We start from the raw sequence: 72,089 nt of genomic DNA on the forward strand, positions 1-72,089 counted from the left end.
GGGAGGGAACCAATTTCCCTCACTTTTTCCTTTCCTTTGGGAAAGTGTTTCCCTTCCTTGGCTGTCCCAAACGCAGGAAAGGAAAGTGTTTCATTTCCCAATGCCCACTTTCCGGGAAACAAACATGGCATTTGAGTTTTGTAAAGTACCTCTAACCCTCACCCTTATCAATACCTTAACCCTAATTTTAAGTGGTTGCATTGGGTCATTGGTGTTGGAAGGGGGAGGTGAGGAGTGCTAACCCTCAACCTTATCAATACCTTAACCCCTAATTTTAAGGGGTTTTGTTCGGACCCTCTTCCTCAATGAGTGTTTGGCTCTATTACTAACTTGGTTGTTTAGGCAAGCTCCAAAGTTGTTTATAATGCAACCGCTTATTTCTTATTTTCGTAATCCTTCTCTTGGGCCTTGGAATCTTCAAGTTCGGTGGAATAATTTTTTTTTCAAGATCTCTATGATGACATTTCGGTCTTCTCGCATCTTCCGTGAAGGGAATAAAGTTGCAGATACTTTAGCAAACTATGGTGCATCTTCTTTCGAAATGGTGTGGTAGGATTCACCTCCTTCATTTATCATTTCTCACTATGAGAATGATCGGTTGTGTATTCCTCAATACAGACTATCAGGGAATATTTATATTGAGGAATCTCATGGAGTGATAGAGAGGATCCCCTCTTCTATCTCTCTCATTACCATTAAAAAAAAAAAATCTGTATAGACACAAAGCTCAAAGATCGTTGTTGAAGTAGATCGGTTGCTTTACATGCTCCTGCCCAACACGGGATGTGTAAAGCGGTTGTGTTTACATGCTCCTGCACAACACTGGATGTGCCTATGCTCATAAGTTTGAAAAGAACTAGAATGGCTTTGCTTACTATGGGTAAGTGCACCAAACTGTTGGAACTCTCCATCAACTACTCTAGTGGAAAGTTATTGTATTTTTTTTTTTTTGGTATTGAGGATAAATTTCTTCTTGAAACTCCATCCTCTCGAGCAACTCCGAACTCGATGTACATCAAAGAAGAAAGAATACAAACTTCAGTCACACAAATTGGCTCCCCAATTCGTGCAATGGGTAAATCAAGACTCACAAAGTCGGTAGAGATTCGATCGATTAATGTATGAATTTACAACTCACTCCACAATCGTCATACTAATCAAACTTCACTAGCATCAAGATGGCTAGTCTTTTTAGAGTAAGTGAGTCGAACCCACAATTGGTTTTGCCAATCCATTAACCCCTTAGAGATAAAGGTGGATATTTTTTTTTTTACATGAAAACGAGAGGGTTAAAGGTGGAAAATTGTTTCAATCCACAATCGTCATACTAATCAAACTTCACTAGCATCAAGATGGCTAGTCTTTTTAGAGTAAGTGAGTCGAACCCACAATTGGTTTTGCCAATCCATTAACCCCTTAGAGATAAAGGTGGATTTTTTTTTTTTACACGAAAACGAGAGGGTTAAAGGTGGAAAATTGTTTCAAGAGTTTATTTTAGCATTACCTTTTAAGAAAGAGTTGGGTGACTATTTAATTAAGAATATATTTACTAATAATGTAAGATTCTCTGTATCTCGATTTTCTTTATCTCAAATTTATTAGAGATTTACTTTCTCGTATTAATTACCTGTATCAATATAAATATTCTCGCAGATGAAATAATAATACATTGAAAAATTCCTCAACCCCGTGTGGTTTCACCGTTTCAGGTCAGATTTTTCTGTTTTGTTTCAAACAATTTTCTCAGTTATTTTTTTGTTTCAAACAATTTTCTCAGTTAACGTTGTGTAAAGCTTATCAGAAAGGAAATTTGAAATAAGAGGCAGGCCATGCCCCAATAATTAGGCCACGAAACATGGTAAAGGTGGCCGGTGGTTAATTAACTACTTTGCCCTCTTTAATGCACTTTCAATTTTTTATAATAATTCACGACAGGCCCATTGCGACTCAAACTGTACCTTCACGCGTCAAAAGAAAATCCTTTCTTTCGTTAAAATAAGACCCCTCTCGCTTCTACGTGTACTGCGTACATTTGGCACTCACGTAAATATTCCCTCAATATAGGGTCAATCATTTCCCATTAATCCCCAGACCTCTCATGCCTTGGTCCCAAACTCCCAACCCAACACAGTGAAACTCGTCTCTTTCCTCAACATCATTCAATCTCTCTCTAAGTTTAGTGGGGTTGGTGTTTCATTCACTTCAGACTCCTTTGTGTTCTCTCTCTAATTCTTCTCCACTTCATTTGTCAATAACTTCCTTGTTCTGGCTCCTCCACACCCACCATGGCTGAGGCAACAAAGCACAACAACCTACCCATCAATGGTGGAACATTGATCTCAGACATGAAGAGCCTCTTCTCCATCATCAAAACCAGAAGAACTGTTGCCTTTGCCTATGGCTTCATGTTTGCCTTTGTTGCCTTCACTGTTTTCTTGGCCTTCAATCCAAACCCGAACTCTGGTGCTCCTTGGTTCACTAACATATTCACCACCAGCAGCACTGCTACTACTTCTGGTAGTGGATCTCAGTTCTCTTCCTTTTTCTCTTCTTTCTTCTACCCCAATGCTTCTTCTTCTTCCTCCTCCTCCCAACAGTTTCAAACTTTTGTTCCTTCTCCACAGACACAGCCATCTAGATCTAGTAACACCACTGTGAATAAACAACCGCCGAGCCAAACTCAGCCCATTGTGAATTCTGATAAACCACAAGTTTTGAGCCCAAATCAGACATCAGATTCCCCATCTAACGCTTCCTTAGCGACCCCGGACAGTTCAAGTTTGCCTAAACAAACCCTTGTGAAAAACCAAACTCAGACCACCCCAAATTCTGATAAGGCCACAGTTTTAGAGGCAAATCAGACCACAGTTGCTGCCCCGATAACTCCGGTGGTGGTGCCGGCCAATAAGACCACGAGCTCACCTCCGAAATCGGGTTCCATTGGGAAGAACGACCCTAAGAGTGTTGCTGAGAAGGGTGTGACATCGAATTATACGGATGTGTTGAAGAAACAGAGCAATGAAACAAAATCCAGTGTGTCGGTGAAGGAGGGGAAGGATGATTTGATCAAGTCTTTGTTGAGTTGTGATTTGTTTCACGGGGAATGGGTCGAGGATGATTCATACCCTCTTTACGAACCTGGGTCTTGTCCTTTGATTGATGAGCAGTTCAATTGTATTCGTAATGGTAGGCCTGATAAGGATTATCAGAAATTCAAATGGCAGCCTAAGGATTGCAGTCTCCCAAGGTATGTGGTGAAAACCATTGTTTTTTACATTTTTTTTTTTTGGAATTATTTTTTACATGTTCAACTCCAATTCGTTATTTTTATTTTTTTTGATATTGTTTATGAAATGGGTATTGGAACTGGCTTTTGAAATGGTTTTTTTTTTTTTTTGGTTGTTGATAGGCTTGGATTAGTTTACTTTCATACCGATCTGTCAAATTTAGATTTTGGACTTTTTGATTCTGTTCAGCATTGCTAAAGATTCTAAATTGGAATTTGATTAATTAGTTCTACCCCCTTTAGAACGTTTTGCACTTTTGGGTTTTTATATTGCAATTGATCCATTGATATAATTTATCTTTATGATTGACTAAGACTTACTCAATGTGAAATGTTTTGCTTATGACCAGGTTGGATGGAAGTCATATGTTAGAGTTATTGAGAGGAAAGCGCTTGGTTTTTGTTGGTGATTCTCTGAACAGGAATATGTGGGAATCTCTGGTTTGCATTTTAAGAAACTCAGCAAAGGATAAAAGCAAGGTTTATGAAGCCCATGGAAGAACCCATTTTCGTGGGGAAGCTTCATACTCCTTCATATTCAAAGTACGTTTATTCTATCATTTGACTTGTTCTTTTCTTATGTTGTGCAGCAACATTTCCTCAATTTAGTGGAACTTATTTCTTACGATGCTTTGCTTAATTAAATGGACTGGCAGGACTATAGTTGCACAGTGGAGTTCTTTGTTTCTCCCTTCTTAGTTCGAGAATGGGAAATGCCGGATAAAGATGGATCGAAGAAAGAAACACTTCGTCTTGATTTAGTCGGGCGATCATCCAATCTATACAAAGATGCAGATATTCTCATCTTCAACACGGGGCACTGGTGGACACATGACAAAACCGCGAAAGGGTACGTTTAGTATTATGGTCATAGTTGTCGCAAGTTATTATTTTTAAAAACCAGACCGGTGCTGCTTGTAGTTTAGACCCTTAACCTGTCCACGGGAACTAAAGTAGCGTAAACATTTGCAGGAAAGACTATTACCAAGAAGGTAGCCATGTTTATGGTGAATTGAATGTTCTGGAGGCATTTCGGAAAGCTTTGACTACTTGGTCCAGATGGGTTGATGCTAGTGTTGACACAGGGAAAAGTATGGTATTCTTTCGGGGTTATTCTGCCTCCCATTTCAGGTAAACTGGAATGAACATATTAACCTTTATTTGTGATGCATTGCACTATCTTGTCCTTCCATGATTTGTTTTCTTTTAAGGTTCCTCATCACCATTCAACTTCAAGTAAAAAATGGAAACCAACTCTTATGTAATTAGTGATTGTAACTATTCATAAATAATTGAAGCCTTTTCTCCAAAATGTGTTTAAAGTTACCAATTTCTTTCTTAAAAAATTTGCTGGCACTTGAAGAATTAATTATCTTTTCTTCAACAGTGGTGGACAATGGAATTCCGGTGGGCAATGTGACAGTGAGACTCTACCTATCTTTAATGAGACTTATTTAAGGCCATACCCGCCAAAGATGCTGGTACTTGAGAAGGTGTTGAAAAACATGAAACACCACATCACCTATCTCAATATCACAAGATTGACCGATTTTCGGAAGGATGGCCACCCATCAATCTACCGGAAGCAAAACCTTTCCCCAGCAGAAAGGAAATCCCCAAAAAGCTTCCAGGACTGCAGCCATTGGTGCCTTCCAGGTGTTCCAGACGCATGGAATGAAGTTCTTTATGCCGAGCTCCTAGTAAAACTGCACAAGAAGAATCTGCATCAGCAACTGCAACAGCAGAAGAAGAAAGCATAGGTAAAAGTTACACGAGCTTAAGAAAGCCATAATTCACACATACTCAAAACTGTCTAAATCACACTGTAGCACTATACTTCCTCTAGTTTTTGCTACCCTTTTTGGCATTATTGATAAAAACATGGAAGCAAAGTTATGTGAAGAGAAATGATGTTCTTGGAGACATGAACCTGAGCTTGTAGTAAACTGTTTATGTGAATGAAGAGAGCTGAGGGAAGAGTGAAGAGGGAAAGAGGGTAGAGAGGGATTTTAGCTGGTATTTTCTCTTGTAAAGTCATCCTTCTTTACCACATCTTGTTCTTTTAGCCTTAAAGGCTTGAGAATTGTAAATGTCTTAATTCTATTTATTTAGTTCTTTTATTAAAAATAAAATAGTGGGATATATTATAATCTCTTGTTCCTTTAATTATTTCTCTATGAAGTCACCAACTCTGTACTGCATTTGATGAATATGTAATCTGATATCGATGTGTTTTTGTTTAGTTTTATGCTGAGGAACCCTTTTCCAACTTCTCACATGGGATGTTTGACCGTAACTTAGCAACATTCCATACTATAATTGAGAGTCAGGACTCGGGAGATCCGTGTTTGAATATAATTTGTTATATCTGGTCATGTTTTCCTTCCCCTTCATTTTGTTGGGAGTTGGGACTGGATTCTTAGTCGTGAGAGCTACGTCTAGTATATATTTTGTTTCTTTGGTCTGAGAGAGTAAGTATGGTTTAGTAGTTTACCCTTTTTTATCTTCTTAGGTGATATGTCATCGGCGATGATCTTTGTTTACAGTAACTCATGGATTTTAATGGAAGGAGGAGCTTCAGTCCGACGACGATCTTTGTTTACAGAACTCAGATATTAATTAGCGCTTCAAACTCTGGCTTCAACATTCGAATCTCATCAAAGATGGCTTCTTCCATAGTGAAGTCCAAACCTGTTTTATTCAAAGCCCGGATAACATTAGCTGCATCACTCTAAATCCACCTTCTTGTAGCCTTCACTCGGACAGAGTTGTAAACCATGCAGTGCTGTCATTGCTTCAATAGCCAGGTCAGAAGGGTGGCCTGGAATTACTTTAAGGGCTGCAAATTTCATTTATCCCATCTCATCTCTTTAAGATCATACCCACCCCAGACACATCATGCTTACTGTCAGTAGCAGTGTCAACATTAAGCTTTATGCACATACCTGATGGTGGAGACCACTTTTCAGCAATACTAGGAGCCTGCAACTCAGTAGGGATGACAATTAGATGACCCGGCTTCTTTGCTTCCGAATAAGCATCCAACCATTCTTTGTTATTATTAATAACTTGCTGCCCTTCAACACCTCTATTCTCATGCTTAAAGCAATTTCTATTTCTCCAAATCAACCACACCACCACCCCAAACAATTGTAATTCTTCCTTTGTTTGTTGACGTCTGAACAACATGCATGCGGAAACAAATCAATGAAAGTAGACTCCTGCCATCTTTTATAAACTCCATTCAAGAAATAAAACTGACAGACCTTCTTTGCCTTTTCACAAGCCCATAAACAACGTATTTGTGGTTTCATTCTCTCTTCCAAAACGAAAACAAACGAAAGAACTACCAATCTGGCGTTTGGCTAGATTTGCGGCACAAGGTAAGAAGTCATGAGTCATGACATGCGCGTCAAAGGAACAATTTCACTTTATTTGCAACATTCAAGCTCCAGATAGACTCCCAAACCAGATTCTTCAAGGGAGCTCGCTATTACTACATTTAGCTAGCTACTCCATTCTTAATCTGACGCAGCTCTCAAGGTAACCAACATCCATGCCAGACTAGACAGAGTAATTTCCATCCTAGCTTGTTATAATGCCAAACAATCGGGTCAGTTTTCCTACCTCCAGGGTAAGGGGATTGACAGAGTAGTTTCAACCTCATGAGGCATAAACAGAGTCCTCAAGAGTTGTTCGTTCCAAATTCCAGGTTGTAGCATAATGTCCTTTACTCGAAGATATGGATGAGCTGCATGAGCATATTGAGGTGCTGATACTCCTTGAAAGTCCACGGAGTTGGTAACCACTTGTCTCCCCAAACACTAATTCCCTCTCTTGTACCCACTCTCCATCTAACCCCACTGATCAACAAATCTCGTCCCCAATTAAGCTATTCCAAATCATGGAATCCACAGTACGTGAACTTGCTCCTGCCCAATTTGTCAATGGAAAATGTTTAGCTTTGAGTATTAAATGCACAAGGGATGATTCCAGACAGTTTTTGCGGTTTTTCCAACAAAGCTTGATTGAAGTCTTCAAGATCCCTGGATCCAAATCCTCCTTGGTTCTTGCTCCTTCACAAATGACTCCATTTGCTCCAGTGTATATCTCGCTTACCATTCGTATATTACCCCTCCAGAACTTTGATTGAAAGGTTCTACAAATGCCTTTAGGAAGTCTAAAAACATTGTAAGTAGGAATGGCCTGCGCAACGGCTTTGCGTAAAACCATCTTGCCAACTTTGGAGAGAAACTTGCTTTTCCAACCACTGAGGTGAAGATCAAGTCGTTCATTAACTTTGTTAAACATCTCACGTGTTTAAGTATATTGGTATTGAGAGAGAATTGTAGAGAGAAGTGTATATTATTATTGAGAATAGGAGCCCTATATATAGGGATTACAAAGTACTAGTTCTAATGTTACAAGGAATACCAATCCGTGTAGGATTGGGAAATCTAGAACCTTCTCTTCTATTGCTACTCCTAGTTTGATAAGGCACACTAAATCGATATTCCTTCAACACTCCCCCTTGTGCCGCTTCAAACTTGGTGGTGACGCTTCATCCGTTGCCTCGTTAAAAACCTTGCCAGGTAACAAAAACCCTGTGGGATAAAAATAACCCTAGTCGAAGGACAAAAAGAGCACAACACGTCCTTCACTCTTCGAGATCGAACATGTAGACATCATAACTCCCCCTGATGTCGATATCTCCCCCTGATTGCTACAATCGTGGGAGTTCGGATAACTTTCTCAATCCGATGCTCTTCACATGTTTCTCGAAGGTGGATTTAGGTAACGACTTAGTGAATAAGTCCGCTACATTATCCTCTGATCGGATTTGATTCACTTCAATCTTTAGAAGTGATTGTTGTTGCTGATTATAAAAGAACTTAGGCTATATATGCTTGGTGTTGTCGCCTTTGATGAAACCTAACTTCATTTGTTCAATACAAGCTGCATTATCCTCATAAATGCATGTAGGTTCATCTGTGGTAGATTTCAAACCACAACTTCCTTGAATATGTCGAATCACAGACCTTAGCCATATACATTCACGAACGGCTTCATGTAGAGCAATAATCTCTGCATGATTCGAGGAAGTAGCAACAAGGGTCTGTTTCGTAGACCTCCAAGATATCGCAGTGCTTCCCATGGTAAAGACATAACCAGTTTGGGAGCGACCTTTGTGAGGGTCAGAGAGGTACCCTGCATCAACAAATCCCATCATTGTCGTTTTGATGGAGGGGAGTAGGGTGAGGCCGGCCACCCTTGGTGTTGGTGGCGGCGTTGGCGGCAATATGGCCAGCCACTTTGTCATGGTGGACGGTGGCTCCATGCCTAATGGGGTCCGATCCCATTCTTCCGTCATTCCTCTTCTCTCTGTAGGGATAAAATAGGCCCATATCAATCGTACCTCTTAGGTATCGAAAAATTGTCTTTACACCAATCCAATGGCGGCGTGTTGGCGCAGAGCTATGTCGAGCTAACAGGTTCACTGCGAATGAGATATCCGGTCTTGTGCATTGAGCTAAGTACAATAATGCGCCTATTGCACTCAAATAGGGCACTTCGGCCTCTAATGGTTCTTCGTCCTCATCCCTTGGACGAAACGGATCTTTTCCGGGCTCAAGACTACGGCCGATCATGGGAGTACTCGCAGGCTTCGCTTTATCTTCATTAAAGCGCCTTAGAATTTTCTGAGTATATGCAGACTGATGGATCAAAATCCCATCACTACGGTGCTCGAGTTCTAAACCGAGACAAAACCGTGTTTTCCCAAGATCTTTCATCTCAAATTCGGATTTCAAGTATTTAGCAGTTTCCTTCAACTCATCTAGAGTTCCAATTAGGTTCATGTCATCGACATAAACTGCTACGATTGCAAATCCGGAACTTGTTCTTTTAATGAACACGCATGGGCATATTTCATTGTTAATATATCCCTTCCCAATCAAGTAGTCACTTAGACGGCTATACTACATCCGTCCGGATTGTTTTAATCCATATAGTGAGCGTTTTAATCTTATTGAAAACGCGCTCCATGGTTTAGAGCCACTTGATTTGGGTAATTGAAGTCCATCTGGAACCTTCATATATATCTCTGAATCTAGATCCCCATAGAGATATGCTGTAACCACATCCATAAGCTGCATGTCAAGTTTTTCGGAAACTACCAAACTGACAAGGTAGCGGAACGTTATAACGTCCATTACGGGAGAATATGTCTCCTCGTAGTCGATTCCAGGGCGTTGTGAGAAACCTTGCGCCACAAGGCGGGCTTTATATCTTACCACCTCATTTTTCTCATTACGCTTTCTAACAAAGACCCATTTATGGCCAACAGGCTTTACACTTGGGGGTGTCTGCGTTACAGGCCCAAATACCTGTCTCTTTGTTAGTGAATCCAATTCAACCTGGATCGCATCTTTCCATTTAGGCCAATCTGCTCTTCGTTGACATTCTTTAACAGAGCGAGGTTCGATATCATCATATTCTATAATTCCTTTTGCAATATGATATGCAAACACATCATCAATCGCCATAGAATTTCTATCCATCATCTCATGTACACTAGTGTAATTTATGGAGATCTCTCTATTCTTTGGAGTTGGTTCTGACATTGGAGCGTCCCCCAATGATGTCTCTTGGACATAACCATAATCCGGAATATTCTCATGAGATGGATTATTCACATCGATGATTAATGGATTATTTTGTGCCAAACTCGCTTTCTTTCTTGGGCGAGAATCCATCGAACCTATGGGCCTCCCGCGCTTTCTGGCAGGAGCCGTGGGCCTAGCCATAACGTCACCATCATTGAGAGATGGGACGTTGGCGCCATGCTCATGCATTCTTGAGTTGGCGTCATGTCCTCTACTTTTAGGGACTTCAATCCATGCAGGCACGTTTGCAGCAGGTATATGTGATCTCGTCACTTTAGCGATATCAGAAAACGCATCAGGCATCGATTCTGCTACGTTCTGAAGATCAAGAATTCTCCGCACTTCAATTTCGGACTGTGCGGTTCGGGGATCAAGATGAGACAGAGTGGGGACAGAACACAACAATTCCTGTCGTTCCTGTTGAACATTGATGTTCTTATCTCCCCCTAACGACGGGAAGACTGTCTCATTGAAGTGACAATCCGCGAATCTAGCGGTAAAGAGATCGCCTGTCAAGGGTTCTATGTAGCGGATAATCGTTGGAGAATCATATCCAACATAAATGCCTAATCGTCGTTGAGGACCCATTTTGGTGCGCTGTGGAGGCGCAATAGACACATAAACTGCACACCCAAATATGCGTAAGTGTGAGACATCAGGCTCATACCCAGTAACCATCTGGGACGCAGAGAAGGGTTGAGTGGCAGTGGGCCTCAGACGAATAAGCACAGTTGCATGCAATATTGCATAGCCCCAAGCAGAAATAGGGAGATCGGTGCGCATCACCAATGCTCGAGCAACCATTTGTAGTCGTTTAATGGCGGCTTCTGCGAGACCATTTTGGGTGTGAACATGAGGAACTGGATGCTCAACATCAATCCCAATGGACATGCAATATTCATCAAAAGTTTTTGATGTAAACTCCCCAGCATTGTCTAATCTTATAGACTTAATAGGATGATCAGGGTGGTGAGCCCGTAACTTAATTATTTGTGCTAGGAGTTTAGCAAATGCAGCGTTCCTTGTGGACAATAGCATGACATGTGACCAGCGTGTCGATGCATCAACCAATACCATAAAATATCGAAATGGTCCGCATGATGGTTGAAGAGGTCCACAAATATCACCTTGGATTCTTTGCAAGAATGGTATATTTTCTTTGGTGTCCTTTGCATAGGATGGTCTCGATCCTAACTTTGCTAAAGAGCAGGCTTTGCAGAACGAATGATGGGCTTTAGAAGCAACCAATGAGGATTTTGGTTGAGCCACAAAATCACAAGTGACTTTAGAAGTAAAAGTTGGAGACAAAGGAGCCTTGGTGGCGTCAATGCCACCTTGAGGCCGCAGGGGGAAGGCAGCGCCGGCCAAGGATGGCCGGATTTGGGGGTGAACGGCGCCGTGAGGCGCAGGGGCTCCTTCGGTGTCCAAAAACCGAGTTTTACTTCTTTTCGTTCTGAAAAAGGGATATCCGTGTGAAGTCTTTAATATACGGATCATCATGTCACGACCTGGGTGTCCCAAACGGTCGTGCCAAAGCCTATATGTGTCGGAATCCCATAAATCATCTCTCATGACATGGTTGGATTCAATGACTCGAATAGTGGTTGCATACAACCCACTAGAGCGACACATAAGTTTCTCTAAGACTCGTTTATGTCCGTAGTCATTAGAGGTGATGCAAAGGAACTCTTGTCCATTCTCACAATGTGTTTCCACATGAAAACCATTGGCTCTTATATCTTTGAAGTAATAAAGTTCGAAAAAATATGTCCATGACATGAAAAATAAATCGATACTTTATTAATAATAGCCAATGATTACATCAAAGTTTCTTGACCAAAATCTAATCCAATATAAATATCAAACCGTAGACAAATCGTAGTCACTCAATCCGTTCGGTAATTTCAATTTAGTTGTGACCAGGTAAGGTAAGGCGAGATTTTGGTGGAGCGTTGCTCACTTTTAAAACCGTTCTCTCATATCAAACCTTGCCTAGACATCACAATTACTCTTGAGTACACCTAGAGGGAAAGAGTTAATACAATAAGTCATTTTATTGATTTAAGGCATAATTGCCATTACATGGTTCTTGGAAATAATAAAGACTATAAAAATCTGCGGCATTTTGTCTTCATCGCCAGAGTTAAAGTCTTTGTGAACTCGATGTCTTGATCACCCTGATGCGACTACCTTCGTAGGTACATTGCAAATTCAGGTCCATTGATCAGACGTTCCATATCAGAAATAGACACCATAAAGAGGATTCTCCCTTGATTGAGGCGCATTGGCGCAATATGCATAGTCCCTAGGACTGGTGGCGTTGGAAAGTGGTGCCCATGGCCAACGTTGGCTCCATGGTTTCCAACCCTATGTTCCTCAAAATCACGCCTCCTACGGTCGTGGGATTGTCGCCTTGAGCGATTACCTTCTTGAGCATTTCGATCGTATGGATCATGACGTCGATGGCGACTTTCTCTAGCCATAAGACGATGCTCCTGATAGCTATCTTGAAGCCTATCAAATCTTCTTTGCACAAGTTCATTGCCACGTCTTTCAGTAGTGGCCATAGCTTCAATAAGCTGTTGAAAACTTGTGATCCGTCTTGCATTTACATGAGTCCGGAGTAAGTCAGAGGACCTCATAGCATAGACGGGGAAGGTATTGAGGGTTTTCTCAATCAACTGGTCTTCTGTGATTGTTTTTCCACAAAGACGCATCATTGCTCTGATGCTGAGAGCTTCCGAATAAAATTGCATGACAGTGTCAAACTCATTTATGAACTCAAACTGTAGGTCACTATCCATGTGACGTTTCATGAAGACAAGTGCCTTGGAATTATCTTTCTCAGTTTGAGGGTCTGGAGCTGTTTCTATAGGACAAAGCTCTTGGATTGTATGCAATAAATCACGGGCAATAAGGTGGATCTCGACATCAGTGACCCAAATTAAGTACCTTTTACCTGCATAATCCAATGGAACAAAATCGAGTTTGTTCATGTTTGACATCCTGAAAGATGAAACAGGGACAAGTTAGTTTCGGAGTCAATGCTTCCACGAAAACTAATAAGATTTTCGAGCTATGCTACCAAGAAATCGATTTCCAAGAATGATTGGATTAGACCGAAACAATGATGTTTGTATGGTCGTAAATTAATGCTTACGGACGCTCTTGGTCCGAAGTCTTACGAACGCTCTTAGTTCGTTAATTGCGTGAATCCCCACGATTCCGCTTTTCAATGATTGAACCCACGTTATAAGAAAGGTGGGATGTAGAAGAAGGGAGGTTTTCAAGTCCCCGAGAAAAGAAGAAGAAATATAAATTCCGAATTATAGGAACTTCAAAACTTACTCTTTTGAATACTTACATGTATTTGGATCACGCGCGTGTCGATGCAGGCGTGATGGAGCGAAACAATCCGAGTAGAGTCGTGCAGCGAATGCGGGGTAGCAGGGGCTGCGGTGGTAGAGGTGGTGCAGGAGCAGCGGAAGCAAACTGCAGGGGCAACAGCAGAGGTGTAGGGCTGCAGGTGCACGGGTGCGTAGGAGGGGCAGCAGCGTGCGCAGGTGTGCGCGGGGAAGCAGTAGGCGCACGGGCGCGCAGACGAGCAGCAGAGTTGTAGGGACGCTGCAGGGGCAGCGTGGGGTGGACGCACGGGCGCGGGGCAGCGACGCAGGGGCGTGTGGCTGCAGGTGCAGCGCGCAGGGCAGCAGGGGCTGCTGTGATGTGGTAGGGCTAGCTCGGGCTAGGTGGCTTCGGCAGATTTTGGTGAAGAGGATTGATTGGGTTTTGTTTTTGGTTTTTGCTTTTTGGTTAGGGCTCGTGCTGATAACGTGTTTAAGTATATTGGTATTGAGAGAGAATTGTAGAGAGAAGTGTATATTATTATTGAGAATAGGAGCCTTATATATAGGGATTACAAAGTACTAGTTCTAATGTTACAAGGAATACCAATCCGTGTAGGATTGGGAAATCTAGAACTTTCTCTCCTATTGCTACTCCTAGTTTGATAAGGCACACTAAATCGATATTCCTTCAACATCACGCTTATTTTTCCCAGAATGGAAACCCCAAATTAGGGGTCATCATGGGCTGGCCCCTACCCTAAATTTTAGGAGTTAGGCTCGGGCCTAGTCAAAGTCAACAAAATTTAGGGCCGGGACTTAAATATGCTAACACTTATTCGTCCATTAGGGCCGACCTTCCGTATAGGGCTGAAATGGGCCTTATTTTGTATAACAAGAATAAATACATTATTTTTATTTTTATTTTTTCAAAATGTGGCTCAATAGTTATATAGGTAATCAAAGACTAGGGCTGTCAATGGGTCGTGTTAGGTTGGGTTCGTGTCGGGTCAAGGTATTTGTCGTGTAGCAAGATACAAACCAAAACCCAACCCATTTAATAATCGTGTCAAAAATTTAAATCCAAACCCAACTTATTTATTAAACGGGTTACCCGTTTCCAACCCGCTTAACCCATTTAATAAATAGGTTGTGTCGTGTTTGACAAAATGACCCATTTAAGGGTTAACAATGCGACTCATTTAACTAAAAAAATGCATAAATTGATTAAATTCACTAAAAACTCCACAAGACGAAGAATATAAATAATTATATATAATTCATAAATAATTAAATCCAATAATTATAAAGCAAAATATTTCAAATTGTCTAATCATATGATCAAATACTCCAAACGTCTACAATTTTAGGATGAAGTATAGCATAATCGGGTTATACGGGTTCACTTCGTGTTGGCGGTTGACCCGTGGCCGACCCATTTATTAAATGGGTCATGGCGGGTTGACCTATGGCTGACCCGCTTTTTAATCGTGCGGATTCAACTCGCTTTATTTCGTGCGGGTTTCGAGTCGTGTCGGAATTGACAGCCCTATCAAAGACTATTTTTATTTTGTTTATCATATTTAATATAGGGTTAAATATTGTTTACTCCCTGAACTTTCACGGAAAAAACAGTTCAGTCTCTGCCTTTTCAATTTCACACGTTTACTCCCTCATCTCTCAATTTTGAACCAATAGGTCCATTCTGTCAAAAAAACTCTATTAAAATGTCTATTATACCCTCAATTCATCTTTTTTCTTTTTCTTAATTTTTTATTATATTTTTTTAAATTAATTAATTAATTAATTTTTTTTGAAAAGATTTTTTTCTCTTTTGTTTTGTTTTGTTTTCCTTTTTCCATCTATTCGATTCCAATTTCACTTTCCATTTGATTCCGATTTCACTTTCCTCAATTGAATCGAATGGAAAGTGAAATCGGAATCGAATAGATGGAAAAAGGAAAAAAAAACAAAACAAAAGAGAAAAAAATCTTTTCAAAAAAAAAAATGTAATTAATTATAAAAAAGATAAAGAAATAAATTAAGAAAAAGAAAAAAGATGAACTGAGGGTATAATAGACATTTTAATAGAGTTTTTCGACGGAATGGACCTATTGGTTCAAAATTGAGAGATGAGGGAGTAAACGTGTGAAATTGAAAAGGCATGGACTGAACTGTTTTTTCCCTGAAAATTCAGGGAGTAAACAGTATTTAACCCTTTAATATATATATATATACATATATATATATATATATGTATATATATTGGAATTAATTTAATAACATTTATAAATATTAGTTAAGGTGGTTATATATAACTATCTCTCTAAAACTGCATCTACTCTTTCTCCTTCTGTTGTGAGTAATCAAAGAGTGTGGAAGAACATTTGGCATGCCAAAATCCCTAGCATGGCAAAGGTTAATACTTGGAGAATTTGTCATAATATTTTGCCTACTCTAGACAGATTGGCATCAAAGAATGTTATTTTAGAATCTCATAGTTGTGTTTTTTGCAATGAGGTGGAGACTATTATTCATCTCACCAGAGATTGTGCTTTCACTAGAGAAGTGTTGTCTACCAATTTGCAAATTGCTGGCAGTTGTTTGGGGGGGGGGGGGGGGGAGGATATGTATGCTCTTAATTGGTTGAATTTGTGTGTTGGGAAGTTATCAAAAACAGACTTTGATCAACTGTTGCATTTTATTTGGGGAATTTGGAAAGAAAGGAATGCTAGGGTATGGGAAAACAAAATCACTTTAGCTAGTGATATAGCTCTCATGTCTTCTGTTAGACTGAGTAACTTTATTTTTCACAATACAAAATTACATGGTTCTCAGGGAACTAGGAAAATTTGAAGTGGCAGTGCCCTCCTGTGGGTTGGTTGAAGGTGAATTTTGATGGAGCTTTTAGTCCGAGCTCTGGTAAAGCAGCGATTGGTTTCTTAGTCCGTGACTCTCAAGGGACTTTTTTGGGAGCAGTGGGGAAGGTAGTTACTCGAGTTCAGTCTGCTGAACATGTCGAGCTCTTGGCTTGTAAGGAAGCATTTGGTTATGTGATGGAACATGGTCTCTGTCCAGTAACTTTGGAGACTGATTGTTTGGTTTTGAAGCAACAAGTGTGTCAGGAGGAGCTGCAAAATTATTCTATTCTTGGAAGGTTATATGAGGACCTCAGACAAGATTTGAAAGAGGTGAACCAAGTCAGAATTACTCATGCTAGAAGAGAGGCAAACATGGCTGTGCACAAATTGGCAGCTCATGTTGCAGATCTTGATCAAGCTTTCTTTTGGTCTAATATTCCTTCCTTCATTCAAGATGTAATAGAATCTGAGAAATGTATTCCTTAATCTGTTCATTAGTTATCAATAAAGTCTAACACCATTCAACTAAAAAAAAAATCTCTCTAAATCTCCTAATATTAATTGCTATTTAGCAAAATTGAAGAAAATAAAGCTTACGAAATCAATTACAAAGAAAGAGATAAGTTGTATATTATAGAAAAAAGAAAAAAATATATATATTTTTTAAAAAATAAAAAAAATAAAAAGAAAATTATTAGGGTTTAATCAGGCCGGCTTAAAGGGTCGGACCGAGCTTCATTTGCATGGCCCATAACCTACCCTATTTCAGAAAGGGTCGGGCCGACCAGCCATCATGCAAGGGCCGGGTCGGGCGGGCTTAGGGCCGAAGGACTAAATGATAACCCCTACCTCAAATACCTTTCGTGAAATGACACTTTTGGAACCCCTAACAGCTCTTGAATTGCTACTTTGACTGATGCCTGAACATTGGGACCAAAAGAAATCACCGATTTTTTTAAATTTACCTTTTGACCCGCTGTAGCCTCATAAAGTAGAAGACAATGTTTCAGATTAAGTACCTCTTCAACATTGGCATTTGCGAAAATTAAACTATCATCCGAAACAATAATTGGTTGATTGGTGGTGCTGAGTTAGCTAATTGAATTCTGTTTACAAATCCCTCCCCACAAGCTTTATGAAACAAACCTGACAATCCTTCTGACACAAGCAGGAAAAGATATGGTGATAGAGGATCACCCTGACAAATGCCTTGTGTAGGTTTAAAAAAGCCAACAGCCTGTCCTTACCATAATAACGAGAAGCTCACTGATTTCACACATCTCATAATCAGATCAACCAAACTTAAAGCAAACCTCAGCTTAATCATCATCTCCTCCATAAATACCCATTCTACTCGATCATAAGCTTTACTTATATCGAGCTTCAAAACCAACTTAGGTGAATCAGCTCAAAAACAGTGATTATGTTATCATGTATGTGCCGACCTAGAAGAAAAGCATATTGGAAAGGGGAGATCACAAGTGGAAGGATTATCTTCGTCCTATTCACCAAAGTTTTGGAAATAAGCTCGTAGACAATTGTACATAAACTTATTGGCCTGAAATTGGTCACCTTGACTGGATAATAATCAATTTTTGGTATCAAAGCTAGCAAAGTATGATTAACTGGCGATACATCTGCACCTTCATTCAAAACCTTGAGACAAAAACCAATCACCACATCTCCGAAAAGCCAATACTTTTAGAAAAATAGCGCCGAAAAGCCATCCAATCCCAGTGATTTATCAGGGGTCATCTGTTTCAAAGTTGTCTCGATATCTGCTCTACCAAATGGTACCAACAAATCTTCATTCATCCGCGTTGTAACTATTGAAGGGATTGCTTCCAGTACAAGTTCAGAATGACTGCTATTTCCCAGTTTGAAAAAACTATTGGAAAAATTCGACAAAAGCTTCTTGAATACCTTCAATGCTCGCCTACCTAACACCATTAGCATCTGTAACCCTCTTTACCTTGTTCCTTCATCCTCTATATTTGGCAAAATTGTGAAAGAATGATGTAGGACGAGATTTTAGCCAATTTCAACCAAAAATCTTGAAAAGAAAGAAGCGTCTTCACATTAAGAAGAATAATTTGAATATTGGAAATTGGTATTCAAATAGCCTTCTTAATGATGGAATTAATCATAAATTACTTTTTTTGAGATATCGGGATTCTCGAGCAAAATCTTGACTGAGATTCCAAACGTAATATTCTTTAGTATCTAGGATTTTATTTCCGATTTTTATTTAATCAGGTTTAATTAGGTTTCCTAGTTTTAGTCTACAATAAATTCTTCTTTATATTTTCTAGTTGTATTAGGTTTATGCTATGTGTCATATATAAGACACCTCTTAGATTGTAATTTTCATTCAAGTTATCAATAAAAAAACCAAATATTAGAGAAGTTTCTCTATTTTTCTTACGGTTGTGCCCGTAATTGCTAGTGGATTCTAGCTCATCTCATATGGCTTTCGACGCTTGACGGAGCCTTTTACTATCGTGTTCACGCTTCCCGCATCATTTGGTATCAGAGCGAGTATCGCCCGCTTCTTAGCAGACGACGATCCAAGGGAGAAGTTCACTACCACCAACCTCAACGACGCTGGTCGTAGAGTATCTATCAAAGAAATTTTCGTTGAAGAGGAATATGCCAAGGGATTTGCCCTAGGACAACCTCATCAATCCAAAAAAAAAAAAAAAAAAAAAAAAGAAGAAACATGGAACGTTGGATATTCACAACGCCGGATTACGACGACTTCCGAACTACATGTATCACCAAAGACAAGGTATGCTCTGTAATAATTGACAGTGGTCTACGAGAGAACTTTGTAGCAAACAAAGTTGTGGATTATTTTCAATTACCGACAGTGAAGCTAAGTGATCCATACTGGATTCCATTTGGGGAGGATGAATATGCACAAGTAACAGAGGTTTGTAAAGTTCCTGTCTCCATGGGAAAATTTTATAAAGAAGAGATTACTTGTCATGTGATTGACATGGACGACACTAATGTGCTTTTTGGAAGACCATGGCATGAAAGTGTCAATGGTGGTTATTGCAAGCAACACATATTTATTTAGGTGGGATGTGCACAAAATTAAAATCAAGCCTAGAAGGAAGAACATCAAGAATGACCATCCTGAGATGTGTGAAAAGAAATATGAAGAAGCCACTTTGAAGATTGAAGAGAAACTTATTAAAGACAAGGAAGCTGATTCATTCATCACATCGATATCCATGTCATGCATGCTTAATAGTGTTCAAGACCAACCCAAAGGGAAGTCAATGGCCATTCCTTTTCAAGTGGAGGAGCTTAAGTTTCAAGATGCTTATTCTAAACTTGTCTACGGTATTAGATTCATGGTGATACCTTTTAACTTTGAGAATATTGAAGTTGATGGCTTATCATGTTTTATTCCTACTAATGATCGAGCTGCATTCAAGAGGAACTCGAGGTCGAGTTCTTTTCAAGTGGAGGAGACTAATGTAGGACGAGATTTTAGCCAATTTCAACAAAGAATCTCGAAAAGAAAGAAGCGTCTCTACATTAAGAAGAATGATTTGAATATTGGATATTGGTATTCAAATAGGCTTCTTAATGATGAAATTAATCATAAATTACTCTTTTGGATATATCGTGATTCTCGAACAAAATCTTGGTTGGGAGATTGCGTAATATTCTTTAGTATCTAGGATTCTATTTCTGATTTTTATTTAATGAGGTGTAATTAGGTTTTCTAGTTTTAGTCTATAATAAATTATTCTTTTTGTTTTCTAGTTGTATTAGGTTTATGTTATGTGCCCTATATATAAGGCACCTCTTAGATTGTAATTTTCATTCAAGTTATCAATAAAAAACCAAATATTAGAGAAGTTTCTCTATGTTTCTTACGGCTGTGCCCGTAATTGCTAGTGGATTCTAGCTCATCTCATATGGCTTTCGACGCTTGACGGAGCCTCTTACTATCGTGTTCACGCTACCCGCATCAAAGAACTTTGTATTTCAGTCCCCTTACCTTAGCCAGTTCACTCGTGAGTGTTGTCGCCAAAGTTCCTCATTAAAATTCTCAAATTTCTGTAGATCTCTTAAAACCCACCTTCTCGATCTGTTCTTGTATCTCTCCCTGAGGATTATCAAAAGGCAAAAGCTTCAGCTCAACAGGAAACTACTTGATTCTTTTCAGCGTATTGCCAATCTTCTCATTATTCCAATGGTTTAAATAGCTACACGATAATAACTTTAACGTTTTTGTTATTTGGATGCATTTATCCAAAAATAAAATATGCAGTAGTATTTTTTCGAAAATTGATATTTCTAATATAAATATATATAAATGTGTGTGTGTATAAATTTGTAGTGTAAACATTATCACTACTATTAGACTAATAGTGTACAGCCCATACAGCATAGCAAGATATTGTCTGCTTTAAGCTCCACCTTCATGCCTTTATTCTTGGGCTCCCACCCAAAACGCGTCTCACTATGGGGAGATGAGTCTGCACAAATAAGACACATCACTGCCATGTGCGTGAGATCCTACAAATAGTAATTATATTCTAATTAATTTTAAAATATAGATTATACATTATTGAGTAACATAGTAAAAGATCATTTGATAACCAATTTTGTTGAAAATATGTAAAGTTCTCGGTTATAAGCTGCTTGCTTGCTCTGCTTTCATGACTTTATAGAACAATTAATTAATGCATTAAACCCATCGAATAAGTCTTTCATGGCAAAACGTACACATAGCGACTCCAACTTAATTAGTAAAGACTGTCGGCAACTCTGCAAGTGAAGTTCATAAAGCAGAACAAAGAGGCCGGCCGGTACCTAGCTAATAATTCACTTAAGGGATTATTTATCATCATATATGCAGTTGGCCGGTTAATTGGGTTATTTTTCCAACATTTTTTTCTTTTTTCTGCTAATAGAGTTAGCTGCGGTTAAGTGAGATGCCATATGTCAACATAGGAGTGGATGGGACAGCTGATTTCCTCCCGGATTGTTGGACTTCATATTGAGTTCTAGCCCCTGCAGTTTTTGCTTTGAGGCTTCATTGGCGCTGGTGGCATTGGTTTTCTAGTGGTTGGGGAAATTAGCAAAAACGTTGCATATAGCTTCATAATGTTGTTGTTTTTACTTCATATTTTGCTAAATAGTGAGAAATAGACCTTATATGCAGATTTCTGAAGCGTTGGCTGATGTTACTCCCTCTGGCCTCTGCAACTTGGAGGTCAGCAGCCATGGCGGCTGGTCTCCTGGAGGCAGTGCTTTGTGATTTTAGATCTAGGGTTTTTTTGGTTGTTGTTGAGCTTTTGGGCCTCGGTGTGTTATTTTCTGTTGGATGTAGGTTAATTAAGCTTTTGTCTATTGGGCTTCTGGGTCTAGGACCTTTGCTTCCTTATGTACATCTACTTCTTTTACATTTATAGTTGTTTTGTTAATGAATGAACTATTTGACCAAAAAAAAAAAAATGCAGTTCATGATTGCTGTTGCTTGTTCCATTACACAAAATGATGGCATGGAATAAAAAGAATTTGAATTTAAGCTTATTATTATTGGAAAACTATGTCAAAGATTTAAATTGCTTTTCCTCTAGCTACAACAAACATGACCATCCTACTCAAATAGCAACCGGCGACAATTACAACATGAATTTACTCTAAGTACTAGTTAAATTTATAACCAAACCAAACAAAATTTAAAACATTTGTAGTCTTTAATCACAAACCCACTACAAATGTGCCTATGATATTCGGCAATGCAGTTATTAGTACTCATCTGAGTTTTACTTCTCATGTTGAGTTAGAATGAAGTGCCACCAAAGATGCATAAGCACCTTCAGTGATATTCATTAGAGAATCATGGCTACCCTTCTCAGCAATGACGTCGTTCTTCACCACAGCAATTATGTCTGCCCCTTTAATCGTGGTAAGGCGGTGAGCAACGACCACAGTTGTTCTATTCACCATAACACTGTCCAAAGCATCTTGTACTATGCGTTCTGATTCTGCATCTAGTGCACTTGTAGCTTCATCGAGCAAGAGGATTTTCGGGTCTTTTAGAATAGCCCTTGCAATGGCTATTCTTTGCTTTTGCCCTCCAGATAGTTGAACCCCTCGTTCCCCAACAAAGGTGTCATAGCCTTGAGGTAGTAAATATATGAAGGTGTGTGCATTTGATGCTTTTGTGGCAGCAATGATCTCTTCTTCAGTTACATCTCCACGCTTGCCATAAGCAATGTTAGTCCGAATGGATTCGTTAAAGAGAATTGGTTCTTGACCAACCAAACCTATTTGTTGCCTCAACCAGTTTAGCTTGAACTTGTTGATTTCCACTCCATCTAATAGTACACGACCTGAATCGGGGTCATAGAATCACTCTATGAGACCTATCGATCACTGTCGATTTCCCACTACCACTCTCTCCAACCAAAGCAACAGTCTGTGTAGAAAAAAAAGTAATAAGCTAAGCATCATGCTGCAGTATCTGTAATACACCAAGTCATGATTTGTAACTACCTTTCCAGAGGGTATTTTCAAACAAATGTCTTTAAATATCTGCACATCTGGCCTTGTGGGATATTTGAAGCTAACATGCTTGAGATCAATTTCTCCGGTTATGCTCGATAATGTTATGCCTGTATCGCTGCTCGAATCAATCATAGGCTTGCTGTCAAGAATCTTAAATATCGAAGTTGCTGAGTCCTTTGCTTTGTTGGAGTCAGGACCCATACCACTAGATTCTGAAACCCCTACTGCTGAGATTGTCAAAGCAAAGAATATCTAAAAAATAATGATTTAGAATCAGAGCAAAAAACCCTCATGAATGGATGTAAGAGGAATGGAACGAGGAAGAAGTTTGAAACCTTACCATGAATACTTGTTCAAACGTAGCTTTGCCCATTTTTCACAAGAATAGCTCCAATATAGAAAATTAGCGCATTTGTACAGAACATTACGAAGAACGAGAAGCCAAAACCTACTCCACTCACTACTCCTAACCGTACTCCTTGTTTCATAGGAGCATCGCACTTCTTCTCGTAGGCTTCCATCACCTTCTTTTCAGAACAAAATGATGCAACAGTTCGAATGCTACCAATTGCATCATTTGCCACTTGTCTTGCTTCTTCATACAAAACTTGTAGGTAAATTTAATATATTAGCAGCACATTAAGTCTAGAATATAAATAACTTGTACGTGGGGAAAGACTCGACTGACCTTAGCATCTGCACTAAACCCTTGAAGAAATTTTGTTTGCAGTACTCGCATAATCAGCAATGGCGACATGGCTAAAATTATAAGCGCTAGTTTCCAGTTAGCTGTAAAACCTATAATCAACCCTGCTATGACTGTTGCTATATTCTGTGCAATCAATGCTAAAGCATCACCAACAAGAGCCTTCACGGTTGAAGCATCAGAAGACAACCTTGCACCAATGGCACCGCTAAAAGTACACAATGTTTCAGTTAAAATGTATAAGATAACTTAAAGCTCATTTAAATACTGTTTGTTTATCTCACCTTGAATTTGCAGGATCATCAAACCAACTGATTTGTTGGTGCACAACCTTCTGGAATGTCAAGGAACAAATTTGCTTTATCAATTTTCCACCTGCAATTGCAAATAAGATATTCTGCACTGGAATGACAGCCAGTGCAAAGCATCCCATCCCTACATACACTCCTGCCCATGTTTTTGAGTCTTCTCGTAGCTCGTTATGTGGTTCATAGAACATTTTAATGGCTTTTGAGAGTAGTAAGCCGAAAACAGGAAAAATTACTCCATGACCAGCTGCAGCAATGGCGCCAAGAAGCAAAATTGGAAGCTCATTTTTGTTCAGCATTGCCAACCTTTTGATGGAAACTGTTTTACGCTCTTCAGGATCAACCTTAGGTTTTCCAAGGCTCTCCTGTCTTGTACTTCAATTACGTGGCAGTTAACTAGAGCAGGAGTACCAAAGCTGCAAATGGTGGAGGATAGCCGGCTACCTGATGAACCTCTGCTTAAAGATGTCCCTATTGATAATCTCTTGCTTCCAAAGCTACGCATAGTGTTATATTTATCTAAACTAGTATCAAGATCAATTGGTTCCGTATCTTTTTCTTTAGCTCCTTCCTGCATATGCGAATTAGTTGGTTGTAAGCTCCTTCTGGATATTTGGTCAATTCATCATGAGTACCTACAAATCAAATGAACAACAAATTTATTTGGACAACAAGTCTATTGTAGATTGAGATTGATAGAGTACATATGGTTTTCCCTTTATGCACCACTGCTATTGCATCAGCATTTCTAATCGTTGTCAAGCGATGAGCAACAACAATAATTGTCCTATTTGACATTAATCTCACAAGTGCATCTTGAACTATTCGTTCAGACACAGTATCTAGAGCACTTGTAGCTTCGTCGAGAAGCAGAATTCTTGGGTTTTTCAAAATGGCTCTAGCAATTGCAATTATTTGCTTTTGTCCACCCGATAATGATGTTCCATGCTCACCTACCATTGTGTCAAGCCCCTGTTCAAAAAAAAAGAAAAAAAAAAAGAAACACGTGATTCTCTACTACATAGAACAAATCCTTACATATTATCAAAATGGTTGACACAACGTACAAAACAATTAGGTTCACCTGGGGCAGCTTATCAATGAACTTTGCTGCATTTGCAAGCTCTGTGGCTCTTCTAATCTCCTATTCGGTTGCATTTTCTTTCCCATATGCTATGTCTGCTTTATTGTTGTTGTAAAAAGATTTGGTTCCTGACTTACAAGCCCAATCCTTTCCCTTATTGATCTAAGATGTAAATTCTTCAAATCGACACCATCTATAAGCACTTCACCAGCTTCTGGATCGTAGAATCTTTCTACCAGGCTTATCACTGTTGATTTCCCACTTCCACTCTGCCCAACCAAAGCAGTCGTCGTGCCATTTGGAACATGTAATGAGAATCCAGCAAAGATCTGCACATCTGGCCTAGCAGGATACCTGAAGTACACATCTTTAAGTTCGACCTCTCCTTTAATAACAACTCCAGTAGTATCATAGGGATCAATCGTTGGTATTCGCTTGATGGTCTCAAGCATTTTGTATGCAGCAGCCTTCCCTGCTGTAAATGCATTGAGAGACGGTGATGTCCGTCCTAGTGACCTAGTACAAAAAATTAAGTAAGCATTACCATGATTCAAAAGAAAAACACCTAATTTTGCCCCAAAATGTAGATTATAGAGTACTAATATACTTACATTCCACCAGCCATCATTGCAAATAGAACATTAATGACTTGGCCCCCGTTATAGCCTTTCTCAATGATCATTTTGGATCCGTACCATATGGCAAGTGCATAAGTGCTAAATACAATAAGCATGAATGTACCAAGTCCAATCCCTGTGGCTAGTCCTTGTTGAACCATGTTTTTGTAGGCAATTTTCAGCTTTTGGTTGTATTTTTCTATCGCTTGCCTCTCTCCAGTAAAAGATGCAACCTATAATGCACAAATTTAACTATAACATAGCTAGTTATGTACTTTGATAACTTAGATGTTGGCGTGAGTCATACTTACCTTATTTATGTAGATATTCTGTAATATTATGTGATCTGTAATATTCTGTAATATTTGTAGTATTATTAGATTTACTACTTGCCTTAGGAGTAGTACTTGTCTTATTAGACACAATTGTAATTTGTATATAATTCCTTCTTGTAAGGTGAATGAGATATCGAAGTTATTCAGCCAAAATTATCTCTTGTTTTTCGTTATATTTGACTTGGTATCAAAGCAGAGATCCGATCCTGGACTCTGACTCATTGTTCTTTGATCCTTGACTCTTGTTCTTTGTGCTTGGATTTGTTCCTTGTCCTTTGATCCTTTCATCACCGTTGCCTTCTTATATTTCCAAGTACTTTGTTGTTTTTCCTTCCGCTGCATATTCACCATGGTGAAAGCTCCTTCTTCTCTGCGTCCCTCTCCTCAAGGTTCTTCCCCTGTGTTCTCCTCAAGTCTGACTTGTAACTACTGCAAGAATCCAGGCCACATCAAAGCAAACTGTTACAGGTTGGTTGGTTTTCCAGCAGGCTACTTTGATAGGCCCCGACCTCAGGACAACAAACCCAAGGGAAAGGCTGCGGTGACAAAACCAGATCACACCAACTTTGCTGGTAAGGATACCGCATCCGTAAGTTACGGTGGTAATGGTAAGATTGGAGTTGCTTTAAAAATTTCTGGCTTTACTGGTGGCAATACTTGGATAATTGATTCTGGAGCATCTGACCATATGACCTATGATCGTAGTTTCTTTCTTTTTCTCAATCCACCCTCTATTTCCTCTGTTGTCAATGCTAATGGTGATTCTTTTCCTGTTTTAGAAATAGGGTCTGTTCGTCTCACCCCTTCTTTGACACTACATGATGTTCTTTATGTCCCTGATCTCTCTCATCATCTTATATCTGTGCCTCAGCTTAATACTCAATCTCGGTGTTCTGTAACATTTTTTCCTTTGTATGTGATTTTTCAGGACCTCCTCACCAGGGAAATAATCGGCAGGGGTTATCTGAGGGGTCGACTATTCCATCTGGATTGCATGTTTGCCGGAATGAAGCCGGAGAAGGCAGTCCAAGCAGCTTTGATTTCGACTGGGGTTACTAATCAAGTTGAAGAATTATGGCTATGGCATCGGAGATTGGGACATCCTTCCTTTATTTTCATGAAGAAATCTATGCCATCCTTGTTTCTGGACATTGATGAGTCTAAGTTGCATTGTGAGTCATGTGTCTTAGCTAAAAGTCATCGTACTAGTTATCCTTTGAGTACTACTAGGAGTTTTTTTTCCTTTTGAGCTTATTCATTCTGATGTCTGGGGACCTTCCCGTGAGTCAACCTTGTCTGGCAAACATTGGTTTGTTTTGTTTATTGATGATTATACCCGTCTTACTTGGGTCGCTTTATTGAAACACAAATATGAAGTCTTCTCTGCTTTCCAAGAATTTTTTGCTCTAATTCAAAATCAATTTGGAGCCAATATTAGAGTCTTTCGTTCTGATAATGGGGGGGGGGGGGGAGTTTGTCAATTCTCAGTTTCACCAATTCTTTCATTCTCATGGGATTATTCATCAAACTACTTGCCCTCAAACCCCTGAACAAAATGGGGTGTCAGAAAGAAAGAATCGTCATGTTCTTGACATAGCTCGGTCTCTTCTATTTAGTGCTCATATGCGTAAGTATCTTTGGGGAGATGCAATTCTCACTGCTTGTCATCTCATCAATAGGCTACCTTCCTCTGTTCTCAATGGTCAAACCCCATATGCTGCCCTTTCAAATCATGTGTCTGTCCCTTCATTTTCTAATCTCCCTGCTCGTGTCTTTGGGTGTGTTGTGTTCGTCCATGTTCCTAAGAATCAACGGTCCAAACTCGATGCCAGGGCATTAAAGTGTGTATTTGTGGGCTATGGTGTTCATCAGAAGGGCTACAAGTGTTTTCATCCTCCTACACAGAAAGTTTTGTTACCATGGATGTCACCTTTTATGAGGATGCATGTTATTTTTCTCCCATCAATCATTCACTTCAGGGGGAGAAACACACTTTTTTTGGAAGAGAAGTCTTGTGGGATTAAAATTCAGCCAATTGAAGCCAATGACACTCCTGCAGAAACAGAAAAGGCAATTGCCGAACAGAGCATTGCGAGTTCCGAAACAGAAAAGGCAATTGCTGAATCGTCTACCCTTCATCATGTAACTGCCGAACAGAGCGTTGCAAGTTCCGAACCAAAAAATACAATTGTCGAATCGTCTACCCTTCAAGAAGAAGCTCCTAATCACTCAGTCTCTCCCTCTCCATCAGTGGTCTCCCCTGTTCAATCTTCATCTGAGAATGCCAGCGAACACGACGTCCAAAATTTAGCAGTTCAAGAAGGCCTAGCTCCTCCACCCCTCTTAGATACAGATAACCCTTGTCAACCAATCCCTGAGGAGCGTCCCACTCTTGAGGTTAGTGGTGTTTCTTCTAACTCTGATAATTGTGATAGTGTGTATGTTTTGCCTCCTAGGTCCACCTGTGGTAAACCACCTCGTCAATATGAACCAAGTTTAGATGTTAAGTCTAAGTAGCTAACTTTGTATCCACCCACCGGTTATCCAAATCTCATGCTTCTTTTGTGAATCAACTATCCTCTGTATGTGTTCTGATGTGCTCATATTTTCCTATATTTCTATGCCTCTTAATCTTGATATTTATGTTTAGTTCTCTTTATTTATGATTCATTTACATCTTTTAGTGTTTTTGTAGGTTTGTTTCGTAGAAAGAAGAAAAGAAGCCAAAATGAGCTAAGTAGGATTGAAAGGCAATGTACAATTCCAAGTCCCAGAATCTGCCTGTTCAGAACACCAAACTTCACCGAATTACTGGGAGTTACTCAGATCGAATCAGACAATGAGCCTTATATCATTGGAAAGCTACGGATGTCAAATTTCTGTAGAATTTTACGGATCTCGATTTCGATTCTTCTAGAGCAAGTTATGATTATTTGAGTGAAGATAGGTCGGACAGGAAATCTGCTCGGGAATTTACAACCATTTGTGGAGAACTCAAGTTCCGTGGCACAAGATCATCAATCCTAATGTTTCAAGGAAGTTAATTCAGATGAGTATTCAATGATGAACTTATTCCTACTTCTACAAGAGATATTTCAAGGTTTTCCCATTCCAAATGAAGAACTGAATCTAAATCCAAGTTTTACAAGGAAACATGAAGCCAAAGATGAGCAGAAATCTTCCCTATATAAGGGAGCACGAATTTACATGAGAGGAGGAGTCTCGGGAGCACAATGTAGACGCCTAAGGAGCAGAGATGACTCATCCATCTTTCCCTTATTTTCCCCTTCCATTCTTTTTATGTTTTTCCTATGTTTTATTTAGTTATCTTTTGCTAAACCTTTTTCTAGGGTTAGGATAATTCTCTATCATGATTGTTTATGTACTTTGATGTTTTATTGATGGATTTATAGTTTCTTTATGATGAATTCTTAGTCACTATTTGAATTGATGCTTTATGTTTAAGTTCTTTGATTGATCACCTTAGGGCTTTGCATATAGTAATTGGAAGACAAATTTGAAGCAGAGATGCAATATAATTTGATTAGCTTCTTGTGATTAAGTGTGGTAAATTACATTATTACTTGAGAAAGACTAATGGTTTGCTTGATTCCCTTGTTTTCTAAAGCGTAATGAGTCTTGCATATTAAATTTATACCTGAGAAGGATAAACTGCATAGTTAGGATATAAGATCTTTACCCGAGAGGGAGAGCATCATACACTTAAGGAAAACTATGGTCTAGAGTACCTGAGAAGGACTTAGATACGGGAATTATCATCTAGAGAAACAAAAGAATATGTTAATTGCATTGAAACATAAATAGGATTGTTAGCGATTGATTCTGAAACCCTAGGTTTTATCATTATTTGTTTCTTTCTTTCTTTCTTTCTTTAATTTTCACATTATTTCTTTATTCAAAAATCCAAAAACCATATCTTCTTTAGTTTGATTGTTTATGTGTTTGGATTAATTAGGTTAGGATTTAAATTGATCACTTGGAACGACCTCGTACTTGCACACTATACTAACGACGATTCGTGCGCTTGCGAGTTTTAATTAAAATTTCACAACAGTTCCCAGTAAAGTGCAAGATGCTCTCAAGGATCCCAAATGGTCTCAAGCGATGAATGAAGAGATGGAGGCATTGGAGAAGAATAATACTTGGGAGTTGGTGCCACCTCCACAAGGAAAGAGAGTTGTTGGATGTAGATGGGTGTTCACTATCAAACACAATGCAAATGGTTCAGTGAACAGGTATAAGGCAAGACTTGTTGCAAAGGGATATACTCAAACATATGGCGTGGATTATGAGGAGACCTTTGCTCCAGTAGCAAAGATTAATACTGTTCGAGTGTTGATGTCTCTAGCAGCTATTCTAGATTGGCCTTTGCAACAGTTTGATGTAAAGAATGCCTTTTTACATGGAGAACTATCTGAAGAAGTCTATATGGATCTACCACCAGGATATGAGGCAAGCACAAGAGGTAGATTTGTGTGTAAGTTAAATAAGTCATTGTATGGACTCAAACAATCATCACGAGCTTGGTTTGGAAGATTCTCTCAAGCTATGCGTCGTTTTGGGTACAAGTAGAGCAACTTTGACCATACATAATTGTTTCTGAAACGCAGTGAAGGTAAATTAACTGCCTTGATTATTTATGTTGATGATATGATAATTACTGGTGATAATTCAGAGGAGGTTGAAAGATTAAAAGATCTGCTTGCATCAGAGTTTGAGATGAAAGATCTTGGTTCTCTTAAATATTTTTTGGGGATTGAGGTCGCCAGGGGGAGTTCAGGAATTTTCTTGTGCTAGAGAAAATATGTGCTTGATTTGTTGACAGAGACAGGAATGTTAGGGTGTAGACCTGCTGATACTCCTATTGAGCAGAATCATAAACTGGCTGAGTACCCTAATCAAACTCTTACAGAGAAGGCTCGCTATCAAAGATTAGTTGGCAGATTAATTTATCTCTCACATACTCGGCCAGACATTGCATATGCAGTTAGTGTTGTGAGTCAATTCATGCATAATCCAAGTGAAACTCATATGGAAGCTGTGATCTGTATTCTGAGGTATTTAAAGTCTGCACCTGGAAAAGGCTTGATGTTTTCAAAGCATAATCATCTGGATATTAGTGGTTATACAGATGCAGACTGGGCAGGTTGTGTTACGGATAGAAAATCCACTTCTGGTTACTTCATTTTTGTAGGTGGTAATCTTGTTACTTGGAGAAGTAAGAAACAAAAGGTTGTGGCAAGGTCAAGTGCTGAAGCAGAGTATAGAGGTATGGCTCATGGAGTTTGTGAATTACTTTGGTTAAGAAATTTACTTCGTGATTTGGGATTTAAACCCAAACGAGCCATGGATTTGTATTGCGATAATAAGGCAGCGATGGATATTGCTCACAACCCAGTTCAACATGACAGAACTAAGCATGTTGAGGTTGACAGACATTTCATTAAAGAGAAGCTTGATGCTAAGCTTATCTCTTTTCCGTTTGTCCACTCAGAAGAACAATTAGCTGATGTTCTCACGAAGGCAGTATCGAGCAAGACATTTCATGACTCACTTGGCAAGTTGGGCATTCGTGATCTGTATGCGCCAACTTGAGGGGGAGTGTTGGCGTGAGTCATACTTACCTTATTTATGTAGATATTCTGTAATATTATGTGATCTGTAATATTCTGTAATATCTGTAGTATTATTAGATTTACTACTTGCCTTAGGAGTAGTACTTGTCTTATTAGGCACAATTGTAATTTGTATATAATTCCTTCTTGTAAGGTGAATGAGATATCGAAGTTATTCAACCAAAATTATCTCTTGTTTTTCGTTATATTTGACTTTAGATAATGATATTAAACATCAATGCCTAGTTAAAGAACTTACTGTTCTGATGGCTCCGACAGTCTGTTCTACTATACTACCAGCTTCCGCGTAAGCACGTTGCCCGCATGTTGACATTTTTGAAACAACAGTGGCCATGACTCCACCAGCAATGACAATAACAGGAATGCAGGATAGCAATACCAAGTTTAGAAGCCATCCTTTGATAAAAGCAATTACAAAACCGCCGAAAAAAGTTGAAATGAGTTGTATAAACTTCCCCACCTACATATATCACAAATCAACAAGATATAATGAGTAAGAACTAACCATTGCAGCTACCGCTGCATAATGCCACTCATGGTAGTGATTTAACTTGTGAAGTATCTTAACAAATTAGCTACCTTTTCTCTCATGGCATCTTGAATGAGAATGGTGTCCCCTGACATTCTCCCAATGATCTCTCCAGTGTTAGTTTGGGTGTCAAAAAATCCAATATCTTGTCTTAGTATTGTTTTCAAGTACAAGCCTCTAATTCGAGTAGCTTGTCTTTCCCCAGTCACCATCCAACAAGACACCTCTACACATATATAACAACCATCGAGCAATATACTAGTAAGCATGACTAATTTTAGACTTTGTTTTATTGCTAAAACATAATCAAAAGCCAACTATGTGTGGCTACTTATCCACCTAATTATCAAAGTAAACACTTACGCAAAAATGCAGCAAGACCGGTACCAATGGCCAAATATTAAAAATTTTAGAGACACCTGAAACATATATATGAAGGAGGAATTAGTAAATTAAATGAGAAAGGCTGCAACATATAACTTATCACACATTATGCATCGTATATTGGGTTTCTCCGATCCCAATTTCTTTTGCTTTTGTCTTTGCTTTGAGTATTCAAGTATTTAAATATTTTTTTTCAAGAGTTATAAAAAAATATCTTTTTCTATGTTTAGCATGCACACTGAGGGGGGAAAACATACTACATGAGGAGAATAGGGGGGAAATTGAAATCATCTGACTCCATTGAGATTTCTTTTTGTTTGGTTAGAAAAGAAACTCATAGTACAAAGCATTGGGATTTATCTAAATTTGTGCTTCTTTTAAGAATAAACACATTAATGACCCTGTCAATGAGTTGTGCATGTTGACCGACAGTGTGGAGGTCATAGTTCAATTCTTACTAGCATCATGAGGTGGGGTTAAAAATTGTCATTTCTTCTAAAAAATAACGTATACAAAAATGAAATGAGAATTAGTATCAATTTTCTAAAGAAACACATCTCTAGAATATTGATGCTTAATCACATTTTACAAATGAGATTTACCATTAAATCTAGCTATTCCTATGAACCATAATAAGAAAATAAAAGTAATGTTGGGTGGCAACGGAGGTGCATTTACATTGTATTATAGGGTATGTACGTACTTGAGAAACTATAGGGACGATATGAGCTGGGTCAGTAGCTCCAAAAGTATTGATAAGACCACCAAAGACGAGCGTCATAAGGGGCTGCGATATCCCATTTCCAATCGCACTCAGACTTCCGACAACCATTAATGAAATGTCATACCGATCAGCAAACATAAACAACTTGTAAAAAGAAACACTTTGCTTATCTTGCTCACTAGCTTTATTCTTAAACATTGTCCTCTCTCCTCCTGGTTCCATGGTTAAAGTATCTTTTCAAGTTGTGAATTGACGATCATCACCATCTTTATATGTATATATAAAAAAATTAAAAAAATTGTTTGTTTTTAAGGTTGTTGCAAGTTGTTATTTGTTAGTTATCCTAGAGGTAGAAAATATGCTAGTTATTCCCTTCCTCTCTGGCTCTCTACTATTTTGATATTGTGTGTTACTGTGTTATTATACTTATACTTCCTCTCTGGCACTCCTAGAGAGTAGAGACCAGCAAAATAAGAAACTCATACTTGTTCAGGTGGAAGTAAAACCGTATAGTTCAATTTAGGGTTTATGCACGTGCTTCCATTCTAAAATTTGCTATTTATAACTATGTCTTTATTTAAAGACACGCAATCAAATTGTATAACACTTTAATTCATATTATCAAGTACCACGGATTTATATTGAAATTTTAGTAATATTTTTCTTGTTTAGGATAATGAGGCAGTGATCCTAATTTTAGAATATTTTCTTCAACATCCTCCTCTGAAAAGGCTACTTACACATTCGATACATTTAGCTGCCTACAGGAAGCCTGCTCACCTAAAGAACAGTATTTAAGGGATTGTGAGGGAAAAATGAATATAATGGTTGAAAATAAGAGAAATTCTTAGGTGGGGGTTTCCCCACCACGTGGCTTTATGGCCACCCAATCAGAAGAAATGAAATTTTTCATCTTTTCCGAAACTGCCCCTACTCCCTAAAGTGCAATACCCAAAACACCCCCCTGCTGGGCAGTGATTGGTCCTCCCCACCACGTGTCCGTGCGGTCCACCCCACGCAAGATTCTCTCTGAAAATAAAAGCACAATTTTAAGTTTTTATAATTTCAGCTTTTTAATTTAATATATGTGGTTGAGATGTATTTATCTCTCACATTCCTTTAAAACTATCTCTTAGGTAAGCAGGCCTGTTGTAGAAAGTATGATAGAAAACAATTGGAACCACAAAAAAAAAGTTATACGGATTTCAACTTTCAAGTTCATATAATTGGGTCTTTGTAAGGAAACTATTTGAGATATGCTAAGTAGCTCATTTAATATTAATTTATAGAGTGCATCTACCGCAAGAATTCTTGCACTCAAATTGTTAGACAATGATAAAGCGTACTGATAAGTTTAATTTAAGGGGAATTTGATTCTACACCCAAATTCACCCACACCTTTTAGATTAAACCCATCTATAAGATTGTTTTAATATACACCCAAACCTATTAATTAGGTTTATCTAAAAAAAAAAAAAAACCTATTAAGTAGGATAAATATTAAAACCCATTGTTGTTAAGAATTACTAAAGCTGCCACCATCCCCAAACTTTCTGTAGATGCAACTCTTGAAAAGGTTGCACAAAGACATCGTCCAGAATTAATCAACTCTTGATTCCAGTAATTGAAATCAATACCTGGGTTGGAGGTTATGTAATCTCCACATTCAAAAGCTTGAATTATAGGTGCCTAAGTCATTCTCTGAATGATTTAGGTACAAATTGTGAACTCCCTGAATAATAGGTACCTAAATCATTTGCTTATGTTAAAACCCACACGATGTTTAACGCTTGAATGATAGACAAAATTCTGCAATTTTACCTATGGTTTATTATACCTAAGTTATTCCCTAATTGATAGGTACAAATTGTGAATTTCTAAATGATAGGTACCTAAATAATTTGCTTATGTTAAAACTCACATGATATTTAACACCTATATGATAGAAAAAATTATACAGTTATACCTATGGTTCATCTAGAAATACCAAAATTAGCAAGTGAAAGTTAATGACAAGTGTGTTGGATTATTCTATTTCATTTCCAGTAAATAAGGTGAAATGAATATTTTACTAAAAAGTCAACGGCTATATTTGAGAAACATTTTACCTATTCAATCAGAAGGGTAAAATAGTCAAACTAAAAAAACGTGAAAAATCATAATTATAGACTTAAAACCTATAAGAAAGGTTTAATTATGTGAATGGGTGTAGACTAAAAGAAAATATAGGAATGAGTGTTTCCTAATAGGAGCTTCATTTTTTGGGTATTTTTCTTTCTTTCTAATTTTCTCTTAATTTAAAGTATTGCAAGTAGCAGGCTTGCTCACCTAAGAGACAATTTTAAGGGACTGTGAGGAACAAATGCATCTCAGCCACATGTATTATATATGGTATAATTTATTATCCACAATTAAATATGATATAATTTTTCAATTTTTTAATTTTTAAAATTTAATCAAATAATTAATCATGAAAATGAATAGAATTAATATAATTTGCAGAGAGAACATAATAGGAGAGTTAAATAAATTCTGAAAGATGCTCCCCTGTAATTTTAGAGTATGTTGTAAAATAGGAAATCTGTTAAAGGAAAAACACGTTATGTGCCTTCGTCAAAGTAACTGATGAAGAATGAATTAGGGAATTAGGAAATTAGCCGTTACAGCTCAATCATCCATTATTCTCATTATTGTAATTGTTATTACCATTGTAATCCTCACCCTATATAAAGGGACTATCTAATGAAATGAGTAGATGAATTTTCCCATTTTACTTTTACACGTTATCAGCACGCTCAGAGCCAATAGCCAAGAAAAGAAAAAAAAAACCCAAATCTGTCAAGCCGAGCCGCCGTTCTGCACGCACCAAGCAACTTGTGCGTCAGTCAGCCAACGACAACCTTGGCCCACATCTATCCTCCTGCCCACCTTTGTCACGCAGGTCGATGTGCGCAACTTTCTCAACCAACCAAATCAGCAGGCCTAGCAGAAGCCTAAAAACATCACTACGCACGCCTGCATCAACACACGCGTGCTCTAGGATCGTCTTGTTTTCTCGAAACCAAGTATGTTCTCTTTTATTTATTTAATTTCATACTCCAGTAAATTTAATTATTTACAATTAGAACTTTTGAGCTTGTATGGTTAGATAATATTTATCGTTTTAGCATGCCTTGTTATTTTATCTATGTTTAATTATTAATAGAAATTTGAGCATGCTATATTATTACTGTTATTATGTGTAGCATATATTTTGTTATATATTATTTGTGAAATTTGAGCACGTCCTGTAATTTATGTTACTACCTTCTATAATTGTTTTATTTAGCATGTTATATATAAATTGAGTTTTGCCCTGATAATGAAAATTCATGCGCATTATAAATACATAATTACCGTGATAAAGTATTTTCACATAGCATCGAAAAAAATGTGACCATTACGAATCTTGGTCTTGAAATCTAATTCATTTCCTTGGAAAATAATTCACGTGGATGTCTTTATGACTGCATAATTTATATATATTCTCTCTTTTTTATGTAAATGGCTGATCCAACTCGACCTGAATTTGATATTTTGGACTCAGAAGGACTTGAGTACCATCGTTGGGTTTCCGATGTGGAAATCGCCTTTGTGGTAAAAGACTACACTACCACCATCAAAACTCCCACCAACCCCAAAGACGATGGACCGTCTAACAAGGTGAAAGCAAGTGTCTTAATGTTTCTAAGGCGACATATTGATCCTAGCCTATGCTGGGAGTACCTTCAGTTGAAGACACCCAAAGAACTGTGGGATGCCCTTAAGGGACGTTTTGAGAACATTCATGACACTTTGCTCCCAGAACTGACCGCTCAGTGGAATGAAATCCGCTTGCTTGACTACAAAATGGTCAATGACTTCAACAAGAACATGTTGCGCCTAAAGGCACGTCTCAATTTCTGTGGAAAGGAACTCACAGAAGATGATATGATCTAGAAGACTCTTTCCAATTTTCTTACTTCAGCACTTATACTAGCGAACTAGTACATAGGCTGGAGTATGACAACAAAAGAATCACAACCTTCAATAAGTTGATCAACCTACTGCAAGTGGTTGAGAGGCATAATGAGGTTATTTTGAACAATAATGTCAGGCTCGTTGGGACAAAGAAAATTCCTGAGGCTAATTATGGCAAGGTGAATGGTGGAAAGAACCCCAATGCAAAGGGGGTTGGACGTGCTGATCTCTACCCACGTGAAAACAATGCACCACGTGGAAAGGGACATGGCGGTCGTGGTATGGGCGGTGGAGGCTCTCCCAATGTATGGTGCAGACTGCAGAGATGCTGGTGCTGGCCCTAGTGGTCATGGAAACAGGGTGCAAAAGGCACCTAAGAACCCTTCAGTCAAAAAGGAAAGAGTTGGCAATGAACCATGCTATAAGTGTGGAATTATTGGGCATTGGTACAAGAAGTGTCAAGCAAGCAACAGAGTAGCAGGCACTTACAAGAGGTATATGGAGTCTAAAGAACAAGAGGCTCACTATATGGAAGAAGGAGACCATGACCCAGACGTAAACCTCACAATTGCAGACTTCAATGGCAACAAGGAACTTGCTCAGTCAATGGATGCTCCAGATTATGACTGATCTGCTTAATTTATTTATTTTATTTTTCAAAGACAGTTGTGAAGGCATAATGCCTCATTTTTTTAATTAGACTATTGCTTGGTCTTAAAGTTTATTTAAACAATGGTTTGATGAATTAGATTTCTGAACAAGACCTTGATTTGATTATCATTGGCTTATTAATAAATTTCAAATTTTTTTTTCTGAAGCATTGAATTTATTCGATTTTATTTACTACACATATCGAAGTAGCACTATAAAGATGTAAAGCAATACATCTAGAAAAATTAGTAGAATGAAAAGATTATCATTCTACCTAAATCGAAATACTCTAAAGAATATGAGATATATTTTTTTGAATTATTTAATAATACCTCTCATTTACTTGTACTCTTGTAGGAATGAATCGAGGAGAGCTTGAGTGCTTAGTTGATAGTGGGACTACCCACACCATATTAAGGAATAGGCAATTATTCATTGAATTAATAGCCTATAATTCCTCTGTGACTATTGGATCATCACAAGTAATAAAAGGGCGAGGAACTGTCAAATTTTTGCTGCCTAACGGCACAATGTTTAAAGTCACAAACGCTCTGTATGCACCAAGAGCTAATCGAACCTTGTTAAGTTTCAAAGATATTAGTGCCAACGGTTATCATATAGGAACCCACTGTGAGAATGGAACCGAATACCTTTATATTACCTCTAATGAATGTGGAAGGAAACGCATTTTAGATAAACTAATGAGTCAATCTAGTGGACTGTACCTCACTACTATCCGGATAATTGAATCCTACGCTGTCGCCAACAATGAAATGTGAGACACTGACTCATACAGGCTTTGGCATGACTGCCTAGGGCACCCTGGTCGTGACATGATGATCCGTATTTTAAAGAACTCACACAGACATCCCTTCTTTCGAGTGAAAAAGAAAATGGGAAAAACTTTCTGAAACGCCCCGATTTGCACCTCATCAAATCAAAGTCATTACAATGCCGCGAACTCTTAAAACCCAAGCTAAGATATTCTTAACTTAGATCCTAAAAGCCGTAAGGCAAAAGAAATAAAATCTGGATATTTTGGTAATTGAGGCACTGTGACGCGCTTAAGCTGGTGAGGTGTTGTTTGGGGCGTTACATTTATCTTATTAAATATTAATAATATTGACGTTTTTACTTAAACAACGTAGTGAAGGTAAATATAATTTCAAGAACCCAAATTTTTATTCTCTAAAACCCCAAAATTTTCTCTCAATTTTTTTTTTGTTGATATTAAAAATTTATAACTAAAAGAAACTATGCCAAATCCTTACTCAAAATGGAAAGGTTTCTTGTTTGCTCGCTCATGCATGTATCGTTATCTCTTAAATGCAGGCACACATATATGTCCTTAATTATGATAAGATTTTTTTTTTTGATTAATCATCAAGAACTTTATTGATTAAATAGAGCAATTACAATCAAAAGCTAAAACAACTAGAATGCTTTCTGGAGCTTGGTCTATCCATACTTGAGTAGTATTGGATTCATAGGCAATGGCTGCTAACCTATGTGCCACAGAATTGGCAGTTCTAGGAGCAAAAGTGAATGTCAGATTATGTACCATCTTACTGCATTGTTGTATATCCAGCAACAAATTGGTATTTTCATTGAGATCAAAATCTTCTTCTTCAATCTCTTGTATGGCAACCTGGCAGTCACTTTCAAGGCAAGAGTCTTGAAGGCCCCTCTGCCGCAGAAACTCGATGCCCTCTCTGATTGCTAGCAGCTCTACCTGCTTTGAAGATGAAACATGTTGTACACACTTTGAAAAAGCAGCAACAAAAGAACCATCACTTCTCCTGATTACTCCACCAATACCTCCAATATCTTTAGAAGGCAAGAAAGCTCCATCAACATTGATTTTGAGCTGCTGACTTGATGGTAAATTAATTATGATAAGATTAATGAATGACAACAGTAAATTAATCGTGAGGAATTGTTTCGTGATCTCCTCCCAGAGAAAGTCTTGCGTACGTCTCCAATATCATGTGTTTGGTACAGCTGACCAAACAGTGCTATACATGGAAGTGTTTTGAGTATTTGACTTAAAAAAACAGAAGTAGTTTCAAAATAAGAATAATTTTTTCTAGATTTTAATTGGGCAGCAGCATCGCTACGTGATACGGCTGCGTATATAAGAAATTTGCCTCCTCCCATCACTAACATAAGGCTTGCCCCAATATGTATGGCAACTAATCAGAAAATGATAGCACAACGCGTCAAAGCATGCATAGGATGACTTTGAACGATCCTTCAATACGGTGGCTGCAGATGAATCTATAATCGTAGGGGATAAATTCTAACTTTCAATAGCCCTATAATTCAAAGACGTCAGAAATATAGATGTTCATGAGTCAGAATCATAAACTTTCATTTACAATCATTAACATTATTGGTTATGTTATTTAAACCGAGTGTATATTCATCTCTTAGCCGGAAATATTCTTTATCCGTAGATACAATCTGCGTATCATAAACTACTATCAAGTGACAGACATTACTCCATGGAGACAAACTATTATCTGGTGACAAACTTCTACTACAGATTGATCGCTACTCTGCGACTGCATGAATTGATTCTACTATTAATATATTTGATATACAAGAAAAAGACGTAACCAAAAGGCAAAAGTAAGCAAGAGAAGCAAGATCTATATGATGAACATTTAATATTGCTGTACTGGGTTCTTCAATAATCATAGTTTCATAGGATATTTCAAACCACGAAGGAAATCCCACATAATATCCTTCTTTATTCTCATGCAGGATGAGATCATTGGAAAAACGTGACTAGCCATTAATGTAGTAATGTACAACATATGCCATATCTAAAATCGATCATCTCCAATAACAAATAATAACGAAAAATACTAGTGCAATCAATACACAAGAAATTTTAATTAAGTAAAGGAAAAAAAAAAAAAACACAAATGAAGGGGGTTCGTTGATTTCTACCAAAATCGTTCCTACTTTCTCATCCTTCTCAATAAACAAATATATATCATGATCACCCTTCTCCAACTAGTCTCTGATTTCTAAAACTCTAAAGAAGAGAAACCACAGAGACGAAGATCGGGAAAACCCCCCAAAAATAAACAAATAAAAGTAAAACCAACTCCAAAACCCAAAAATATATACAAATGGATTGTTTAATGGAGTAACAAGCTAGAAAGATCTTCTAAAAGATCGATCTCAATCATGCAGCACCTTTGTTAGCTTGGACCTGAGGCTGCATGTGAGCCTGGGCTTGAGCAAAGGGAACGTGACTGTGTAACCTTGAATGGTTATTGGTTAGACCAGAAGAAGGAGAAGAAGACTTGATGGTGGTGTTGGTGGTTGGGTTGGTGGTAGTAGTGTTGGGGGAGGCGGTAGTGACGACGCGCTCACAGGAGGGACACATTGTGAGAGTGGTGGCAGGAAGCTGCATGTAGAAAGGTTGAGAGGTTTTCAAGGCTCTTAATTCTTGCAGTTCCTTTTGTAACCTTCTGTTCTCTTCTGTCAGTGTTTCGCAGCACCTCTTTAAGTACTCACAATCTACTTCTGTTTGCTTCAGCTTGGTCCTGTGTGATCAATTTGAATTACATCATTGAATATTTCACCAAACAATACAAGCAACAAAATAATTCCAAATCCATGTGCACATGAACAGTGCCCCAAATATTAATACAACAGTAATGGGTTTTTTGAGATTTATTTAAACAATAAAAATAAATGAGTAAGGAAAATAAAAATACCTTGCTCTTCGATTCTGAAACCACACTTCCACTTGGCGGGGACGAAGATTTAACTGTTTTGCCAGAGCTATTTTTTGCTTCTGCAAAATGTTAAGTCACAGATTAATCAACTAATAAATAAATGTTTTCTTTTTTGGTCATAAAACTAATAAATAAATGTTACGGACATGTATAGCAAAGAATCAAAGATTGAGTCTTTGGTATTGAATTTTTGGTTTTGTCTTTAGCTTTTTGACTTACGGGATTTAAGGTGCTGTGTTCTTTGAAGCTCTCTTCAAGAAAAGCCGATTGGTCCTTGGAGAGCCTGAGTTTCTTCCGAGTCGACCCGTTCTCGTCGTCGTCACTCGCTCTTGAACTCGCTCTCTCCGTCTCGAGCACCTCCAAATCCAAGTCTCTCTTGCTTCTCCTAACACCGAAATCCATCTGGAACGACGACACGGTGCTGTTCGGAGAAGAGAGCTGCGCCGCCGCGTCTTCTGCCTCATCGGCCGTACCCGCCACCAAGGGGAACCGATTTACATCCAGCCCCTTTCCTGGTTCATCTAGACCGGCCGGTTCGGACACTGCCACTGTAATAAAATGCAAAAGTACCCATCTAATCAAAAACCCATTTCAGACAAAACCAAAAACACAAACCCATTTCAGCACACAACAATTAAAGACTCGGGACGTGTTTTGGTGCTAAGAAAATCAACCCACATGACATGGATTTTATTTACAAAAAAGGACATAGAAAATGAACGGGTAGTTAGTTATTTACAGTTATCAGTGAGCCAGGGGAAGCGAAGCTGAGAAGAAGTCTTCATAACCGGGGCAGAAGGCAAGAGATTGAGCTGAATAGGTGGATCTGATGAAACCCTTCTTCTTCTTCGACTACTCTCATCTTCTTGATCATAACCTTCACGGCTTTCCCTGCTTCCTAGGGCCATGCAAAACCCTAGATCCTTGTTGCTACCCATGCTTGGGGTTTTGTCAAGGAAGAGAAACTGCTTTGGAGCATCGCCTAAGCTGAGAGCAAGCTCCATTTTTGACTGTTAGTTGAAAAATAATGGTGGAAAGGGAGGAGGGCCTTGGAGGAGTATAAAAAGAGAGAAAAAGAGAGAGATGAATAAGAGAGACCAAAGTGAACAAGTCTAATAAATAGAGTCCTATGTCTATCCACTCTCTACATATTTTAATGTAATGTGTGTGTAAACATAGAAACACAACTCCCTTTTATTTTCTTTTTGGTTCTGTGAGGAGAGAGAGAGAGAGAGAGAGAGAGAGAAGAAGAAGAAGAAGAAGAAGAAGAAGAAGAGAGAGAGAGAGGAATTGACCGACAAATCCAGGTTGACAAACGCACGTGAATCTATTTAATTATACATCGGTTCATACACGAGACTAGAGAGAGAGAGAAGAGAAAAGAAAGAGATCCGGGTCGGAGTCGGGGTCAGACCAAAATAAAAACACAATAGATTTTATCCTTTTGGTAGTCAAAATATTATTAGCGCATGCATGCTCCGGCTCTGCTGCAAAAGATTGTGTTCTTCGACTATTGTTTTTTTGTGATTCTCAAACATGACTAGATTTGGTAAATCCGAAAGAAATCTACCATGCATCCGAGGTCTATTTCAGATACGTTGTATTATATTTCATACAATAGTGAACTAATTTCATTTAATATGAATAATCAGTGTACAATTTGCGTTAATAAATAGTTAGTCCCGGCTAAAATTTGATACATTAATGTTCTGAAATGTTAGAAGGTGGCTAGATACATATATATGCCTAACACATGTACGTGCATTCCTTTTAATCTCCCACGGGAAGAGAAAAGTGGCGGTACGAACCGTGGGCTACGTACTTCCAATGGTGGTGAACAGGTTAGGTCAGTGAATTAATCTCCACGTAATTGGATACTACATAAATCAATTTTGTGTGCTCACCAAAACTTAAGATCAATTGACCATACGCTTTACATAATACTTTAAATAAGTCTCTACCCATGAAGGTGAATCATTGCAATCTCATCATTATTTTTAGAGGAATCACCATTAACTACTCAGATATTCTTAAAATAATTCAAATTTTAAAATCTAGTAATGTGATTTTAATTAATTCATATTGTAAGAGGCATATCATTGCACAAGAGTATTATGAGATGCTCGTTATCTATGAGAGATTTTTATTTGAAAATGATGTATCAACTGAAACTGGTATAGAATTTGAGAAATTGAAGTCGGTTTGACTTTTGTGCTGAAAATAATAGCAATTGGGTAGGTTTTACAATGAAATCTTACATGGGGCAAGAATGTTTTATTGAATCAAATATGTAATGCTAAATGTGAAGGTGATTATCGTCCCCACTGTTTGCTAAATAATTGTCCTATCTTTTCTTACCAAACAAAGGCCACGATTATCATGACCTAAATATACGAAAACAATCAATTAAAACATAATTATAAAACTCATGAATCGAGGGCAGGGATTAAAATGATGGGGGCATGTTGTATTTTAAAATATTATCATGAGCAGGATCATGATGAAGATAATGATGCTAATATGAAAGGGAATGATGTGGGATGTTGTTATTACCAAATACACAATGATAAGGGTTTGCCATGCACTGTTGGGTTTTTGTTCGTATTCAAATGATAGCCAATTAAGTTAAAAGTAGGGTTTTCCCAGTTTCCAACCTTCTCTTCTTTCTTTTTTCTATTATTTTTTTTCCTCGATCGTCTTTTTCTGATCTGAAATGAAATGACTCTGCTGATGGCTCTCCTAGCTTGGACCGCTGACTCACCAACCAGAGTGAGCAGCTAGGGCTGGCTATTTATGCTTTCAGAGAGAGAGAGACAGAGAGCAGCAGTGCAACTTTACCGACTCTGTTGTGTGACGTATCATTCCAACTCTTGGGTGGAGCCACACCCAATTCCGTCTTCTCGGCAACCAAACTTGCTGGCTTGCTAGCATGATAGGTAAACAGAGATAATCTTTGGGTTTGCCAATAAAGAGAAAATCTTCGGGTACCATTCAACTCGTATTATATACCCTAAAGTCTACTTACTCTATCATACGAAGGTAGAAAAAACTCAGTACCAACTGTACACTGTACACATACTAAACTGATGATGGCATTGCAATAATTTATTTACGATGGCAAACGGCTACGTTGTTATTAACTTATTACTCAAAATAATAGATCATTGCGTGAATATACTAAATCAGATACAACATACATCACGTTTCTCCATTAAATACTGATGATCAGTAGCGTTTCACTCTAACATATATAGGTTTCATATCGAGCAACAATTTTTTATATAAGTAACATAACATGTTAGATGATGATCGCCAATCAGAAAACAATATAACACATCGGTCATTGACTATTATAAATATGTTTTGGTTGAAGCAGACAAAGTGATCATCTTTTACGATTCCAAGAGAAGCACTTTTTCACTAATCACTTTTCTTTCGTATAGTTTATGGGGGCAAGTTGCTTTTGTGTCTTTTAAGCACCTAGAAGCTTAATCAGCTTATGCTTGTGGTTGGTCTCTTTGGACTTGGTAGATAGGAGTGCCATAAAGGCCGAGGACAAGGGCATCCAATGGAGGCCTCTATTATAGGGAGAGGGAGGTGGTCTTTAGTTTCCTTCTTCTGGGTTTTAAATTAGAGAAATCAATAATTTGAAGATGTTTGTTTGGTGGTCCCACGCGCGTGGGTTAGCTTTTTAAACAAGTCGTAATTAAAATGCACATCCAGAGGATGTGACCGGGTCAGATATGTCATGCTTTTGGGATCATTGCAATAATTGAAGTCATGCAGGCTTTAATGATAGGTTTGAGAGAGAAAAAGGGAATGAAATGAGAGAGATATATTATGTGAATTATTGGCTGGAACCCTGTCGTTTGTGGCACCAAGTTATGGAGTATGTATGACTCTACCTCTATAGAACAAACCCTAATTAAACCCCCCCCCCCCTCCTCTTACATTCCCTTGATCATCAATTTGACAATAATCATATCACCACAAATTGTAGTGATTACATCAAGCTTGCCCATTGCCTACCTGCCACGTCTTAATTGTAGCTTAACCGAACTTTTGTTCGTGCAAGAAAACTTGGATACAGTAAGTTTGGCTTAAAAGACCGCCTTTATTCTTCTTCAAATGATCCTTGATGCGATTGGGATTCCCAAAATAATGAAGTCCAAGCTCCAAGCCATGCCTCGTGTGTGAGCAAGCGTATCTGCCACAATGTTACGTTTTCTATGAACATGAGCAAACATCTACCTCCGGTTTATTAGAGCAACTTCAACAGCTTTCTTATAATTTATGTATAATAGGGAAGCAAAAGTCAAAACTTTAACATTTTTTTCTTCTCCAACTCCAACAGATTCCATATTTTACAGTAATCTCTAAAATCTTCATATTCTTCCTTAAAATTTTAGAGATTGCTGTAAATATATGGAATTTGGTTTTCTCTGTTCTCACTTTTCCCTAAAATAGGGATAGTTATATGGAATCTGTTGGAGCAAAAGAAGCTCATTTTTCCCTAAAGTAGAGAAAAATCATTATGGGTAAGCTATTGGCGTTGCTCTAGAACTCTAGAAGTGAAGTTGTTATTGTTGTTGCGCATGTCACCAATTTCTTCTTTTCATTTCAAGTTTGGTTGGGTCTCTTGGCGTTTTTATTCCTCTTTTTATGGTAATGAACATAGGTCTTAGTGGATGTGAAGTTGTTGATGCTGCGATTTCCCTTACGGCTGGGAATCTTCCTCTCTATGACGATGACCACTCAGATATGGATTAGATATGAGGCACCTAATTTTGTTTGAGCAATTGGGCTGCGTAATTCTGTTTTCATATGGCTACATTTGTTTTTTGCACGGCTATCACTTTGAGTGCGGCGTTCGAGCTATACCGATGATACAGGCTGTGGTGACGTAGTGTCATTTGTTGTTTTTCCTTTTTAGTTAATTTAGGGTTTTTTTTATTGGGCATTGGTCCTATTTTCAATTAGTCTATGTGAATTTGTGGTTTAGGTGGTTTTGTAATTGGCAATGGGGTCTTAGGCCCAGTTTGGCATAGCTTATGCTCTGCAAAAAGCTGCTTAATCTATAAGTTAAGTAGCAAAAAAGTGTATAGTAAAATTAAATAAAGAAACTTATTTCGATAGTTACACCATTAAGCTGCTGCTTATAGAAATTGATAAAAAATAGCTTTCATAAGCTAAAAGCTACAACTATTTACGATTTAAGCTAAGCTCTCTCAATCTGGGCCCTCGTTTGGGTTTCAGTCTTGCCTTTACTATTGTGTCATGGTTAAGGCGTTGTTTCTGAAGAACAATTGTCTTGTTACCGGTGTGTTCTTATTGTCAATGTGTTAGTGAATGCCCTTGCTCATGAGTGTGTTGTTACATACTATATTGGCAGCTATACCTAAAAATTTATCTTTTTATTTTTAATGAGTGAGTCAGAACTTAGATGTCATATGTTTTAAAATTTGTAGAGTATTATGGAAGATATATTGTTTCAATGTTTCTCTCATTCATCACTTGTTGAATAGACCGTTAGGGTTGAAGATGTTACCTTTTATGCTCTCCTTTATGTCACGGCATAAAACGTACTAGAGATTGAATTGAGTGAGTCATTTTTTAGCGATCAAATGTATGTATTAGTGATTCAAAATAATGTTTAGCTAATAGGTCGAGAATGAGAATCAAGTTTTTTTTTTCTTTTTCTTTTCCATTTGTAGGCTGGTCAAGCATATTTTCTTGTAATGGATAACTCTTCTCAAGAGTCTATCCTAAAGTAAAAGATAACACAATCCTTATCAATACTAGTCTATCACCATTGTTGCACACATTCAAATTGACTTATGCTCATTGAGGCATTGATCCTAGCTGGTTGTTTTCAATTTCATCCCCCTAATCAAGACCTTGTCTAAGTTCTCTTGCATTCGCAAATCATTAGACATAATGGCACATGATGACCAAATATTCAACGAGAAGAAAAACTGGTAAAAACCCATTATTGGATTTTCTAGAAGGACGTTGGTTGAAAGCCTAATTTATTAGTTGCTGCCGGCACCAAGTCTTTTACTTGTATTCGCCAAACAAATATGAGTATTTCTTTTGCAGAAGTAAATTTTTGTTTCTTAGGATTGGTCCCATCCCTTTTAAATTTTGGTATCTTAAAGTAAATCATTATCTTGTGGCATTGATTATGCAATCTCTATATTCTGGGTTTAGAAAATAGTCAATCGCCCATAATGGGGCGTAATTCTGGGGAGCCCTTATGTTTGTTTCTGATCAATCATCAAATCCATTATAAGATTTTAGACTTAGAATATTTTTAGTAAACTCTCTATTTTGGCTTCTTAGCTATTTTGGAGAGCATGTTTAGTTTTTTATCTATTTTAGCAGCTGCACTAGACTCCTAAGTGGCTCTCCATTATAACTTTTAGCTATCTCGCTCCTAAATATAGAGAGCGAGATGATGCTCTCTATAATTTAAAACATTCATTTTAAGTTATTTTATGTAATATATAAATGCATTTAAACTATTTAATATTCATTTAAAAAAAATAATATAAATTCAAAATTAGCTAAAATAAAGAGCATTGATGCAACATATTTCTAAAGTGGCTAGCTAAAATGACTTTTTAGCTAATTTGATTAAAAAATGACTAGCATTGCTAAAGATACTCTTAGCAGCTAAGTGTGATACGGAGGTAAGTAAAGAAGAAAAATCCTAAAGGCTTGTTGACTAAGTGATAGTATGACCGTTTTTAATATACTGAAGGATCTGAGTTCAAACCGTAGAATAAGAAACCCTTTGTTATTTTCATCTTAGAATTCAAACGTTTGATTCAAGATCGATAACAATCATATAGATTATGTTCGAGTCAAAGTTAAGATTGGATTGTTTTCTTTGCGGTCATGGAAGGCGTGCAACTTGTCTAAAACATGCATTCTCATTTAGAATGCCATTCATGCGATGAAAATATGCATAGATAAACAAATGCTAGCTAGTGACCGATGACGAGACATTTGTATATAGTTATCAAGTTAGGAATGATTTTTGTGGATTTTAGGAGAAGATTGAGGGTTGGGTTAGCTTTAGTCGTTTTGGTGAGACTATGAGCAGAGCTGGAATAGTGAGGTATAATATCGTAACTAAACCACATAGTGGCATATAGGTAAAATCAATGGGGACCGTGGGATTCTAAGAGCTTCTAGTATATATAAAAATTTTGTAAGTTTGAAACAACGTACAAAAGTGCAATTTAGTGTATAGGTTTGCTCAACTCCTTCTATGATGACGTTTGATTCTTGGTATATAGAATTTGTTTGTTTTGTGGAAACCTTTACCCATCTGAACTCGGTAAGTATACTCTTAAATCTGCCTTTGATCTTGTGTTTCTCTTTCTTTTGTCTTTGACTAGTTTAGACATCGCCCAACATGTGGTAAGTAAAACTTAAACATGTGATTATTAATTCTACCGATAATTAGGGAAGTTAGGATGGTAAGAACCAAAGACTTCCAATATGCTTATTTCTACCGATAATTAGGGATGTTGGGATGGTAAGAACTAAAGACTTCCAACTGAGTACGCGACCACGATTTCTTTTTCACCCCTAATCGGTTCAAATCTTCATCTAACATGAAATGCTTTGTATGTACGAAACTCATATCTCCATAGTAATAAGCGTTTTGAAGTGGAAGTTCATGGAAATTCTGTGAGAGTATATCCAAAGTGTACAATATTTTGCTATGTGGACCGGCTTGTGACATAATTGTATTTGAGCCTATCCCAGTTGGAAATGTGCCGACAATGACATCAAACCCTGAGGGGTGAGTGGATTGTAGTGACATGTGAGGGCGAGTGCTACAGACACTAGTAGGTTATACCTTGTGCTCTACGTCCTACATCATCTAGTGAGGAAAAGTAAAATGCTTTATAAGAACATACTCACATTTTCATAATAAAATGTGTTTTGTGGTGGAAGTCTAAGACTCTAAGAACAAAACTGTGCAAGTGTCGCCTAAAGTCAACTATATATTTTTATGCTAATTGAAATTGTGACAATCATGTATGTGACTGCTTTTTTATTTTAGCTAGATGTAAAAACTAATAGAAAAAATAGAGTTTTAACCTATAATGTGTCATCTTATGTGTTTTGTAAGTATTCAGAATACCCTCTAATAAGGTTTGTCCCCTTGGCGACTACATGTGGGAAGAATTTCGGTTTTTTTTTTTTTGAGTAAAGGGCAGGTGCAGTTGTAGAAAAATTTCATTCTTAAAACTTTTGAAAATCTACAAACATTCTCAATCTTCGTCGGAGTATCCAAGTGTCTGGCAATATGCATGTATCAGATCATTTTAGATGGCATTAGAGCAAGTTCACCCGTTGGGTCACCTACTATTTACTGCATTTTAGTATTTATTTCCACTCTCTGGGTCACGGGCATAGTTTCCAATAAAACCTGAGTTACCAGGTCAGCTTGCAGGTCACCAGGATGACCCAGAAAGTGACCAAGGGTGATCCATGACACGATATACACTGTGTCCGTGACCCAGATAGTAGAAATAAAAACTAAAAAATAGTAAATAGTAAGTGACCTAGTGACCCAACGGGTAGACTTGCTCTTAGTGATAAACACATCATCTATGACAAAAGGAAAGTACTTGAGCCCAAATGTGTACGTCGACCTGAGTATGCATGTATTATGTATGAGGCGCTGTAAATGCAGATGGTCCATGGTAGGGAAATAAGGAGTTATGAGAGGGAGATGGCCAGGTAGGGGATGATGATGGGTAAAGTCACGTGAGTATCGCGTGAGAGATGGATGGGAAGATTGGGTCAGACCATCAGAGTCAGTGGAATGACGTGAGAAGAGAGACAGAGACTTTATATTAATAATTATTATTGGGGTTATGGGCGCGAGGCAGAAGAAAGAAGAAGGAGGGAGGAGCCAATGATCAATAATGATGGCTGTGACTGGGCGGGGACACAGTGCAGAGTCCAAGGGAGACAAACTCTACAGCAGCAATCATTTGTACGTCGGATCTTATTAGGCTTTTCTCTTCCGATTATTTACTCTTAACTTTTTCATTATTGTCGTGCTTAATTAATTATCACCACCATCATCGTGTTCGTCGCATCATGCGGTCCCTCACCGGTACCGGAATTATTAGCCACCCTTACTACATTGATTGATTCTTTTCCTTCACATTATTACATGATTGATTGTACAAGACTATACCATATCTATATATTTTGTTTAAGTTTTATTCATTTGGTGGAAAATAGTCAATGAACCGGTTTTGGCCCGGCTCGATTATATTACACGGTAATATTTATCTCAAAATCTATATATTTTCTTTGGAGGGTGAGCAAAATAGTCTAGTTTTACATTAATTCATTAATTAAAACAAGTTGAAACTTCTAAGAATACATTGAATTTGCAAAACGGTTATTGTCTTACTATATCCTAAACTTGTCTCAGGTTACTTAGGAGCTATTGTCTCTCTACGGTTCAAAAATATATGGTGAAAATTTTTGTTGATCTTTGGTACTCAATCATCGTTCACTCTTGCTCCTTTGGATACTAATAATAGGATTCCTCACCAGTCAGCACTGAAGTTTATTTACTTTGAGAGTCTCATATTAATCAAGTTTGAAACACGATGATGCTCGAAACTCATTCAGTATGCCCTCTCTCTTACATTATAATCCAATTAACTATCAATCACACAATTTTCTTTTCAATATACAAGTTTGAAATTTTCAATAAGAGTCTCTATCACGCTTTTGCTCATTCCCCTTGATAAAGAAACAAAATTTCTACACAACAATAAATACTTGGGGGCTTGGGGCAAAGTAAAACACTAGAAAATTGAACCCAGGCTTTGAGACAGTTTTGAAAAGCAGAAGTATCCAATACCGGGCATAAGTTTCCAGCAGAGAAAATACAGGCTATCCAATAAAGACGCATATTTCTAACAATAAAACGAGATGAGAGACAAACTCTGATACAACAAGATATCCTTTGCGTAGTGGATCTCTTGGGGACCTGCGCGCAAAGATTTGATTAGGCTGCAGAGACAGAGCCACATCAGAACCCAGAAGCTAGCTACCAGTAGCTGCTTTAGCCCTCAGTAAAAATTGAAAATGGCACCAAACCCAGTAACTTTATGATGAAAATATTAAAAGAAGACGGGTTTTGTCTCAAGTTTCAACCCCACCCAATAGCCACCGGGAAAGGGAAACTATGTAATGATGGCCTGAAGTGTGAAGGCTTTGTCAGCCCTAGTCTGGAATGTATTTGTATGGGCGAGTGGGCGAGAGTCAAATACTTCGATCCTTTTGATGCCAGTGACCACTCCTCACCTAGGTCCCCCCTCCTTATTTCTCTATCTTTTCAAAAACACAAGCCACTGCTCCACACTAACCTTTATTTCTTTTCTTTTTTTGGGTTATTGTATTTTTCAAAATTTCCTATGGTAATTAATTTAATACGTACCGACGTTAAAAAACAATTTAATGATCGTTCTAAATCATAAATTACACACTACAACAACACTCAATTTTAAGATATATTGTGGTTATGTTTTGAGATCCCACTATGTTTGCTTTACATAATTGGGTGGTTTCTAGCATCATGTTCTCTCGCCATACTTTGACTTATGGTGGTTTTGTCATATGGAGAAGGATATGTTGTTTCTGATCCCGTGACTTATTGTATTTTTCAAAATTTCCTATTTATGGTAATTAATTTAATACGTATCAACGGTAAAAACAATCTAATGATCGTTCTAAATAATAAATTACACACTACAACAACACTCAATTTTAAGATATATTGTGGTTATGTTTTGAGATCCCACTATGTTTGCTTTACATAATTGGGTGGTTTCTAGCATCATGTTCTCTCACCATACTTTGTGACTTATGGTGGTTTTGTCATATGGAGAAGGATATGTTGTTTCTGATCCCGTGACAAAACCACCATAAGGTTATTATGGATAGTTTATAATATATGGTCATTTTGTGATCATTCTCCATATGAAAAAACCACCATATTCATGACAAAACCACCATAAGGTTATGACTAATTAGACAAGTTACGGTACCCTCCTGCGTATCCCATACCTTTTATTTTTATTTTTCTTAACATATAACAAGTTAATATGATGGTAACCTGATGAATTGTTCATAGGGTTATATTAATGTACCCAATTTTATCCGTTTACTAGTCATTTGAACGGTAAACGTTAATTATTTTTACTATTTACCTTCGTTTCAAATTTTTAGGGGTTTCAAGAGTTGACTTTTTGTTCGGGTCAGTTTTTTAGAAAACTTCCTTCTAGAAAGTTATATAGCACGTTAAACTGAGTTAGTGGACATGCGGCGCGTTAAAATTGGTTTTGTAATAAAGAAGTCATAAGGGTTTAAACGCAGTGGCGGTCTTGTAATTTTTTAGAAAACTCTTTAAAGTGTTATTAGGTGTTTGCAGAAATAGAAGTTGCTATTTTTGGGGGATTTCCACTTTGGGAAATCAAAGAGAGAGAAACCGGAGAGAGAGAGAGAGATAAACCTGAATAAGCACCAATCTTTCCGGCCTCCCCGGCGGCGATTCCGGCCACCTCCGGCAGTGAAACCGATCCCATCTGGATCGTCTTGTCTTCCTCTTCCTCCCTATGGTGGTGGAGTTCGATGTTTGTAGCGGTGGAAGGTGCAGCAAGCTCGAATTCCGACGAGCTCTTTTTTGGTTTTTCCGACCAATTCTTGGTTTTTCCGACCAATTCTTGGTTTTTCGGCCATTTCAAGTCGCGTCACCACCCACATCTTGAAGCCCTCTCCTCCCTAGTTCGAATACAACTGGTGGCTAACTTCAATTCAGTCGGAGGAAGGAAAATCGACGACGAGAGGAAAATCTAGGATTTTCGGGTTTCCGAGCTAAATTCCGATCTATAGACTTGAAATTGAGCTTTGTTGTAGTTATGAAAGATGTTGGGGATCGGATATTGAGATGATCATGTTGATGAAATTTGGTGATCCAATTCGGGGTTGGAGCCAGCGGCGCGTCCGGCAATTCTTGACGTCCTATTTTGGTTTGTTGGGTTGAGCTCATCATTACAAGCATGTGGGTGTAGTTTGGTAGCTATACGAAGAATCTTGGGATTGTTGGAAATTTATGAAGTTTTGGAAATTCGGGTTCCAATTCGGGAAGATCCGTCCGTTGGATCGACCCTAGCTTTTGATAGGTTTTTATAACTATTGAGTCAACGTAATGTATGAAGTTTGAGCTCGTTCTAACATGATTTCGAGCTTCCGATGAATTATCGGTTTTAGGGTTTTGATTTTATTATTGTCGATTTAATTCCGATTATCGAGAAACAATTATTTATAATATCAATTTGTTCAAGACGTCATGTAGACCGAATTCGAGAAGGAAATCGTTGGACGGCCGTTGCAGTCGCAAATCTGTGAGTGGACATTTGATTTTAAAATAAATTATTCATGCAGTACCACTTTCGAGCATTTATTTTATTATGAGATTTATTTATGATTTTAAGACTTATTGAGATATTGAGTTTTATGAGTTTTGATTTATCGAGTATTTGATTTCTGCCTTCGAGGATTTATTGATGATTATATTTGAGTATCAATATTTTATCAAGTATCTAATTTATGTTTTCGACGAGTTATTTATAATTTATCGGCAATGAGTTTATTTTGAGTTATAGAGGATTTTTAAAGTTCTTGCCGATTGAATTATTGAGATTTTATGATGTTTTCTATCGAGATTTTGAGTACCGAGTTATGAGAGAGAAATGGAGATTTAAATAGTATGAGTATGATATTCCAGTATTTTGAGTATGATATTCCAGTATTTGAGTATAAACGATTTATCGAGATTTCACGAGCTTTATTATGATTTATTGATTTCAGTTTATTCGAGAAGGTAAATATGTTAGCCCATGCATGCATTACCTGGTCGGCAGTACCCTCTAGACAATATTCTGGTCGCCTCCAGAATATTCAGGTCGGCAGTACCCTCCGATGCGTCATCTGGTCTGTAGTATCCTCCAGATGGCATGAGGTAGTTAGTCGGCAGTATCCTCTGACTATCTATGGTTAGTCGGCAGTACCTTCTAACCATCACCTCTTCATCCAGTTAGCAGTACCTTCCGAATCGTCCCTGGTCGGCAGTACCTTCCAGCTGGCATGAGATGACTGGTCGGTAGTTCTCTCTAGTCATCGCCTATTTTGAGTTATCATTATATAAATTTGAGATATACGAGATTTAGGAAAGGATTTCGATATACTTGAATATATGAGTATTTAACAAGAGTTTTGAGATGAGATTTCCAGTATGATTTGAGCTATCAGTATATTTCGAGATTTCAGTATCAGAGATTAGTTAAGAGTATTTCTACGAGATTTGACTGCATGCATGGTTTTAAGAGAATAAATTTGGGAAAGCATTAAATATTCGTTCTATTTTGTTTATAATTATTTATTTTCGTTCACTCACTCTAACCGTTTTCAAATGCTTGTCACTGGGCTTTTCGGTTTTTCGTGCCCAGTCTGTAGAGTAGTTGAGGTCGAGCTTGCGTAGGAGTCGAGGTATAGTGACCACCGCTTCCATCTTCTTAGTAGGTTACATGTTAACCTACTTGTACCTTATTCCTGTTCATTTGTCTAGATTTGCTCTGATGACCGTCTTTCAGTTGTGTTAGTAGAAAGATAATTTGATTTTCAAACTTGAGTTTCAGAATTGTCTTATATTACTTGTTGGGATGTTGTTTATGAATTGTGGGGAGTAGGTAGGCTCTAAGAGTTGACGATGGATTTGATTATTAAGGGAAGTTCTGCCAAATTTGAGGTGGAATTTTTTCTAAGGTGGGCCCCGCAGGGCCTGTTTCGGGTTTCAAAGTGAAATTCGGTTCGGGTCCTGTTAGTTTACCCATTCAAATTTTGACACATAACAATTAAAAAAAAAATAAAAGTTACCAATTTAACAACACATTTGTTGTTATATAAGTAACATCGTTCAAAACACGTAACAGAGGTCATGAATATATTAATTACACCGAATGGAACTAAAATTACCATTTATGATCACAATTGTAGTAGTTATCGTAATTCAGTGGTCAAACATGTAAATATTATAGTTGGAGCTTTTTTTATTGATTGAACAACATTGTTTATCAAATAAAGAACCACGTTAGAACATTGAAGACTCGAGCCTATTTTGGTCGATTATGAGGCTTTACCTTTTTAAGCACGCATTTGTCATCAATTTGTAATATTGCCTATATAACTGTAAATATTGTCCTAAATGGAGTAATTACCAAAAGGTTTACTCAATTACACAATCGAGAACTATATTACGTGAATGAGGACACATCAATCCAGATTTCCAACTTGACCAAATTTTCAAGTTTGCAGCTTTACGCCTTTACCAAATTTCCAGTTGATCTCAGTAAGACAGAAATAAATTGATTATCAATAGTCATAGAACTAATGAACAGTACCAATGATTGATGCAGTAATTTTGAAATCAAATTGATCCTGCGAGCAAGAACAGTAGCGATTTCACACTAACATTAGAGTCTAACCATAATCTACAAATCGGAGCTAAACAATCAAGCAATTGTGCTAAGTGTGATCAACAAGAAGGAGGATTCAATTACATTACATTATATGCAAATTTACAAGAACCTAAGCAAATTTTCGAGAAAAATAATCGTAATCAATCGAGAAATGCACAAAGCGAACGACGACTGGATTACAAATCGAATTGATTTTCTCGACTACCGAATCTGAAACCCTAAGCATTACTAAACAATTATAATAGAGAAGACTTATAGATTTCAACGGCGGCTACGAGAGAGATTGCAGAAGTTGGAGAGAGAGAGAGAGAGAGAGAGTCGTGGTGGCACAGTGGAGCGGAGGAACGCCGCGCACGGAGGCCCGATAGTCGGAGGCACGGTGGCGAAGTGAGAGCAATGGCGATAGAGATTGAGATAGATGAACGGAAGCATACGTTCGTTCGTTCTTTTTTTTATGTTTGATATCCAGGTTACCTGCTAAATAGGTCAATTACTTTCGAATATCTATGACCATTGGATATATTACCGATCCAATGGTCACAAATATTCACAAAACACACAGTATGGGATAGCCCCCAATACCGTAGAATTTTCCTAAGGTTATTATAAATAGTTTATAATACATGGGCATTCTGTGATCATTCTCTATATGAAAAAACTACCATGCATATTCGTGACAAAACTACCATATAGGTAATGACTAGATATTATGGACATGTTTAACCTTCTATATAAGATTATGCTTATGTTGGTTTTGTAATATGGAGAATATAAGATATTTAAGCACAATGTATGTGTATATATATGCACACATACATATACACCAAATTATGATATAGCAATGACTAGATAATATGGTGGTTTTGTCACTTTGTGATAATTTTATGATCATGTGCATTGACGAATGGAGATTTAAGAAATTTTACCTTGTGTGGACTGACTTTACATAGTCATGTAGGCTAAAAAAATTGAGCTTCATTGGACTAGTGGATGATACATATATTCTATTACTTGGCCGCTGATTTAGAGTACAAGCACATATAGATCTATTGTATGTGCCGTTCTGAACTTGGGATCTAATGAAATCTCTACTTATTGTATATAAAAAAAAATTGTGGACATGTTACCCTAGTAGTGCTGGACAATTTTTTGAAAACAACAGAATGATATTATGGATAGTTTATAAATAAATTAACTGTAACAATAAAGAGTAAAAGTATTAGAATATTAACATTTAAAGTGTGTAAATAACAACCAATTAACTGTAACATGTTAGTTTTTTGAAATAATCAACACCGTGAAAGTTACATATTCAAATTGCATTGACATCATGAATAGCTAGGTGGGCTGGAGAACTAATTGCTGTTTCTATTAAAAAAAGGGTAAATAATGTTGCCCAAGATGAACTAAGATGTTTGTATAGTCATGTATTCAAATTTGGGGTCTTTAATTATGTGTGCAACTCATTACATTTTTACCACTTAACAAATATTAAAAGTGTAAATAACATCGCCCAAGATGAACTAAGATGTTTATATAGTCATGTATTCAAATTTGGGGTCTTTAATTATGTGCGCAACTCATTACATATTTACATTCATATTTTTACCACTTAACAAATATTAAGTTCATATTTTAAGTTTCAAAATCCTCCATATTTATTGTGAAAATGTCTATAGTGTTCAAGTAAATCCAAATTGTGTCTGGCTCAAACTCTAGGTTACTTGACCTAGTGGTAATAGGGTTTTAATTAGAGATAATCTCTGAGAATATCTTAGAGATATCCATTCATTGTATGATTATCTTTCCTTGTACAATTCAGATTCTATGCATTATAAAATCCTCTATATATAGAGGCCCCTATTATCAATGAGAATACACATCAATTTTCTCTCAATTCCCGTTTCTCTAAAACACGTTATCAGCACGAACCCCTAACCCTGAAACCCTAATTTCGTAGCCTTCAATCTCTAGCAACCACCGCTGCATATATTAAAGCCCCAAGTCCCAGGAGTCCAGAACCGGCGGCGCCACCCCAATAACCGGCCGGAAAGACTGCGAACCGGCCACCAGAAGAAGAAGAACATCCCCTGTCCGGTTCGAACCATTCCGGTCCACCTTTGACCATCATATTTTGTCAGAGGCAGCATCTCTATCCCACAATCCGGGAACCGGAAAAATTATCTCTGGAACCGGCCTTGAAGTTCCCGAACCGGCCACCAGAATTGCTGAATCAGTGAACCGCCGCCTTTAATTCTCCCTCTGTCCCAGACGAGCCGAGAAAAAAAAAAAAAAAAAAGGAAGGAAGCAACGTAGCCCAGCCCAGAGAAGAAGGAAAGGGAGCTCGGCCCAGAAAGAAGATAGCTCGGCCCGCGGCCCACTGAAGAAAAAAAAAAAAAAGGGGACAACAGCCAGGCCCACTCCAGCCAGCAACGCCACGTCAGCACCGGTGCCACATCATCACCGGCAACAGTGACCGCCAGTGACTTTTCCGGCCAAATTTCGGGAGACTTTTTCTGACCACTTTTTCAAGCCAAATTTTCCGGCGACCTATTTCAAGGTATTTTTTACTAAAAGTTCCCGTTTTTGAAGTTTTATTTCTTTTCTCTTCTTTTTCTCGAGGACTTGCAACCTCCCTTCTTCTACCCCCCTTTCTTCATCATAGGGGAGACCAAATTAAGCCGAACTGTGGGGGTTCGTGCTCACTCCAAGCTTGGAGCTTGTAGAGTCCTCCAAACTTAGAGTTTGTTGAGATAAAACGATCGACCACAAACATCATTGTTTCGATCTAATCCAACCCCTCTTGGAATCGAATTTCTTGGAAGCGACTACGCTAAATTTTTTTTTTTATTGTTTTCATGGTAGCCTTTTCGCTCCGAAACTAACCCTAATCTTTTGTTATTTTTCAGGATGAGTAATCTGAACAAGTTGAGCTTCGCTCCACTAGAGACAACAGGCGCATGATACCACAAGTGGGTCCGTGATGTGCGCCAACATCTTAAGGCTGATGGGATCCTAAGTACGATCCAAGAGCCAAGTCAGAACGTGCTTACTCCTCAACAAGCTGCCGCTTTTGAAGCGAATACAGCTACGAGAGAGGCAAATGAAGCTAAAGCCATAATTCTCATGACAAGGCACATGAATGACGCGCTCCAGAATGAGTACCTCAATGAGGAAGACCCAAGAAAACTGTGGGTAGAACTCGAGCAGCGTTTTGGCAACGTCCGTGACTCCCTGCTTCCGGATTTAGAAGTGAGATAGCATAGCCTCCGCTTCTGTGATTTAAAGTTTGTACTTGACTACAATTCGGAAGCACTTCGTATCAAGTCTTTGATGAAATTCTGTGGCAGAAAATCACTGATACGATGTTGATCGAGAAGACTCTCTCTACCTTCCCCGTCTCTGCATTGATGATAGCTAAGAACTATCAGATTGATGTCAATGCCGGACGCATCACAAGATTTCATGAGCTTATTGGAGCCATGAACGTAGTTGAAAAGCACGACAACATACTTGTGAAGAACTATAACTCTAGACCCGTGGGAGAAAAGCCAATTCCGGAGTCTAATTATAGTTGCGCCCCTAAGGGAGGGCGCTAGGAGAGAATGAAACCCTAAGAAAGGGATTATTCTAGACGTTCTGGTCCATATTCTCGCTCCAAAGAGGAAGGAAACCGCCAAGATAGGCGTGCACGGAACCGTAGAGGTCAACGTGTGAAGAGAGAGAGAGGCAGAGCCTTCGGCTATGGTGGTGGCGCCACCAGGGATCATAGCCGTCCCCAACGCGCTCTAGGTGCGCCTCGATCAAGGGAGCCTGACCATGATGATGCTTGTCTTCAGTGTGGAGCGTCCAGACATTGGGCTAAAGCATGTAATGCACCCCAGAATGTTGTTAATGCGTACAAGACATATCGTGAAGCAGGGGAAGCAAATTACATGGAGCAAGAAGATCAAGATGACGATCTCGCTCTAAGGGTTGAAGACTTCAAAGGCCAAGATCCAGAGATTGGCGATTTTGATTAAGTCTTTTTATTTTCCAAGAGATGTAATAGGCAATTGCCATATATTTTTATAGTAGATGCCAATGGTTTAGTCTTTCTTCAAAGTAGGCTCTCCCAAAGCAAGTGTGATATCTAGGAAGGTTCTGAGATTAGTGGTACTTAAGCGAGCCTTGCTCCACCGACATCTCTCTACTCACCTGGTCACATTTATTTTGGAGTACCGAAAGAAGTTAGATGACTACCATTGTTTTGCATGAGCTAGCATTTTGGATTAGATTTTCTTTGGTCAAAGAGAAAATGATGTAACTCCGTTGGCTTATGAATAAAATTTCGAGTTCTTTTCATTATGACTCCATTTTGATTCTGAGCATATTACTTTGTGACTACGATGGCTGGGTCATTAGTATTAATTCAAGGACATGGAATAGCCCAAGTTCCCCTTGCCAAATGGCACCTTGATTACTGTCACTGAAACTCTCAACGCTCCTAAGGCAAATCGCACCTATGAATAGCCAACGGATTCCATGCGAAAACGCATGTAGAGAACGAAAATGAGTTCCTTTGCAATACCTCTAATGATTGCGAACAAAGGCACATCTTAGAGAAGTTTATGTGTCCCTCTAGTGGACTCTATGTCACTATTCGAGCTATTAAATCCAATAAAGTTATGAGAGAAGATCTCTTGGATTTAGACACATATTGGCTTTGTCACGACATGATAGGTCATCCTGGTCATGATATGATGATCCGTCTACTAATGACTTCACATGGACATCGTTTCTTTCGAGCGAAACGAAGCATGAATCAAAAGTTGATTCCTGGACTAAGTGTGACCGCCGCCGCTGCCTCCGGAGCCACGCCCAACCAAAATCCTTATTGGTTGCTTCTAAAGCCTCTCCCTCGTTTTACAAAGCCTGTTCCTTAGGGAAATTAGGACTGAGACCGTCCTATGCAAAGGATATGAAAATAATCATTATGTTCTTACATAGAATCCATGGGGATTCTATGGACTGATTCAACCAACTTGCGGACGTTTAAATATTTCATGATGTTGGTTGACACGCAAATATGCTGGTCACGTGTTGTGCCATTGTCCACTTGTAATGCTGCTTACGCTACACTCCTAGCACATATCATATGACAATGGGCTCACTCCCCGAATCATCCTATTCAATCAATTGGTTTTGGCTATGCTAAAGAGTTTACATCGAAGACTTTCGATGGTTATTGCAATGTGACTGATGTTGGACATCATATTCTCATGTACACACCCAAATGGTCTCGCGGAAATGACTACGATGGTAGTCAGGACATTGGTAATGCGCACCAATCTCCTTACATTCGCTTGGGGTGATGCAATATCGCATGCAGCTATGCTAATTTGTCTACGACCCACCGCCACTCAATCTACCTCTGCGTTACAGCTAGTGACTGGGTACACGTATTGTACTTACGCATATTTGAGTGTGACATTTATGTGCTAATTTCGCCGCCACGACACTCTATGATGGGTCCTTACAGATGAATGGGCAACTACGTTGGATTTGAGACTCCAACAATCGTCCGCCACTTAATGCCCTTGCTAGGCGATCTCCTTACCGCTAGATTTGCGGATGTCACTTTGATGAGACAGTCTTCCCGTCGTTAGGGGGAGATAAGAACACGGATGTTCAGCAGGAATGACAGGAATTGTCGTGGTCTGTCCCCACAATGTCTCATCTCGATCCCTGTTAAAGTGACGAGATAACACATATCTGCTGCAAATATGCCTGCAAGGAAGGACGCCCCTACAAGAGGACGTAGTGCCACCCTACATGGAGGTAGGCATGGCGCCAACGCCAAAGAGAGTGGCACTCTGGCATTATAGGCCATGGCCCCAGCAAGGATGCGTGAGAGGCCCGTGGGTTCGAAGGATACTTTGGCACATTCAAATCATTTGATCATCAAGACTCAAAATCCGTCTCATGAGAATCTTCCGGATTATGGTTATCGTTGGGGGATGCCTCAACGTTAGAACCTATTCCTGAGAATATAGAGCTCTTTGAAAATTACACTAGTGTACATGAGACGTGGGATAGAAACTCCATCATAATTGATGATGTAGTCACGCATTTCGTTGCGCATGAGTTTGTTGAGTCTGATGACATCGAACCACGCTCCGTTGATGAATGAATGCCATCGTAGAGAAATTTTCCCTAAATGGAAAGATGCGATCCAGGTTAAGTTGAATTCTCTAACGAAGAGGAAGGTTTTTGAGCCAGTGATGCCAACACCTCCTGACATAAAACTTGTTGACTAATGGGTCTTCGTTAGAAAGCGTGATGAGAAAAAGAGATGACAATCTCGCCTTATGGCACAAGGCTTCTCAAAAAACGCCCTGGAATCGACTACGATGAGACATATTCTCTCGTAATGGATGTCATTGCACTCAATTACCCTGTCAGTTTGGTAGTTTCCGAATAACTGAACATGCAGCTTACAAATGTGGCCACCACGTATCTCTATGGGGATCTAAATACGAAATATACATGAAGGTTCATGGTGGACTTCATTTACCCAAGTCAAGTAGCTCTAGACCACGGAGCGCGTTTGCAATAATATTGAAACGCTCACTAAAGTGACTACTTGATTGGGAAGGGATATGCCCGCGCGTTTCCATAACAAGTTTCGGATTCTATAGCGGTTCATGTTGGACATGATCTTCATTGGAAGCCCTTAAAGAGTTAAGGGAAACCGCTGAACACTTGAAATCCGATTTTGAGATGAAGGATTTTGGGAGAACACGATTATGTCTCGGTTTGGAACTTGAGCATCGTGTTGATCAGTGCTTAGGCATTTTGACAAGGTCAAAACTTCAAGCACCCCCATGATCGTCTGTAGTCTTGATCCTGAAAAGGATTCTCTTCGTCCGAAGGATGATGACGAGGATGTGCTAGAGGCAGAAGTGCTCTACTTAAGTACAATGCACAAGACCAGACATCTCATATGTTGTGAACTTGTTATCTAGGTATAGCTGTGCGCCAACGCGACACCATTGGATTGGTGGAAAAAGATATCTTTCGATACTAGAGATGTACAACTGATAGGGGCATGCTTTATCCCTACAGAGAGATGATGGATTCGGACCCATCACACACTAGGAACGCCGCCAACACTGGCCTGCGTCCACTATCCCCATCCCAAAATGATAAGTGTTTTGGAAGGTTTTGCTGATGTTGGGTATCTCTCTGACCCACACAAAGGTCATTCCCAAACTGGTTAAGTGTTCACCATGGGTAAAACCATGATATCTTGGAGGTCTACAGAACAGACCCTAATCGCTATATCTTCGAACAATGCAGAGATCATTTCATGAAGTGGTTCGTGAATGTATATGGATTGGATCCATAATTACGCATGTTCGAAAAATTGTGGTTTGAAGTCTACCACAGATGAGCCTGCGAGCATTTAGGATAATGCTGCTTGTTTTGAACAAATGAAGCAAGGCTATATCAAAAGCGACAACACCAAGGATAATCAGCAACAACAAACTCTCCTCAAGATCAAAGTGAATTAGGTTTGATGTGAGGACAATGTGGTAGGCTTGCTCACTAAGTCATTGCCTAAATTTCACTTTCGAGGAACATGTTGGTAGCATCGTTTGCGGAAGTTATCCGAACTCCCATGACCGTAGTCATCAGGGGGAGATGCAGACATCAGGGGGAGATGTCTACATGTATGGTCTCGAAACGTGAAGGGTGTGTTGTGCTCCTTTTCCCCTTCGATCGAGAATATTTTTGTCCCACAAGGTTTTTGTTACTCGGCAACAAGAGAAGCACCACGTTTGGGCGACACAATGGGGAGTGTTCAAGTAAATCCAAATTGTGTCTGGTCCAAACTCTAGGTTACTTGACCTAGTGGTAATAGGGTTTTAATTAGAGATAATCTCGGAGAATATCTTAGAGATATCCATTCATTGTATGATTATCTTTCCTTGTATAATTCAGATTCTATGCATTGTAATCCTCTATATATAGAGGCGCCCCCTATTATCAATGAGAATAAACATCAATTTTCTCTCAATTCCCGTTTCTCTAAAACATATAGTAGATTAATCAAACAGTTTTGTTTTGTTTTTTTATTCAAAAATTTATATGGAGGTAGACTAACTCTGGGTAAAACCTTTCACTATATCGGAGCTAATTTACCTATTCATAGTCAACGTAATTAAGGGAATAAGGGTATTACGTTTCCCCCGAGTAAAAAACTAAAAATTAATAGTTGTTGTGCATTCAATTGATAGTGTTGTGGTGATTGAGGTGCCACTAGAGCAACGAGCAATCAATACTTGTAAATGACGATGGCAATGAACTAAGAAGGCCATTTGGTCAATTGAAAATTAAGATCATAATGGAACCACAATTACAATTCCGACAGGGAAAAGAAATACTTAAAACATGATCGACAATGTTTAAGTAAGTATATATTGTTGGCATCATTAGTTATGTGATGGAATGATTTCTGTATGGAAATCTCTCGAGTTGAAATCCTAGCAACGAAGTATGTATGTATTGAATCATAATCTCTCATTCATGAGATGTTGTACTATATATCATAGTCTATGTACTCTCTTATCCACATGCACTAAAATATTTTTAACATTTTAATAGCCAATTTGGTTGTTTAGCTTATAAATTGAGTTAAACTCCAATATAACATTTCAATTTTTGATAATAATTGTCTATTGTACACCGTATTTGTAATTATTATAATTGACACTCTTTAATTGAGATAAATTATCAATTTAAAACTAAGTGTCGTTGGGTTTTGTCTTTGGCATCAAAATAGTAGGATAGCTGTGTTATTGGTAATTATGCTTCATTGTAATCGAATTATCTTTCCGTTATATCAAAGCAAATGAAGTCGCCAGTAGAGCACTCTTTGCTAGGTGGTGCATGTTAGAATACATGTATTTTGTAGATACTACTGATATTATTTCGGAACGTTCTCTAGATGCTTATTGTAATAAGGGTTTAAGCACAATGTTCCCCCTTGTATTCGACAGTTTCATTAATCAAGGCTTAAGGGCAACCGCACCAGCCCTTTATTAAAAAGAAAAAGAAAAAGTGATGTCGTACTTGTAAGGTCCATGTATTGATATTTACTTGTCTCACATGAAATTTCAAATTTGTCTCTAACCCAACATCAATCTTGTCTCTCCGAAGAAAAACTCAAAAAGATAAAATATGACTCTCTCTCTGAGAATCCTAGTGGCGTCATATCTTACCAAAGCCGCCGAGCAGGGAAGCGGTGGCCACCGCTGTTCTCATACGGAGTGCCAGTCTCGTCCCATCGTTGGTTTTCTCTTACTTTTCTTCTCATGTGATCGGGTTACTTCACTCTCGTGCTGCAGGTCTGCTCGCGAGAGAGACTTGTTATGTTGATGGTGTGTGACTGCCCTCTTAGCCTTGTGGTGGTGGGACGACCTCTGTTGTATAAGTGTGGGTCCATGGTGGGGGGGACTGCCCTTGATCTTGAGGTAGACACTGGTAGTTCGGCTGTAGCTCGTCTGCTGAAGGATCATGTTGATGACAATAGTCAGCTTCTTCCCTTTCGTGGTGGAGGCACAACGTGGGTTTGGGTTTGGGTTAGTGGCTGTTGTGATGTTAGGCCATCTCCAATTGAGGGCTATGGGGTTGATATAGCCCAAAATATAGTGAAAACCATCTCCAATTGAGGGGCATGCTATTACAAAAATGAGTTTGGGGGGGCTAAAAGGGCTATGGGCTGGGGTATATATGGCCCCTTGTGTAGCCCTTGGGCTTGTGCTGTGTGGGGACCACGTTGTACACAAAAAACCCAATCTGATTATTTGCATGGCTGATGTCAGCTAAGTCTAACCGTTGGTATATTTTTTTTGTTTTTTTTTTTGTCGGCTAAAAAGTAGCCGTTTGGAATATTTTTTGTTTTTTTGTCAGTTTTAAACACACAAACAAATCTAATCAAGAATCTAAATAATTACTTACAACGTGACACGTGGCACGATAAAATCTTATCTAAAAAATTAATAACATTTGATCAAAAAAATAATTATATAAGTGGAAATAGTAGCATAGTTATAAAATACTATATATTAGAAATACATAATGAAAAACAATAAAATAATAGGGCATTTAAAATTATAGCCCTAAGGGTTGGAGATGATAGAAATTATAGCCCTTACTATTCATATGAATAGTGATTATGGGGGGCTAAAATTTAGCCCGGGGGCTATTTTAGCCCCCTACAGCTGGAGATGGCCTTAGAGCATCATGGTTGCAAAAAGTTAGTGCTAGCAGCAGCTTCACGCAAAATTCGACGCAATTTTCTTGTCGCTACGCTGACGACGAAACTGAGGCTGACTTTAATATTAAGGTGGCTCGTCTTGGCTTTGGCGGTAGGTGTGGCCGGCTGCGAGGCTATTGCTGTGGACGCTCATTTCGATCTGCTACCATCATGGTTGCTTGCATTGGGCCCCCTTCTTCTTGGGCTTGTAGAATAGGCTTTATTATTGGGCTTGGTCTTTTTATTTTTTACTTTAAGCCTTTAGGTTTGTGGGCATTCTTAGTGAAACCCTCTATGCGTAGGGTGAACTTGAGGATTAAGAATAAATTGGGGTTTGAATTTGGCATAGATGGTTCATACTCTGGTAGTGTCAAGTGCCTGGTTACTTGAAGCATACAGTTACCCGAGGCATCTTTACTTAGAGTTTCTAGTTTTCTAGGGCCTCTAGGCGATAACTTGATTTTGCAGGTCCACTAGTTGCTGTGTATTGTTTGCCTCTCTCTACTTATTTAATGGATTGACACCTCATTTTGATTAAAAAAAAAAAAATCAATCTTGTGTCCCTATATAATTATCACCATTTCACAAAAATCGAAATCAAAAAGTTCACTACACTTATTGTTAATGTGACAGTCTAATTACATTAAATGCCAAATTATTAAGACTTATTTTGCATAATTATGCGACATGAGTGAAGGGATAATGAGTGTACTGTTATATATCATTTACAATTTTACATAATTGCACACTCCCAAACCTAATTGTAGATAGGCTCTAGAAAGCACATCATCAAAAGAAATAATTGTTATTTCGTGATGATTACCGAAATATGAGATAGCAAAGAAAAGACACCGAGGCATGCAACCCTGGAAATGGAAGGATCTTTGTTCCCCCTCTAGACATAATCATTAGGCATTTTGTCATGCTTTTCTTTCATATATATTTATCATAATCATCATCAACATTATCATCACCATCATGCATCCTATGTCCCCTTCTCAACCTGGGATGCTGCTCAATTATGTTGGCCAAGAATGGAACAGTATGCCCCCAAAATTTGCTTTTAACTGACGATGATGATAATCATGATCACACCTTCATCAAGAAAGGCATAATTAACATTCTGAAATCATGGAAAGTGAAGTTAAACTTGAAATTGTTTTCCTTAATCTAATATGTTGCCGTCATTGTTTTCCTTAAGCTAGTGAAATATCATTTAACCGGAAGAAAAATCAGCAAAACCACCAAAAACCACCCACATCTAAAGATTTACGAAAAGAATTGGACAACTATAATTCAGTTGTTAATAGAGATAGATAAATTCCGAGAGTGGACACAAAGATGTTTGAGAGCCTATGAAGACCTAGTTGCCATTCACAGAGAAAAGAGGAAAAAATAGTCTTACGGGTTTTACTTGTCTTTTTTTTATCTGTAATTTTTCAGTACCCAAATATTATGAACAATTAGGATTGTTGTTTAAGCTTCAATTTAAATCCGAAATACAATGATGAACTTGAGTCATCTACTCATTTTTTCAAAAGCATCTTTGGTCAGCTTATTTTTAAAAAGCATAGATATAACTTTTGTTCAATTATAAACTATTGATTCCCATAGGAATAATGACACATTGATGATGAATGTTTGGCTAAGGAACTTAGCAAGGACGAGGATTGTTGACCATAGGCTATAGGGGAAGAAGGGGCATGGGCATAGCTCTAAGAGCAAGTGCACCCGTAGTCAAGAAAAGGCAAAGTCGAGAAGTCAAGAATTCGACCAGTCAAGTTACTATTCACTGCCACTGGACATAGGTTTGCACCCGTTTTTTTTCTTGCCCGGTCAACACTGTTCACTTTTAGATCATATTAATTCCTAGCCGTCAGATCCATTTTTGCTGTTGAATTGGTCGGCCCAGATCTCTTGACCGTTGGGTTCAAATTCCCAAAGCAGCCAACGGCTACTTGCCACGTGCCATGCTGCACAATTAATTGCGCTACGCGACAAAAAACGCAGCCCTCCTGTTGCTCCGTGCTCTTCACTTGCTTTCTCTGGCGCGTCTGTCTCTGTCTGGCCCATGTGACGTCAGCCACGTTCGAATGCGGGCCGAGGTGGCAGCAGCCCAAGCCCGGGCAAGCCAAAAGCCAAGGGCTTCCTCTTTTTCTTGCCCTTGGTCAAACAAAGCCAATTCATGCCCAGCCAAAACAGGCCCGGTGGAGGGAAAAAATGGTGCTTGCCCAGTCAAAAGGGTGGAATGCTGAGGTGGTGCCCGGGCAAAAGAGCACCGGTGGACTTGCTCTAAACTTAAAACTTACTCTGCGTGCATGTGTTCAATCATAGCCTTTGCCTTCTCCAATCATGCCTCTCCCATTCCCTTTTTCTGGCTTAATGTCCACCATCATATCACTAAACAGTACTATTATAAGGCTACAAAATCCAAGCTAAAACATACAAATAAATCAAATAAAGAAAAATTATTGATCACCACCATGATCATCATCTCTGGAAGCATTAACTTATCAGCATGGCCTGAATTGATCCAAACATATGCAGAGGGACTTTTAGATGTGTATGGGTTTTTAGAACACATGTACCACATTTATAGTTTACGTTAAAGATTCACACTGATAATATAGTTGATCAGAAGAGGTTCCGGCGTTATTGCAATGCCGGCCAGTTAAGTTGCAGAATCAGAGTAAGTTGGGAGAAGATCAACACATGAACAAGTATTTGCAATTTAATTAGTAGTTATACTAACTAGGACAAATAAAACAGAAAACATGAACCCAGATCATTAAATATTAGATGAAAAATGGCCAAAATTCTGCATATTGGATTGGTGTGCAGAATTTGCGGAATGCCTTACAATTCACCAGTCCACTACTGGTGTCTCTGATTACCTCGATATTTATATAGTACAAAGCTGAACAATGATTGTCACAAATAACCTTTCAAAAATAATGATTGTCGCAAATAATAGTTGTCATAGACACTAAGATTGTAAAACTCTAACCCAGAGCCACTTGCTGAACTCATATAGCTCTGCAAATGGATATTTTTTTCATTTCAAATTTCAACTTACTAAAAGAAAACGACTATATGTACAAACAAGAACATAGATCCAAAGGGTCAAACAACATAGCAAATGAGGGGGAAGTCAGTGGCACAGGAGGCAAAAACTATACATTTGGAGATTTGTAGGCTGCAGTATTATCTCTACTTCTGGTCTAAAGTAACATAACAAAAATGCAGTAAACCACAATATCACTGCATAGTTGTTACAATATCTCCAATTTGGAGTCTATTTAGTTTCTATGATGGAAAAGTCAAGGATCAAACTAAATGTACCTAGCAAATAAGATATTATACTCAATCTTACATATGTATTTTATTATTTCCAATTCTACCCCTATATTAATAGAGAAGAAATAAATTCACCTATCACCACTCCACCACAAACGCAAAGATAATTGAACTGTATCAGAGATTATTCTTAAAAAAAAAAAAAAGTTGTATCAGAGAAAAGCATTGATTCATAGAATTGTTGGAGGTGCTAGTTGGTTCATCCATTAGAAGATAAAACAGTTGTTGTGACTCTATAGATAATCAAAAATCATATACATAAGCAATGAAAACTGTCAATATAAAATTTAAGGGTTAAAATCTGTTTAGTCCCTGTACTTTGCCTCCAACATCGTTTCAGTCCCTGAAATTTCAATTTAATCCATAAAGTCCCTGACCTCACAATTTCATTCGAATTAGTCCACTCCGTTAGAATCTGCTATTAAGTTGTTGACGAGGCCATCCATTTCACGCCACCTCAGCCTAATAATTGTGAAATGTCCAATATAGCCCTGTGTTATTTAAAAAAAAAATTTCTTTTAGGGAGGTTCTAGTTGGACCTCCAAATTTGCTATTTGGACCTCCCCTACTTAGTACACCTCTAATTTGCTTTTTAGAATACTTGAAATGCTAAGTAGACCTCTATACTGTTACCAAAACACCCTTACTTTGGAGATACAACGATCTGTCGCTCTGCTCCACCAAAATTAATCACAACGATCTGTCCGTCACTCTTCTCCACCAAAATTACTCGAAGGGTTGGTTCTTGATCCTTGATATGTTGCTAGAATCCCTTTGGATTCGCTAAAAGAAGGATTTCAAGGGTTTTGGGTTGGAAGATCGAAGGCTGCAAGGCGGCCCTCAAGGAGAGACCATGTGGTGAAGACGGCGGGGCTATGATTTCGGATTAGCGAATTAGTGCGATGCTTGATTTCATTCTCGATTATGGCCACTAATAAAACTTAGGGCAGGAGCGGCGACTCCTTTGATTGCTACAAGGAATACAGGTTTCCATCTATCTCTCAGTTTTGAATTTTGAATTGGAACTTCGAATTTTGGCCAACAATTTCAATTAAATTTGTAATTTCTGTAATCTTTGAGTAGTTCAATAGTACTTGTTTTGTATATGTCTGCTTATTTGCGCGTGTTGGTGAAAACCTCCTTAGTTGATGAACAATTCGTTATTGTCTTCATCTCCAGCTTTACTTGAAGAACGAATCAGCTTTCGTGCTCAAAAGCTATCAAATTGGTATTTTCTTGCTTTTTTTTTTTTTGGGTACATACATCTACCCTGATTTGGTCAGATTTCAATGGTTTCATACTTTCCATTATAGTGCATGGTTAAATACATCAGTAGTGAAGTTTATGTTTTACTCAACAGCTTTATGGATTTCATTACAAGCTAATAATACTTCATCTTCTCATGGCATGGGTTTAGGTATCAGTTGTTAATCATACAATTCATTGCCTCAGTGTGTCTGATGGTAGCTTGCTAATGTTGAGCTCTGCTCCAAAGCTTTGTTTATAGGTCTTATTTATTTATTTTTTTCACAAGGAATGGTTAGTGAGTTTCACACATGCTTCTTTTGCTTACATTCAATTTCAATATGTCTTACTTTCATAGCGGGCTTGGGCCGGGCCGGGCTTTATTGTAAATCGAAGGATCCAAGCCCGTCCATATAAAGTGGGCCTTGCGGACTTTTTCGGGACGGGCCTTGTGGACTTTATTTATAATAAATATTTAAAGACACTAATTTTTTTATAAATCTATATTTATATATCATACTTCCAAAGAGCAACCTCTATCAAAGAAAATGGCAAAACCGACCATTGGATGTGATTATTACAATAAATTATGCGTGTGGTTAAAAATTTAGTCAATTTCATCATAGTTTCGAACCCGATCGTTGGTCAACCGTAGTCACTTGTATGTTTTCTTGGTTGACCAATGGCGTGACGACCGCGAAATGTGCTTATTTTTTTACATTACGTTTGTAAATATTTCATCGATGGATGTGCGTGGACATAAGATAAAAATTTCAATTTTAATTACAAATACGTTGATCTATACCAATTTGCCTCCTAAAGTTGTATAACTTATACATTGCATTTAAATTGTTGAGGTTCATTCTAAAGCAAATATGAAGTGGAAAATGAATTTGGAGAAACCAACCGCTCGATGGAGAGATTGTAATGTTTTATGGTGGTTGTAAAAATTTCAGCCAATTTGGTTCTCGTTTCGAATTCGATCAACTAGGTCAAACTTAGTTACTCTTATAAACCTATATTTATATATCATACACTCTAAAGAGCAACCTCTATCAATTCAAAGAAAATGAAAAACCAACCGTTGGATATGATTATTATAATAAATTATGAGTGTGGTAAAAAATTTAGCCAATTTCACCATATTTTCGAAT

At 38.2% G+C, this 72,089-nt stretch overlaps 3 protein-coding genes and 1 pseudogene across 4 annotated transcripts; 2 read left to right on the forward strand and 2 right to left on the reverse strand.

Moving 5' to 3' along the window:
• The first annotated feature begins 2,062 nt into the window (after positions 1–2,062).
• Positions 2,063–5,438, forward strand: LOC133720778 (protein trichome birefringence-like). The gene is made up of 5 exons (XM_062147248.1): positions 2,063–3,247; positions 3,637–3,829; positions 3,943–4,136; positions 4,259–4,417; positions 4,674–5,438. The coding sequence occupies exons 1-5, from the start codon at positions 2,286–2,288 to the stop codon at positions 5,044–5,046; spliced, it is 1,881 nt and encodes a 626-aa protein (XP_062003232.1). The 5' UTR covers positions 2,063–2,285; the 3' UTR covers positions 5,047–5,438.
• Positions 5,439–21,955: 16,517 nt separating this feature from the next.
• Positions 21,956–33,217, reverse strand: LOC133722541 (ABC transporter B family member 9-like; annotated as a pseudogene).
• LOC133719830 (uncharacterized) lies at positions 25,703–26,841 on the forward strand. Of its 2 annotated transcripts, none has more exons than XM_062146012.1 (2): positions 25,703–26,351; positions 26,672–26,841. In XM_062146012.1, exons 1-2 carry the CDS (start codon positions 26,093–26,095, stop codon positions 26,800–26,802), a joined length of 390 nt encoding a protein of 129 aa, XP_062001996.1. In that variant the 5' UTR covers positions 25,703–26,092; the 3' UTR covers positions 26,803–26,841. The 2 variants fall into 2 exon arrangements, with proteins under 2 accessions (XP_062001996.1, XP_062001997.1); XM_062146013.1 differs by having other exon boundaries at positions 25,703–26,315.
• Positions 33,218–40,512: 7,295 nt separating the features above from the next.
• On the reverse strand, positions 40,513–42,632 carry LOC133722542 (homeobox-leucine zipper protein HOX11). Its single transcript, XM_062149422.1, has 4 exons — positions 42,182–42,632; positions 41,662–41,990; positions 41,422–41,501; positions 40,513–41,247 (listed from the first exon to the last, which is right to left on the reverse strand). Exons 1-4 carry the CDS (start codon positions 42,444–42,446, stop codon positions 40,884–40,886), a joined length of 1,038 nt encoding a protein of 345 aa, XP_062005406.1. The 5' UTR covers positions 42,447–42,632; the 3' UTR covers positions 40,513–40,883.
• Positions 42,633–72,089: the final 29,457 nt, after the last annotated feature.

Source organism: Rosa rugosa, chromosome 7, assembly GCF_958449725.1.
Source record: "Rosa rugosa chromosome 7, drRosRugo1.1, whole genome shotgun sequence".
Lineage (NCBI taxonomy): Eukaryota > Viridiplantae > Streptophyta > Magnoliopsida > Rosales > Rosaceae > Rosa > Rosa rugosa.

Coding starts and splice junctions, on each gene's coding strand:
- LOC133722542 (XM_062149422.1), bottom strand. CDS start 42,446: ATGGAGCTTGCTCTCAGCTTAGGCGATGCTCCAAAGCAGTTTCTCTTC. Junction 41,502..41,661: donor AACACAGCACCTTAAATCCC/GTAAGTCAAAAA, acceptor AACATTTTGCAG/AAGCAAAAAATAGCTCTGGC. Junction 41,248..41,421: donor TTTCAGAATCGAAGAGCAAG/GTATTTTTATTT, acceptor TTGATCACACAG/GACCAAGCTGAAGCAAACAG.
- LOC133719830 (XM_062146012.1), top strand. CDS start 26,093: ATGGTGAAAGCTCCTTCTTCTCTGCGTCCCTCTCCTCAAGGTTCTTCC. Junction 26,352..26,671: donor CGTAAGTTACGGTGGTAATG/GTAAGATTGGAG, acceptor GTGATTTTTCAG/GACCTCCTCACCAGGGAAAT.
- LOC133720778 (XM_062147248.1), top strand. CDS start 2,286: ATGGCTGAGGCAACAAAGCACAACAACCTACCCATCAATGGTGGAACA. Junction 3,830..3,942: donor CATACTCCTTCATATTCAAA/GTACGTTTATTC, acceptor ATGGACTGGCAG/GACTATAGTTGCACAGTGGA. Junction 4,418..4,673: donor TATTCTGCCTCCCATTTCAG/GTAAACTGGAAT, acceptor TTTCTTCAACAG/TGGTGGACAATGGAATTCCG.